This window comes from Sciurus carolinensis, chromosome 7 (assembly GCF_902686445.1).
Source record: "Sciurus carolinensis chromosome 7, mSciCar1.2, whole genome shotgun sequence".
Lineage (NCBI taxonomy): Eukaryota > Metazoa > Chordata > Mammalia > Rodentia > Sciuridae > Sciurus > Sciurus carolinensis.
In genome coordinates this window covers 75093278-75165366 of record NC_062219.1, presented here as the reverse complement: position 1 = coordinate 75165366, position 72089 = coordinate 75093278, and the positions used below count along the sequence as shown (strand labels likewise).

Sequence of the window (72089 nt, the reverse complement as noted above, 5' to 3'; positions counted from 1 at the left end):
AACCCTATTTCGTATTTTATTTAGAGAGACAGGGCTACACTGAGTTGTTTAGTGCCTTGCCATTGCTGAGCCTGGCTTGGAACTTGTGATCCTCCTGCCTCAGCCTCCCAAGCTGCTAGGATTACAGGCATGCACCACTGTGCTTGGCCTTTCTATCCTTTTAATGAATGAGTTCAATGCAATAAATTTTCCTGTTAGAACTACCTTCATAGTGTCCCAGAGATTTTGATATGTTGTGTCACTATTCTCATATACCTCTAAGTATTATTTTTTATTTCATTCCTGATTTCTTCAGCTATCCATTAGTCATTCAGTAGTGATTTACTTAGTCTCCAGATATTAGGGTAGCTTCTATTTTTTATTTTATCATTGATTTTTAATTTCATTCCATTATGAGTGAATAGAATGCAAGTTATTATATCTTTTTTTTAATATTTACTAAGAGTTGCTTTGTGGCCTAAGATATGTTCATTTTAGAGAAGAATTCATGTGCTCTTAAGAAGAAAGTATATTCTGTCATTGATGGATGAAATATTCTACATATGTATGTTAAGTTTAAATTATTAATTATAGTTCTATAACTTCTTTTCTGTTATAACAATAAATTGCATTCATATTGTTTTGACAGTTTGTAACTTACTTGTTGATTGTTTTTTAATTTAGTTTTACCTCAGATAATCCTCTTATTCCTTTATCATCAAACTTCTTTTCTTAACTATTTTTTTTTATTTTTACAGACTGCATTTTGATTCATTGTACACAAATGGGGTGCATTTTTTCATTTCTATGGTTGTGCATGATGTAGATTCATACCATTCGTGTAATCATACATGTTCATAGGGTAATGATTTCTGTCTCATTCCATCATTTTTATACCCCCTCCTCCCTCTCATTTCCCTCCATGTAATTTAAAGTTCCTCCATTTTTCTTTATTTAGTTTTTGTTTGGAGGATCTATCCAGTGGTGAGAGAAGTGTACTAAAGTCACCCAGTATTATTGTGCTGAACTCTGTTTGATTCCTGAAATTGAGAATGGTTTGTTTGATTTATGTAGGTGCTCCATTGTTTGGGACATAAACAATTTACAATTGTCATATCTCATTGATGTATAACTCCTTTAAGTAATATGAAATGTCTTTCTTTGTCCCTTCTGATTAACTTTGGCTTGAAGTCCACTTGATCTGATATGAAACTAGAAACCCTGCTTGTTTATAAGAACTATTTGAATGATATAATTTTTTCCTATCATTTCACCTTTAGTCTTACATATCTTCGCTTATGAGGTGAGTCTTTTGGAGACAACATATTGTTGGGTCTTGTTTTTTAATCCAATCTGTCAATCTATATCTTTGGACTGATGCGTTTAAGCCGTTCACATTCAATGTTACTCTTGAGATATGATTTTTTTCTCTATCATTTTATTTATTTCTGGTTTTTAATTTGAATTTATTTCTCCTTTGATTGACTATTATTCTAGTGCATTTCCTCCCTTTGTTGGTTTTCACTTTTATTTTTCATTTCTTCTTCATGAAGTATTTTATTGAGTATGTTTTGTAAAACAGGCTAATTGTGAATTCTTTTAACTTTTGTTGATCACAGAATGTTTTTATTTCATCATCAATTCTGAAGCTTAATTTTGCTAGGTATAGTATTCTTGACTAGCATCCATTTACTTTCAGAGCTTGATATATATTAATCCAAGAGCTCCTAGCTTTGAGAGTCTGAGTTGAGAAATCAGCTGTGGTCTGGATTGGTTTCCTTCTGAATATTACATGCTGTTTTTCTCTGGTAGCCTTCAAAATTTTATCCTTATTCTGTGTGTTAGGTATTTTCATAATTATATGCCTTGGTATAGGTCTGTTGTATTTTGTATATTTGGGGTTCTGTATGCCTCCTGTGTTTGATTTTCCATTTCTTTCCTAAGGTTTGGGAAGTTTTCAGATATTATTTCATTGAAAAATTGTGCATTCCTTTGGTTTGTATATCCAAGCCTTCATCTGTCTCAATAAATCTTACATTTGATCTTTTCACATTATCCCATATTTCTTGGAAGTTCTATTCATAGTCTTTTAACATCTTTTCTCCATGGTCAACTTTATTCTCAAGGTTATATATTTTGTCTTCATTGCCTGAAACCTCACTTCCAAGTGGTCTAATCTGCTGGTGATGCTTTCCAATGAATTTTTAGCTTGGTTTATTCATTCCTTCATATCAAGGATTTCTGACTGATTCTTCTTTAGGATCTCTACCTACTTATTTAAGTGATCTTCCACTTTTTGTATTATTCTCTCTGATTTCTTTTCCTTGTAAGAAATGAAATCATCTTTTACCTTGTAGGTCAGTTCAACCATGAACTTTCTAAATTCTATCTCTGACATTTCCTCCACTGTGGTGTCAATGGAGTCTATTGTTGAGGTATTCTGTGTTGTTTAGGATCATTTATTCCCTTGCTTTTTCATATTGTTTGTGTGTCTGTCCATATCTGAGTGGATATGAAACTGTAGAGTTTCTACCTTATAAGTTCACAGTGTCACTCTATGTTACTAGTACCTCACAGATTGAGGGAAGCCCAATGATAACAACAACCTATACAAATAACATATACAGCAATAGACTATGTATTTAGTTACTATTTTTTATATCTACAGTGTTAATTGGTACAATATGCAGAAATTGTAGGATCAACAATTTCCATCAGTAAAAACAGTAAATAATCATGAATTATGTCTGGCATAAAATCAAGCAATAGGTGTTGTCTATGACTTCTGCCATATTAATTATTGCTGTGACATTGCTGGTAGGGGCAGATATTTTATACATCAATTATAATAAGAGATGTTAAGGATAGAGTTGAGTATGAGGAAAGAAGAAGACATAGGAGGTAGAAAAGTATTTGCAATTTCAAAGGGTGAATGGGGCAGATACAGTGGTAATTTAGTTGTGTTGTTAATGAGAAAAAGGAAGAGAAAATGGAAGTATGAAGATAAAGGAGGGGAGAGAGAATGGAATTTGGCTGTCAGCAATAGAAAAAAGATAAAGGGAGATAGAGTCGTGGCAAAGACCATATAAAATGCAATAAAAATATGGTAATCAAAATCCATAACCCTCAAAGTACAGAACATGGGAAAACAACACTTTCACACACACACACACACACACACACACACGCATGCTAGCAATGAGCAGAGAGAAACACATATGTATATGCACAGGAGTCCTTGAATCAATCAGCATACTTTCAAAAACCAAATACAGAAAACCAAAACCAAAACAACAACAGTAAAAAAAAGGGGTGGGGGTGGGAATCTAGGAAAAAGATTAAGAAATTAAGGAGTCGTTTCCACTATGGTATACAATATAGTCAGTGAACATATGTGTTCTCTGTCTGTGCCCAGCTCATTTTCAACTCATTTTCTTTTTGTTTCTTCTTTTTTCCTTGCTTAATATTTTCATTGACATTTGTATCCATACATTTTTGAAACACATATACTTTTTAATTTTTCTTCTTTCCTATTTATTTTTTATAATTTTTTTATTTGTTCTAATTAGTTGTACATGAGGTATACTTAGTGAGGGTGTATGGACCATGGGCTTTCGAGTCCTTCCTTTTTATTGGGTTACTCGCCAAGATGAAGGTTGGGGTTTAACACTTCCCCACTTCCCTTCTTTGGAGATTGGTATGGTGCGCCATGCTGCAGACTGGGTGATGAACCTGCTGGTTGGGCAGGGGGTCCTGGCAGCAAGGAGCTGTGAAGACACAAAACTTTCCTGATGTCACAATTTTGTAACACCCAGTTATGCAAATTCTCTTTCAAAGTGTTGTCACTAAACCTACATAGGGCAAACCATCCATCAAGTGATCCTAGCCAGCCTAGGCCAGGTGGAGCAGGCAGTGAAGTGGCAAGATGGGCAGGCAGAGTGTCAAAGTGCTGGGTTGGGTCAGGTGGCCTGGCTGTGAAGTGTGGGCCAGGCAGGCTGGGCTGCAGCTGGGTGGTGAAGTGGCTGGTTATGTCTCATGGGCCTAGCCAGCCTGGGCCAGGCAGATCAGGGACAGATGATGGGTCTTTCGGGCCAACTGCAAAGCTGTGGGCCTAGTAGGTAGAGCAGTGAGTCAGACAGAAGTCCAGGGGGTCAGAGGACTGGGTGCTGGGCAAGTGCCAGTCTGATGCCAGACCCAGTGGGTGCCAGCCCTGGATGGGTGGGGGATGGACACAGAGTGGTTGCTGAGACTGGTCGGCTGGCAAGTTGAGAGCCAGCTGTCCTCACACCCACCCTTCCAACTCCCTGACACTGCAGCTGGTCTAGTTAGCCCCTGCAAGCCACAGGACTCATGGGTTGGGGAGAGCCGGGTTCTCTCTAGCCTCTCTGACCTGTGTTCCCTGGGGGAAAATGCCCTCAGTTTCTGATTTTCCACAGGTTTGTTAGGCTCAGTTACATCTATGCTAGGTTCAGATACGTTTATGCAGACCTAGGTGCAAACTCATGGATCTGGGTTTCTAGTTCTCAACATGCCACCACACTGCAGTCCCAAAATGGTTCTTGGATTGCCTCTCCATGGAGGATTGATAAACTCAGGGCGACTTTGTTTTTTTTTATATCAGTTTAATGTGTCAGTCTCTGGGGCAGTTCAGACTGCCCCCACCCAGTCTCAGGATTTTTCACTCTGAACCTCAAGGAGAAGCAGTATTCCTGCTGCTTAAGTTCTGGGTAGCTGAGCTAGGAGAAATGCTGCCTCACTCTGATCTGCCACCTTGCCTTCTCCTACATTCCTATATTAACATCACTAGTACATATGTATCATTTTTTTTTTTTTTACATTCAGACAAAACATCTGGAATGGAATTGCCTTTCCATTATGCTTCTGTGTTTTAGAGCTAAAAGGCAATTAGACTTTACTCTCCTAAACACAAAATTACACACAAACCTTTCCTGATGTCAGAATTTTGTAACACCCAGTTATACAAATTCTCTTTCAAAGTGTTCTCTCTAAACCCACATAGGGCAAACCACCCAAACTTTCCATCACTAAGGAATGGACAGACTATCTTGTTTTTCCCTTCAAATTTACAGGAAACTTTTTTTCCCAAATGCTTGGTGATATAAGAAACACCGGGAGATTTTTGTTAAGAAAACATTGTGATAATGAGGTGATTAGGACTTCAGTTACATCTGAAAGCAACAACTGTAAACAAGAATTTGCAAGAAGAATCCTCCTTAAAGAAAAAGGTTTCCCATCCAAATGCCTCACAATACTCGAACTGAATTTAGCAGGTTTAAATCAGAAAAAACTGAAAACTTTGCACAGTTGCTGATTGAAATGAAAATTTCACACAATTGATTTTATCTGAAAATTTTAAGTCTACGAAAAGAAAATTGATATACAAGTAAGACTAGGTTTCAGAGTTTTCTATTAAATGTTTCTCTTTGTGATGGTTGCTACAGAGTAGGCATTCTCAAGCTCTAGAAAATTCCCTAGCTTCAGTTGCAGAGAGCAAGGGCCTCAGAGGAAATCTATCCAAAGAGGAAGTGACAAGAACTACAGCAGGTCAGTGGTCAGCACCTAAGTCAATAAATCAGCTCTCACCATTAAGGAGACTCGAGACACCAAAGCTTGGTGGTTACTAAGGTCAAGTATCCACATGCTGATCCAGTTCCCATGCCCCCTGTTACTTATGAACCTGCCTTCCCCATGCCTCCAAGTGGTTTGAAGGTAAATGAAAGAATTGAATTGAAGGAGAATAAACATTTAGTAAAAATTTTACACTCGAAGCCTAGATTTGTTGTGATTTTTCATCAGAATTTGGTTTTAGCATATTTCAAATATAGGCTAACCTTTAAAATCTAAACAGAATTTCATGAAAATGAATACAAGGAAATTCAAGTGACTAAAATCCTTTTGTATTGCTATTACAGTGTAATTTTATTTAAGGAGATTTGTGCTAATAAAATGCCATTTCATACAGAAGTTCTAAAGATTGAAGAGCTGCAGTTGCAGAGAGCTGTGAATAAAAGCACTTTTGGAAGAGCGACACTCATAACAATTCCAACTAGGGAGAATAAATGGCACATTTGTGCATGTTCCTGGCCATAGTCATCATGCTGTCCAAAAAAGAAAAGTTGTTAATGTTTGGCTTATATGGCTAAGTATCTCTTCTTTTCTCTGTTAAATCAGTGGTTCTCAGTAGGATGGATAACAGAAGTAAATCACTGAGAGAAGACAAAGGGGATTTGAAATACCTGAGGAGGTATAAAACACCTTCTCCCCACATGTATCAGAATCAGAGGCAAAGGAAGAGGAAAGCACTTGTCATTTGAAAAAATTCTAGATGATTCACCATCCCCCAGATCCCATTAAAAAAAAAAAAAAACTCACCATTTGAAGTACTAGAATTTGACCACTTTGCTGGTAAGCAAAGGAAGGAAAACAGTGTTATTACAATCATGCAACTGAGGATTTTAGAACTAGAAGAAACATAGAGGTAAAAATACCCAATTCCCTCATCTTACAGTAGAATGAAATCAACATTAGAGAGATTTGATTACTCAATGCTGGAGATGATTCGATTGTACAATTAAAAGGGTTTTTTTTCCTATAAAAATATCAATGCCCAAGATAGTGAATGTTCATTTACTGTATCTTTCAGCAATGATTATTGAATGTTTACTCTGTGGTAGGTTTTGCAATTGCATACATTATTTCTAATCCTCACATCTACTCTACACTCTGTGAAATAATTATTTTCTCTCTATTCTACAGTTTGGGTAGGAAAAGGCAAATACACAGAGAGGTTAAGTAGCTTTCTGAAGATCACACTAGTGGTATTGGTAGAGGCAGGATTCGAACATAGACCATCCAACTCCAGAGCCTGCACACCTAATCACTCTACTGCATTCCCGTTGCTACTTACTGTTACCTGGCACTCTCCTGCCTTCTGTAAATACAGTTGTGGAGAAGACCATCATACTTTCAAAGAACTAACATAAAAAATAAAAAGGTAAGTTGATGATTAAATGTAACTTTCAGTTTTTGTTAACATGGTATTATGTGTAGGAACACCTTCATCTATGAGATCAGGAAAGAAATGACATCTAAACTGAGGCTGAAAAGGGGTCATACATGTGATGAGAATATAAAGCATAGGAAATAGCATGTAGGAAGAACCTGAGATAGAAGAGTTTAGCCTGCTCATGAAACTGAAGGGCCATTGTGACTCCAATGCAGGTGCTCTTCAGAAGAATGATGCCAGAAAAGGTGGGAGAAGTGAGGGCCAGAAATGCAGAGTCTTGTGGGCCAGTTTAAAGAGTGCGAACTGATTTATTAATGGGTGGTGCAAATGTCCTGGGAGCGGCAGGGACACACCTCCTGTTTCCTTGATGTGTAGGCCACCTGAAGAGAACATATCATTTATCTCCTCTTTGCTATCATCTTTGAGAGCCTTTGTCAGCTTCCTTTGCTCCATGTGTGGTCTTCCTTTCCATCAGAACTACCGTCACCATTCAGAATGGCTTCGACATTCATGAGTACCTGTGACTCACATTTTCTTAAAATGACCATCTCTGATGCAGTTCATCCACACCGTGGTTATATCCTAGGCCCTATGTCTTATCATCAAAAATTTCTCCACCTTCAAAATTTCAATTCCAAATATTTCATTCTTCACTCACCACCTCCAGGCTTCTAAATCACTTATTTAATACCCCCACTGGCAAAATCTGAAACCTCATTAAGACCTTCATTCCTGGGACCCCATCATTTTCTATCAGACCATCTTCTTTGCCCCATCTCCCTAAACAGAAGTGCAAATAGAAAATAAAATTCCTGATTGGCACCAAATTTATCATGGTTAACTAAACAACTGAACATGATGGAGAAAATCACACATCTAAGGTGACTGCTTCATGTAACATTCATGACCACGCCCCCCATGGACTTTCAAACACCAGCATCTGACTTGTATATCCCAGTTATGGTGCCACTCTCCCTCAAGATGATGACTTTACACTTTTTCCTCACTCTTCAACTTCTCCCCATTTCTCTCATTTGGCAACCTCACTTCATGTTTTCTGGAGGAAATAAGAACCCCACACAGGAACTCACTTGTCTTCACATCACTCAACCCATAAACCTTCCTGCATCAGCACCCACTTTCTACCCTTCCCTCTTTTAAGAATGGAGAGTGTGTACAAAACTTAATTTGGGGGATCCTGCCTCTCTCACTTTCTCAAGGGTTTCACTCTAACATTTTCCCCTTCCTATCCCAAATCATCAATTCTCCATTCCTACTGGACTGTGCCCACTTGCTTAAAGTTCTAGTATGTATGTATGTATGTATGTGTTGTGACACTAGAGACCCTCTACCACTGGGCTACATCCCCAATGCTTTTAACTTTTATTTTGAGACAGGGTCTTGGCTAAGTTGGCCTCAAACTTGTCATCCTCTTGCCTCGGCTTCCCAAGTTGCTGGGATAACAAGTATGTGCTACTGTATCCAGTTCTAGTGTTTATTATTTTTTTAAAATAAAAAGAAAACAATGATCCCACAATGCTCCCTTCTTTACCTCTCTTTACAGTAGAACTGAAAATTTTACCCTTCCTCAGCCCTTGTACACGCTTTCATCTTCTAAGCTCTACCTTCTGACTGTGTGAACCTACTGATGCTTATTGAAGTCATCAATGCCAACACATTGCCAAATCTTATAGTCTCTTCTCTGTCCTTGTATTATTCATTTGATTTGGCTAACTACTCCTGACCTGGAATACACCTTCCCTTATTTTTGTGACAACATCATACTCCCTTGGTTTTCCTCTTACCTCACTGAGAGCCCTCCTCAATCCTCTGTCTAGGTTCTTCTCCATCTGTTGTTTGATTCTTCCTCCTCTACCCTTCCTAGCCTGTTTTAGTTGGCTTTGCATCTCTGTGGCCAAAAGACCTGACAAGAACAACTTAGAGGAGGAAAAGTTATTTTGATCACAGTTTCAGAGGTTTAGTCCATAGTTGGCCAACTCTGTTTCTCTGGTCTAAGGTGAGGGAGAACATCATGGTGGTAGAGGAAAGCATCTCAGGACAGGGCAACCAGGAAGGAGAGAGAGACACTCACCAGGGGCAACATATAAACAACAAAGGCATGGCCCCAGTGACCTCCTATAGCCGTACCCTACCTACCTACAGTTACCACCCAGTTAATCTATACCAATGGATTTATCCACTGATTAGGTTACAACTCACTTAACCTAATCATTTCACCTCTGAACATTCTTACATTGTCTCACAAATGAGCTTTGGGCATATACCTCATATATAAACCACAGCACTTATCTAAATGTAAGGGTTCCTCACTACTTTGTTCTAAGTTTCCTTTCTCTCTCCTCTCTCTCCCTCCCTCTCTCTCTCTCTCTCTCTCTCTCTCTCTCTCTCTCTCTCTCTCTCTCTCTCTCTCTCATCCCTCCTTCTTTCTATCATAATTAAATAGCATTTATGTGCTGATGATTTCCAAATTCACATGTCTAATACTCAACTTATCCTCTGAACTTTTGACTTGTATATCAATTGCCCACTTGACATTGGGCAAAGAGTAACAAAATTGGAAATTTGCTAGTTAGTAAGACAGATTTTATTCAGACACTGCAGAAGAGGACAGAAATTTGAGTGCAAACAGATCTCAATTCTACTAAAACAGAAGGCATGAGACATTTTAAATACAGAGATGTGCTAAAGAAAAAGAACTAACGTGTTTAAGAGAGGGATGTAAATGTGATTAGGCAAACTAAGTTTGTTAATTGGTGCTTATTTGGAGGAGATAGAAACTTTTCATATCTTTAGGACTGAAGGTAGTTTTGCAAATTAGAACACAATCTCCACCAAAGTTAGGTCTTACCCTCCCACAGGAATTGGAATGAGGAAAGCTGTCTATCTCCTTGAATGTTTGCATTCCAAACAGATCACACCCAGGTCTTTGGGAAGACATTTCTGGGTGGTATATTAATTTCTAAAAGGGTCGGAGAAAAGGTTTACAATTCCAAGTTTTCTAAAGTAACTTGTTCTGAAGAAAGGGAGGTCAGGGATCTACAGGCAGGTTTGGGCTGGAACAAACAGTAAATTCTTGCAGCACTATTGAATTTTCTCAGGCTGGCATTTTAAAGGGGCTAGGGTCTCGTTAGGGATATAATGTGGGGCTGATAGAAGTCATGGTAGAGTTCAGTCAAGTTTATTACAGGAAGTTGAATGGAGTTATTCCTGCCAAGAATTCTGCAACTCTCACATCTTTATTTGATATTTATTGACATCTCAGAATTAATCTCATCAAAATGCACCCCTTAATTGTTTCCCAAAGATGATCTTGTCCTTCATTGTTCCATTTGTTGCTTCATCTTTGCTTCGTGTCTTTTCCTTAACCCCACACCCCACAATCTATTAGCAAATTTGGCATCTGATCAACCTAGTTGTTCTCCTTCTCTGCACCATTATCATCCTGGTCTAAAACACAATTATTTCTCCTTTGAGGAGCTCTGATTTGATATACATACTTGCAAAAGGAGCCATTATTGATGAGGCCAAGTGTCCACCCAATTGTGGCTGGGCAGTATCTACAAGAAAATAAGTGATTTATATTTCCAGAGTAAAAGCAAGTTTATTTAGGTTCTAGGATATGAATTGTTTTCCCAATTCATGGCATTTTCTTTTTCTTCAACCATTTCCAGGGATCCTATCGAGTATTTGGTCTTTCTTTCACACTATCATGTCAAAGACTGTTGATGGCCCTGCCAAGTACCTTGCTGACTCTGTGTGTAATAATGTATCCCAAGTATAACCTGACTGCCTCTTTCATAACCATGGAATCTGTCTTTGCATTTATTAGTGACCATAAAAATGTACATATCTACAGTGTACATTTAATACATGATTTGAAAAGCACATCATTATTTCAAAAGTTAAAACCATTCTAAGAGAGTTTTTGTGTGAGTAAATCCCCACAACACCTTATTTCTTAAAGGATAATAAAACTAATTATCATTCACATAATCTTTGCATTTATGAATTTTAATTCCTACAGTGAACAACACTTCATCAAAATAGCTCTGATGATTGACTCAGTTGGAAGAATTCTTCTGAACACTTAAGACAGAAAAACAGCTTTTCATTGTATTGATGGAGTTTTGAGCCTTAGTCAAAATAATTGAGATTTTACAAACAAAAAATTAAAAGCAAAGACACAATGGAAATTGTATTTGGTTAAAATGTGAATTTCACATTGTAGCAGGTTTTTTATTTACAGAAATACATTAAAATATTAAAGATCAAAGAGCGTTTTAGTTTGACAGAATTTGTTGATTTATCTCTATTCAAGTGGCTAAAACTTAGCACAATAAGTGCAAAATTGATTTTTTATTTACATTTTCAAAAGAAATAATCTGGGTCACTTTGGTGTTATGTGCAAAACCAATTGCTTTAACTGAAAAATAATGTCTTTAAAAAAATCACTAAATTTCAACCTTAAAGTATAAAAATATTAATAGTAGAAACCCTACATATATTTTAAGCATAGTTAAACCATACTTTTCTAGATACTTATTTTTCAGTTTATGGATCTAGCAGATTTTTAACTGTTTCTCTCACTTGCTTTCTGTAAGCCTTTCATCATTTCACTTATTATTAGCAGCTAATTCAAAATGAACAAAGGTAACTAAGGAGGTCTAGGAAAATTCAGTCAATTACCCTATATTTTCTAGTAATAATTCAATTGGGATTAATGACCAATAAGAGGTTTTCATTTATATGTACCAAATTTCTTCCATATCAGCTTTGGTCTTTGGTTTAAAACAACTAAGAAATGACTGTAGTCAAGAAGAAGTGTCTTTTATAAAGTTAGTATACATTTATCATATTCCCAGGAACCTCCTTCCTAGGCATTTATCCAAAAGAAATAAAAGTATGTGTCCATACAAAAACCTGTACATAAATGTTTATATCAGCTTCAGTTATTATGACTAAAAATTGGAAAAACACAAATGTCCATCAACTGGTGAATAGATAAATATGTTGCATGTAATGGAATATAGCTCAGCATTAAAATGGTATGGATCACTCATGCATTCAACAATACGGATGGATCTTAAAGCTATTATGCAAAGTAAGACAAGATAAACCCCAAATGGTGCATACTGCATAATTCAATTTAACTTAATTTAGGAAGACACAAAACTAGACCAATATATATTAGTGGTTACCAAGGTCTAGAAGCTGAGACAAAGGTATAATGATGAAGAATCACAGAACTTTTGGTGGTGATGAAAGAGTTCAACACCTGGATTTCAGTGGGGGTTACAGAACACAGCATACATTTGTCAAAATTCATTAGAACTGTACATGCAATAAGGGCAAATTCTACCATACATAAATTATACCTAAGTGAATTCACATCTTTAAAAAGTAGAGAACATGGGCTGGGGTTGTGGGTCAGTGGCAGAGCGCTTGCCTAGCACGTGTGAGGCCCTGGGTTCGATTCTCAGCACCCACATGTAAATAAATAAATAAAATAAAGGTTCCCCTTTGGCTTATAAAAAAAAAAAAAGTAGAGAACATTATCAGTGACCTCAAGAAGCTTACAGATGTTAGAAAACCCAAGGCCAGAGGAAAGGATGATTCACAAGAACCAAGAATACATACATATATTTAAAGTACAAGACTTTATAAGACATGTGCTATTATAACCTTCCCTTAAGTGATTTCTCTTGGGAATAGTTACAGGGCAAGTAGAATGTAAGAATTACCATGTTTGATGTTATATTTTCAGAGGTATTGTTAATTGTGGTACTTTTTGAAGTTTAGAAGAGTGAAAGACATTGAATTTTTCAACTGTGGTTAGTGAAATCTAATCAAATTATTAAGACCTAAAACAAAAATCTTTAAAATAAGGGATACTTACCTTATGGAAAGAGAAGGAAGTTTTCTTTTCTAGATTAATCTCATGGTACCTGCTGCAATTTTACCACAATAATGCAGTTACCATATTTCTTACCTCTGAAATATCAGTATAGTCATCCCCTGAGAAGAGAAACAAACTCACTATTTTGAATTGGTGATTTTCAACTTTTAACTAAGCAATACACTTAGTTATATAGGTTTTCCTTTGTTCTCCATAAAAAATGCTGATCTGCCTGGTTCATATTGTCTGGGTTTACCACATTGTAGAGAAGTATGGAGGACCTCCATTTCTCCAAACACATATCAAAGCTTCCCCTCCATTCCCCTTCTCTTCAATCTTTCATCTACTTTAGCTGATAATTAAACACAGAATTGCAGGTCTCAAGGTGTTCACCAAGAGATAATCTCAGTGATACTGCCAAACAATGTCATCCCCAAATTTAAGCAAAGAAGATAACTTATGAGAATTACCTCAATTTAGAATTTTCAAAATCCCTTAAATAGACCTGTAGTAGGAAATCCATATTGCTTCATGACCAGTACATAAAATGGTACTAAATATTGAAACATTTCTCAAAACATTCAGTTTTCTGTTTCATCCCATTTTCATTTATTGTATTCTTTTAAAAAAAAAAAAAAGTTGGTTGCAACCCACTAAATTAATTTTAGTACCCACAAGCACATGCAACCTATAGTTTGATAATCACTGCTATAAAATGTATGAAACAACATTCATCAAAATATCATATAATCTGAATCACTAATAAATGGATGATGACACAAATGGGGGGTGGGAGGGGTTAGTGTTAGGGTTAGAGTTAGGGTTAGGGAGGGGGGCAAGAATGGAGGAAGGAAGGACTGTATAGAGGGAAAAGAGGGGTGGGAGGGGTGGGGGAAGGGAAAAAATAACAGAATGAATCAAACAACATTACCCTATGTAAATTTATGATTACACAAATGGTATGCCTTTATTCCATGTACAAACAGAGAAACAACATGTATCCCATTTGTTTACAATAAAAAAAAATATATCATATAATCTGAATAAGAGTAGTACATTAAGGACTGTTTCCCCTTGACCACATTGTATTATAATTGCCAACTGTACTGCCAACCCCTTGAACCTGAATTTATTTTACTGAGTTGTATTTTGGCTTAATGCCATAAGGCCATGTACGTGATTCTGTGTTAATATTTAAGAATGTTGTTGAGGACTTTGTTCATTGCATTATACAGTGCCCCTTTACAAGGACCAAGCATAGAAAGCCCTGCTGGTCTCACTATCAAGAATAATGCCGATGACCCTAGATTATTCGCTTATATTTCCTTATGGAAAAACTTAGTTTTCCTTTTTCACATTGCCAATTAGAAGCCTTAGTTTTACACACACTTTCTACTTCTAATAAGTACATGGGATTATGTGACTACAATTCAGGTGTTTAATCTCACTCCTGATTTTGTTTTACTTCTCCTAGGCTTTACTTTTTCCTTTGCTTCGTGTGTCTTACTAGTCTTATATTTACTGCAACTTAAAGAGAGAGAGATAGATATACGAATATCTTTATATGCCACTTTAAATCACAGTAAAACTGAAGAGAAAAAAAGACAAAGTGAGAGAGAGAGGGAAAGAGAATAGTTTCCTTCTGTGGTGATAAGCCTCAAAGTTTTTCTTCTAAAACTAATAAGTGAATTCAGCAAAGTAGCAGGATACAACTCAATACCCATAAATCAAATGCATTTCTATACATGAGTGGTGAAAGACCTCTACAATGAAAACTACAGAACACCAAAGAAAGAAATTGAAGGAGACCTTGGAAGATGGAAAGATGTCCCATGCTCTTGGATAGGCAGAATCAACATTATCAAATGGCCATACTACCAAAAGTATTATACAGATTTAATGCAATTCCTATTAAAATCCCAATGACAGTCTTCATAGAACTAGAAAAAGCAGTCATGAAATTCATTGGGAAAAATGAGAGACCCAGAATAGCCAAAGCAATCCTTAGCAAGAAGAGTGAAGCAAGAGGCATCACAATACCTGACCTTAAACTACACTACAGAGCAATAGTAATAAAAAATGGCATGGTATTGGCACCAAAACAGTCATGTAGACCAATAGTACAGAATAGAAGACACAGAGACAAACCCACATAAATATGGTTATCTCATACTAGACAAAGGCACCAAACACATACATTGGAGAAAAGATAGCTTCTTCAGCAAATGGTCCTGGGAAAACTGGAAAGCTAAATGTAGTAAAATATAATTAAACCTCTATCTCTGACCCTGCACAAAACTCAACTCAAAGTGGATCAAAGACTTAAGCACTAGAACAGAGACCTTGCAGCTAACAGAAGAAAAAGTAGGCCCAAATCTTCATTATGTCAGCTTAGGACCTGACTTCCTTAATAAGACTCCTAAAGCACAAGAAATAAAATCAAGAATCAATAAACAGGATGGATTCAAACTAAAAAGTTTTTTCTCAGAAAAGGAATCAATCAATAACATGAATACAGAACCTACAGAAAGGGAGAAAATCTTTCCCACATGCACATCAGATAGAACACTAATCTCCAGGATATATAAAGAACTCAAAAAACAGCACCAGGAAAAACAAATAAACCAATCAATAAATGGGCTAAGGAACTGAACAGACACTTCAGAGAAGAAGCAATACAATCAATCAACAAACATATGAAAAAATGTTCAGCATCTCTAGCAATTAGAGAAATGCAAAGCAAATTGCTGATGGGACTGCAAATTCATGAAACACTCTGGAGAGCAATATGGAAATTCCTCAGAAAACTTGGTATGGAACCACCATTTGACCCAGCTATCCCACTCCTTGGTTTACACCCAAAGGACTTAAAATCAGCATACTACAGTGATGCAGCCACATCAATGTTTATAGCAACTCAATTCACAATAGCTAAACTATGGAACCAACCTAGGTGCCCTTCAACAGATGAATGGGTAAAGAAACTGTGATATATACACACAATGGAATATTACTCAACTTTAAAGAAGAATGAAATTATGGCATTTGCTGGTAAATGGATGGAGTTGGAGAATATCATGCTAAATGAAATAAGCCAAACCCAAAAAACCAAAGGCCAAATGTTTTCTCTGATAAGTGATGTTATTCATAATTGGGAGAGGAGTATGGAAAAAGGAAGGAACTTTGTATTGGACAGAGTGAGGAGAGAGGAGGGGGTATCGGGGGAGGAAGTATAATAGAATGAATCTAACATTATTACCCTATACACATATATGATTACATGACAGGTGTAATTCTACCACATGTACAACCAGAAGAATGAGAAGTTATACTCCATTTATGTACAATGTGTCAAAATGTATTCTGCTGTCATATATAACTAATTTGAACAAACAAAAAATAAATAAAAAGAATAGTGTTTTTAAAAAAAAACCTCAAGTTTTTTAAGTCTTATTTCTTACATGTTCAAACTAAAATTATATGAAGACACAAATTCAGAACACTTTGTACTAACTGTGTCAGAAAAAATGATTAGGAGAGAAACTGTTTTGCTATTATCTTAATTAATATAAATTGACTTTAGAGTTTTACTTAAAACTAAAGTATTCCATATGCAGCTATAAACAGCACCTGGACTATTAAGAAATAACTTGAAGCAAAATCTGTAATTGTACACTATTTGCCATAATGCCAAAGAGTACAGTATTTTCTTCATGGCTAAGAGAACAATGTGGAAATATCAGTGAAACCAAACTGAAAGAACAACTTCTTCTGAGAGAAGAAAATAATATGTATTTTACCAGTAGTCAAGGTGACTGCAGCTTCAAATACATTTCTAAATTATGAAATAAGTCAGGATATTAGAAGACAGATAAAATCAACCGTGAAAATATGTGCTTGGCTCTCTTTTTTAGGCCCTCCTTGAAGTAGTTCAAAACCAAGGAAATTATTCAGTAGCATTGACAATGAAGTAAAATTAATTTTCTGATAATGCTTTGGAAGACCAAATCAAATGTAGACTTGTTTAAGTAACACCCAACCTGAAAAGTTGGTTTATTAAATCTATCTTAGTTGAGTAAAACAAAACCTACTATCCACCCTGCTCTTTTTTAACCATGTTTAATGATTTTGCTGTATTGTATTTGTGACTTTGAAGATAACTGGTACATCAGTGATAAATGACAATACCATTTTCTTTAACAGTCTGTCTTCAAGAGTGAGTGAACTATTCTGGTGCTACTTTAATTTCACTCATCCACCATCTTACCTTGGTCCAGTTTTTTTTTTTTTTTATTTTTTAACAACCATATGGTGATAGTTACATGAAGGCAAAAGGGCAGATGGGGAACAAAATTAATCTTATGAAGTAATTTAAGGATGAAGATATTTCTAGATATTTGGTACAATAGGTCTCTCAATAAACAGTAATGAGAAAAGAAGTGAATAAAATGATTGTTATTATGATCACAATATCAGATTAATTACCTGAGAACTTTATGTATAAAGAAAGTATTAATATGACTAGGTTTAGTTATGCAGAGTAACAATGTGATAGCTGAAATATACCTTTGGAGAAAAGATCTAGTAAGACAACGAGAAAAGATTGCTCTGCCATCCTCTAACACTCTCCTTTTGGAATCATGCCTCTGTGCTCCTTGGGTTTCTTCTCAGATCTTCCAGCCTTCTTTGTCATTCTTCGGTCTCTACTGGCTTCAACCTGACCTCACTCCTCAATCCAACCTTTAAATGTTGGAGTCACTCAGCACTATGTCTTGGCCCACTTCACAATACAAGTCTCACTTAAATCGCAGCACAAGGGCCAGCTATTTTACAAATTTTACTTTCCATCAATGGCTTCCCTGTGCTCTAGAAGGAAAATGAACACTTTCTGCCATTGTCTTCAAGTCCCTGGGTGATGGGTCCCTAACCAGTTCTTTAATATTTCACACCACTCTCTCCAAGCTTCCTGTACTCTGGCCATACTGCTCTTTTATCAATTCTTTGTATGCATTTTTCCCATTTCAGGGCATTTGTCTTCCTATTCTTCGCTACTATCTCATGGCTAATTTTTTCTCATCCTTCAGTCATAACTGACATGTCCTCTCAGGGAGGTCTTCCTTGTCCACACAATCTAGAGTTGTAGTGCCCTATTCTCTATCTCAGTGTCCTTCTTTCTTTATTTTTACTTTGATTTAACACATTATGAGAGTCACTAGAGGAGTTTCTAAGTTTGTTTCATTCATGCCTCACAGTACATACTCAATAAATTTATTATTTGTTGCATAAAAATCAGTTAATACCACTATTTTCTTGTGTTGTGTGAAAATGTTTGCAAACATACAAGACTGCCTCTCTACCAAAAAGAAGACATTTATCTAAAATACCAATTGAAAACAATAAATTTATGGGACTAAATTATATTATCCATTGACTTTTATATAAACTTGATTATAGATTTCTGTAGGAGAAACAAATGATTTTAAGAAATAATTAAAAGTTGGATTAAAATTGAAGCAACTCTCTGAAAACCAAACTCCATTCATCACACTTTTTTTAATACTGGAATAATGTTTTTTGAGTCCGTGTCCTGGATACTGTCTAGGCATTTTCCTTATCTCACCACATTTACATCCTGTGTCTTAGAAACCATTGTGCCTGATTAATAGATGAGAAAACGGAAGCTCAGTGACCTACTTAGGATCATACAAATAATTAGGATGGAAACAGAATTCAGACTCAGCTGCCAATTCTTTAACAGACACCATTTGAAAATATGCATTTCCTCCTAATAACAATGTTAAAAATATATCAATAAATACCAATGCCATTTAACCAAAATTTAAAATATTAAATCAAAAAACATGTTTTCACTTCAACCTACATCTTGGTAAAAGGGAAAATATATTGGTTGAGCCATGTGGCAAGTCCAGGACAGAACTCATAACACGCCAATAGCTATTGGCCATTTCAAGGATTCCTTGAATTTTAGTTCTAAGTTATTCTATCTGAGGCAAATATTCTTTTCATTAAAAACCTATAATTTTATTTTTCCTTGCATGAAGTATTTTAGTATTTTAATGATAGCAAATACCTATTCCTAGCATCTTTTCTAAGATTTTTTTTCCAATGGCAAATAAACTACCTATCTCTTTATAAATTAGTCTTTCAGTTGCTATTGAATTATGTTAGGCATAATCCTTTATTTTCCTGGAGCTGAATTTCTATGCCCTGTTCTGTTTTAGCAAGATCACATGTGCATATAGAGTACATGCATCTGGCAGCTCAAGATGGGGCTTCTTTGCATTTCCACATTTCCAATAACCAGTTTGAGTTAAGACTTCCATCTTTTTATCTCCTCATAGTTCCTGGAACATGGAGGCCACTTACAAATTATTTGTTGAATGAGTGAATGAGTGCAAATGAGCAGAAGGAAGAGGTATGTGGAATTTTGTTTTAAATATTAACCACTTGTGTTTATCAAAGGTCTATTGATTTTTTAGAAAGTTCTTTTTTTACACATCATTAATATTTTTACACTTTGTGATTAAACAAAATTTTATTTTATAATTTCATATCCACTAAAAAATCATTCTTGTTTATTATAGAAAATAAGAAAATGCACATATGTAAAATAAAGGAAAACAAAGAGCTCAATAATGCCCCTCTCCTCCCACACACCAATATGAAAGAAGAATGACAAATTATTTATTTTCTAAAAACATGATATTAAACATACAGTAAATAATTAAAATACTCATTTTATTTCACAATTTGGTATTTTTTTAATCCTTTACTGACAATCCTTTACTTTGCTGTGAGTTATTTATAAATTACTATGCATCATGTACTGAGATAGTACCTTGTACCATGCGTGCTTCATAAGGACCTCCATAGTAAGTACTGTCAACCTTTTTTAAAGATCAGAAAGCAAAAGATTAGGAAGATTAAATAATTTCATAGAGGTAATTCAATTCTGACATGGGGCAGAACTTTAGCAAGCTTAGGCTAGTCTGACCGAAAAGTCCACAGTAACTCCACATAGGATTTGGCTACCGATATGATATTGCTGATGTTAAATCATTTCAGAAATAGAAAAATGGAAGTTGTATGTTATTCCAAATAATACAAATAAAATTAATTTCCATTATTACTCTCAAATCAAATCCCATGATAAATAGACATCAAAATTTCAGTTAAAAGCAGGTATAAGAGATTGGGGGTTCAAATCCTGATCTTGGATAAATCATCCTCGCCACAGACTTATTTTCCTGTTAAAAAATGTATTGCTCTACCCTGCATATTTCATAGGGATTTGTGTGGATCAAGTGGAGTATGCAAAACTGTAAAGGATATAAAACATGATTATTAGATATAACCCTTCTACATTTGGAAAATCCAACAAGCCACATTCCTAAGTTTCAAATGTGAAAGAGTAGCAACTAGAGGAAATTAGTGTGTATGACCCTAAAGAGTCCTCCACCGTGCTGTTAACTCAGTTTTGGATAATCATGTCAAGGCCAAAGCCAATCCTTCAGAACCCTATAATTAGCATTTCTGACTTGGTCTAAAGACCAATAGCCTAAATGTAACCAGATGTTTCAAAATGCTTACACAGAAATTTAACTCAATCTGCAAAAACTCATCACTATTCCTAGAAAAGAGCTGGAGGCTGCTTAAGAAATTATTATTGCTGTACTATCTGAAAGCCCTAATTGGAATTTCAAGAAGCTCAGAGCACTCTGTCAGCCTTCATAAATTTAAGGAGAAATAAATATTTTTACTGGCTAAGTATCACAGTTCAAGAACATATGCCTACCCTTGCACAGCTCCTTTAACAAGGTCTTAGAAGAACTCTGAGCAGCCCTTAGTATAAATGCTCTTTTCTATACAGTTTTTCTGGAAATAGTGGGTATTCAGCATGAAGAGACAATCCCTTCTCTGGAAATATTTTTCCAATGTGGCTTATATTCAAGGTTTTTTTGCCTTCTGGTCCCTTTAGCATAAAGGTAATATGAGTGCACCTATTGTCTAAGCTGAAAGGCACTCTGGGCAGAAAGAGAATCTTTATGACCAATCTCTCAGATAGACATAGAGGACACTCTTCTTTCTGTTCTTCATGTCCAAGCAATAATTGAAAGGAGAAGTTAATTAGCACATTACTTATATGATAATATATCTTTTCCCTTACAACTGCAGTAAAAGAAGATGTTTTCGGTAACTAACAGGTTTATATGACTAAAGTATTTGTATAGCACATTGATTGAATTTTAATTTTGGTTTGAAATTGGCACATGTGCTTCTATAATAAATAAGGTAAGCCTCAAAGCACTAGAGTATCTTTTAAAAAATTCCTGACCTCAGTCCATTCTTTCACCATGGTTAGTCAGAACATCTTCTACTCCACAACCATCTCCAGAAGGTGCTTGCCTTCACTACCCTTAGCCATGACCCGATCTCCAGTTCCTTCCGTGGCAATATCTCCCACCTACCCCACCCTGTGTGCTCTTCCCATTTCTTCTCCTCAGAAGTGGGTGGGAATCTCCTTTTCAAGGCGACTCCTTCCACCTGGAGTTCCCTTTCTTTCCGTATTCCCTTTCTTTTCTCCTTCATCTTCACATGTTCCCTTCCTGTCAGGCAGAGATCTTTCTTATGTCTAAGGAGAAAGCAAAATCAATTAGAAACAAACAAAGCAAAACTTTTTGAAAATTTCCTAATGCTGATTCTTCCTTGCCATTCTGACCTTTTTGATCAATTGACCAGTTGATCTCATTCTATTTCCTCACCACTAGATATTCATTCTTCCATAGTTGCATTTTCAGATTACTTGTATATTTTCATTCTATACACTATATAATCACATGGATGTGTACCTCAGTTGTCCTATTTATGATCACCTGCATGTCTCTAATACATCCTGATTTCTCTCCTAAACTCCAAATCCAAATTTCCATCTCTGTGCTGGAGAGAGTGAATAATACCCCACATACCTCAGACTCAGCATGGAAGCATTATCCTTGAGTAGGGTTCAGTGATAGACAAGCATCAGTTCAAACTAGGACCCTACTTTTTTGTGAGCTATGTTACTTTAAAGAGGAATTAACTTCTCCCTGCCACATTTACTCATCTCTAAATTGTATAAGCAATAATAATCTTAAGGGGATTAAACAAAATAATGCAAAATGCTTAGCACAATGCCAGAGTTGTACTTGATGCTTAACAGACAACTGCTAATGTTGCTGTGGTTGTGGTTTTCTCATCTGAAAGTTATAACAACCAGGCCAACCTTTCCTCCTCTCTTTCCCATCTCACTGAATACATTTACACTTTTTAGAATTCTGACGACTATCTTTATCTCTTCCCTCTTCTCCAACAGTCCCTTATCTAATCAGTCAGCACATTTTGTCAATTCTTTCTCTATACTGTCTCCCATAGCTTTCTATTTATTCAAATATGAACAGTTCAGGTCTCTTGACCCTGGATTATTGCCTTTGACTCCTAACTGATTTCCTATAATCCCCCTCCAACTTAACCTACTGTTAGTACATAAAGAGCAATTCCTCTTATTCCTCCAAAATCAGACCCAAGTGCTCCTTAAGCTTTCCACCTCCTGAGTCCTCCTGCTTCCCACATAGGTATCCTCATGTCTACCTGTGCCTTTGTTTTACTGTACCCCTAAACCTGGGATGCCTTTTTAATCCAACTGGAAATGCATTTATTGACCCATGTCCTCCACAAAGTCTCCCTGAATGTGTTCACAGCTACTATTATCAGAAAAAAAATCCAAATGCTAAGATGTATTGACAATGTGATCTCCAATTTCTTAGTGTGTTTGTATATAGAATATAAACTTCCTGGATAAAAACAGGGCAAAATGTTAACAGTGGACATTATAATGTGGAGATATGTCAAGAAATCCTTATTTTGTGTTATATTTTCTAAGTTGTTCAAAAGAGTTGATATCTACTGAGTGCTTTCTATGCACTAAAGTCTTCACATGCATTAATGCACTTAATCTTAACTACAACAACAACAGACTCCTCTGATGTAAATATTAGGGTTTCCTTCCTGTCGTTGAGGTATGTGGGACTGAGGCAATGTCTAAAACTCACAGGACTGGCAAGAGCAACCTGGCCCCAGAGAGCCTGACTCCACTGAACTGCATAAAAGATTTTGATAACTAAAAAAAAAAAAAAAGACCTTTAATTACCTTTTCTTTTTTTCTCTCTGCCCTCTGACCATGCTTACTCAATCCCCGACACCACCAAATTCCAAAATTTCCTTCTAATTTCCTTCAGTAAGAACAGTCTCAGCGAGGTGTTAAGGAGAAAGCAATATGATTAAGAAAATTTGCATGAACTTGTGAATTAGCAATTGCTATCTTGAAGTAATTGCATCTTAAAAGGGATGCTTGTTAACATAAGTGAATCCCTAATTAGTGCAATTTCTGTCACTATAACTAAGCGACCATCTACTACTGGCAGTGTGTGGAGGGGCAGGAGAGTATCTTGGGAAAGAGATTTCCAAAGAGATTTTCTCCTAACTCCTTAAAGTACACAAGCTGCCTCATGCACAAGGTCTTCCTCAGTTTCTCAAACCCATCCTTCCCACACAAATTTAAGTCAAAGAACCCATAATCTATCACTCTGAGGCCTGTGTGAAGTCCATTTTACCACTCCAATGCTGCAGAGGCTAAGAACCAGGCTAAGCAACAAAGGTCCCAGAATTTGTTCCAAGGTGTATCCAGTTGGAATGTTTGTGTGTTAATAAGTCCATAACATGAAGCAATAGACATGTTTATATTGTCATATTTTTTCTGTTAATAACTTCCATGAGAAAAACTTTCCATGATAAAGATCTAGTCTAACTTCTTTTGGACCTCTCATATTTCAGGAAATGAGTTTTATGACTATGATTTTACACTACACTTGCCCTACATTGGTTGTCTATTGATGACATATTTATATCAAGGATTCTGTTCCATGTTTGTGACCTCAAAATAATATTGGAGATCATATGATATTTTCTTCCTCCTACTTTACTAGGGATTGAATGTCCATCAAGAACTTAGCATGGTCAAATCCTGAAAGAAATCTGGTGGACTGGGCACAGAGATATCAACAGCTGGTAAGTTATATCTGTTGCCTGGGGGAGTAGCTGGGCTGAAACAATGCTAGAAGCTCATTTCCATTTATTTAATAAAGTATCAAAGGGTGATACAAATGAGACACTGGTCAGAAGAATTTCTAGCAAGAACATTATAAATATTTTTCAGATAGATAGATGGATCAGTTAATCAATAAATCAGTCAATGTCCCTTGGAAGAACCAGTTGTAAGGCAGGATGTATGTTTCTTTAACTCTTCTAAGTTCATGACTGGGACTCCTAAAATAAAAGGCAGATTAATAAGAGAAAAACATAAAATTTCATTGAATTTTTACATGATACAGAAATCTTTATAAGGAAATGAAGACCCAAAGAAGCAATTAAACCAGAGTACTTTATGTAGTATAATTGATTAAGAGTAGACAGTCCTGGAGAAATATGATCCAAATAGAGCATGAGATCAGTATAGCAAACTGGGGGAACCCAGCAAGGTCTGTCTTTCAGATTCCTCTCTGTATTCTTCATCTTCTAAGTCAAGGATGCTCTTCTCTACAGGTCTGGGGAGAGCACTTCTCACATGAGACTCTTATGACCTGGTTTAGAGGAAAAAGGTAGGGGAAGGCCAGAGAGATCTTTCAGCTTCTACAAATTTCTTCAGCTTAAAATATTCAATATGCCAAGGTGCTATATTGAATGTGGCAATGACTAGAACATAGTGAGGAAAATGCAATCAGGAAAAAAAATAGGTTACATTCCTTCTTCCTTCCAAGAGTTTTGAAGAGAGGTCATTGTTGTTGGTATCCAGAGAATTGAGCATAGGCAAGAGCTTTACTCCACAACATGTCAGTCTTCTGCACGGTGGCACCAGATGTAGTGGGAAGAGGATGGCTGGATGGAGGCAAAGCTGAGAGAGAGAGAATCTCGGTCATTCCAAGATCCCAGGTGTCCAGTGGAGTCCAGAATGTGGCACAAGAGTGACTTTAGATATGTGACCCACAGTCTTGCATACCCTCAAAAAAGGAATGTCAGGGGGAGAGGAGAAGAGGTTCCGCAGGTTGAGATAGCCCAGAAATTCTGAGTACAATTTACTCCTGCTAAATGTTTGAAAGTTATATTATTCAATACCCTTTTATTATTTAGAAATCTTAAACAAGTTCATCATGAAAATAGCTGTGGCAGAGGCACATCCTACTCAGCAAGTATTCTTTGCTCCAGTACATTTCCTCACCACTTTGCAGTTAGGCACAGCCACTTGGCCAGCACTGGACAACAGGCTGTAGGCAGAAGTGGCTTTTGTCACTGCCAGGAGGAAACCAGCACCAGAATGTGATTCTTGCCTCTCCTTCCCTGATGCATCAACTAAGGAGTCCACACACTCCAGCTGGTCAGGTACAAAATTGCAACACCTCCATTAGCCTGAGCCCCTGCAAGACTGTCTGGAGAAGAGACTTGCCATCATCATCACCTATCCCCACACCCGAACCCACATCGAACAGGAAGAAATTTTGCATTACTTTTGCATGAATTTCTACCATATTAAGATATCAAGATTCAGGGATCATTGTTACTGCTGCCACAGCCTATCTAATCTTGACTGTACAATGGTTACTTGAGAAATTGTGTACAGATGGTCCACATGTACAAAGAACACATATATAAGTATGCACACATGTAGAAACACCCAACGTACACATGCATATACCTCCCAGGAGTAAATAGTCACTGGAAATTTTGCCAGGGAGAACCCCTTACTACAAAGTAGCAGGTGTAAAGAGAAGGTAGCTATAGGGCAGTAGTGTAGAGAACATGCACTGCACAATCAGGACACAAGTGGCTTGTTGCTTCACATCTTGGGCATTGGTTTCCTAAACTGCAAAATGAGTATCATTATAGCACTACCTACCTCAGAGATTTATTTGGGGATGTTCAGAGTAAATATTTCATAAATTATGTCTATTTTTAGTCATCTTAGAGATATAAGAAAAGTCACACAATAAAAAAATTCCTTTACTCTCACAATCTCAATCTTGATCTCTCTCTCTCTCTCCTTAAGAAATGGAAATAAGTAATTTTAAAATAATAAATAAATAGAAGGGAGACAAATGGAGGAAGGGGATCTAGGGGAGGGAGAAGGGAAGGGAAAAGGGAAGTACTGGGGAGTTAAGAGAGCAAATTATGTGTACATATGAATATGTCACAATAAACCCACTATTATGTATAATTATAATACACTAATAAAAAAATTAAAAGGAAATGGAAGTAAGGCTGGAAATTTTTAAATATAACTGATAAGTATTATAATTTATACTATAATTTTTGTGTCTTTTTCTCTGTTGTTTGTTCCAAACTCAGAACAAGCCTTCTGCTTTTAAAAAATCTAACAGAATCACATTTTTGAATCGCAAATATTTTAGCAGATTTTAGACCTTGTTTTTTTAAGGAGTACATCTTTTCAGAAAATAAGAACAATTGACAGTGACTTACTATGCCAGTTAATGAGTATTTCCTGAAAAATATTCAATGCATTAAAGATTGCAATAAGAATGGAAGAGTGCAGTTTCAGATAAAGTTCTGAATGTAAAATGAAACTTCGAGACATTCATGCAAAACAGTTTTCAAACTTAGTGTTACATCTCCTATATCACATTTTTCAAAAACTTCAGCGCTGATAAAGCAATCAGAGTGTTTAGAAGAACAGCAGTGGTGCCAAAGTTGTGTGTGATCAAGGTGCTACCCTAAACATTATTTCAATCCTTTCTTTTCTGGTTGTTTCTATTACTTGTGTATTCCATTTCTACACTAGAATGAGAGCAGAATAATTTTGTTTCTGCCATTATAGAAGATTGAGAAATTGAATCAAGACCATGTTTTCAGAGGAAACTGTAAATGTAAAATGTGATTAATTAACCTTCACGTGCCCATTTAAGGTAGGTCTACCAGAAGGCACAAGCCATTCCTTCTACCCAGAATGTCTCTCTGTTCCTGCCCCCTTGTAATCTCCTTACAACAGCTAAACTCACTCCTCTCCCCAGCCTTTCCTTTCTCCCTAACTTCACCCTTCATGCCCTGAACTAGCTCATCCCTCCTTCCCCTCTGACCTGATATAGCTGCACAGACTTCCCCTGCTGCCCTCCCTGCTCAGGCTTTGCTTACTCCTCTCCTGACCATGAGAGAAGAGTTCATGTCTTATACACCCAGGAGTCCCCAGACCTTACAAGGCTCTCAAATTTCTGTTGAATATCACAGAAATAGTGTTTAAATAGCTAACAATGTAGACAAGGGATTAGCCTGTAATCACACTTAATATGGACTCATTTTGCCTATGCAGCTATCAAAACACAACACGTAGGACTTTCAAATAGATGGACTTTGTATGAGTTCAGTTCCTTCACTAAATAGCGATGCACTAGAGGACAGCAATCTTGGGTCATCTACCCTTGTAAACCCTCACATCAATCTTAAAAAAAGGCTTTAAAGACAACGAATGCTATCACTGAAATTAAATCACCCTGGCAGGCATGAGAATGAGGGGACCTGCTCAGTAACGAGTGAAGTCAGCCCTCAGTGTGTCATGTGATTCTGATAGTTAGTCCTGAAATAGCCAATACGTTCATCTTGAATTGGCCCTGTCCATCATCACATTGTGATTCTGAGTCTAAGCACAGAGGTGTTCTGTTAGGCTGAACAGATCATCAAAGTGCTATCAAAACTGCAACAGCCCTGCAGGAAAGGCAGTCACCACAGTGCCACGCAGATAGTGGTCTACAGATAGTGTTAAAACTGTGTTCTTTATAAGTTCCCATTACAATCACAGTCCTCAGAATTCAGGTGTCAGCACCAATTTTTTATCATCCACATTTCCCCAAAACCCACTAAGTGAATGTCTATTTTCCTGAGAAACCTAAAATACTAAAACTCCCCACAACTTTCCTGTGAGGAATGACCCTCTATCAAGTGTGGTAATCCCAGTCCACATGTACACTGAGGTACTTTGTGAAATACTGAAAAGCCACCCAAAGACTTATCCCTGTGTAGCCTGCGATGGAGGCAGAATAAGAAGACAGAAATCTGTTTCTGTTTCCAGAGATGCTAAAACAATAAGACCTGCAGGTTATTCACCTATAGTAATGTAACATCCTGATCATTTTATTTTTTCTATTTATTGATTTAATTTTATTTATTTTTTCCTCTTAATATCAAATAGAGAAAGACAAACCTACAAAAGCTTGACCCAACCTCTCATAACATAGTTGAATAAAGTCACTCAGCACCCTGTCTCTAAATAAAATATTTAAAAATGGACTGGAGATGTGGTTCAGTGGTTAAGTACCCCTGGGTTGAATTCCCAGTACAAAAAAAAAAAAAAAAAGCCACTCATCAGATTCAAAAATAAAATATGTCACCCCTTATAAGTCATAAGACATTAAGAAGCTCACTCCATGCCACTGACCCTCATTTTCCCCATCTGTAAAATGGAGCAATTACTCTCCCTCTTTATTGCACAAGGTTTTTTGTTTTTGTCGTTGTTTCATTTTTAGGATTTAGTGTAACATTACACGTGAAATGTTAAAGACACTAGGTTAAAATGAAAAAATAAGTAATATTAAATATGCAAAGGGGTAAAAGATATACCAACCATTTTCCATAACCATAAGAAGCTGGTAAAAGCACATTGCTGGATGAACAAATGAGTTACCATCAGTGAGAAGAATCACACTGTAAACATGAACCTTCAAATAATTTCTAGAAAGGTAATTCAGAGGAAGTATTGGCAATTTAAGTTGTGAAGCACAGAGGAAGGTTTTAGCTATGATTTCAAACAGACGAGTGTATGTTTGGTGATGAAATTTTATCTCATGCTCTAAAGATATTGACTTACATACCCTGGTAAAGCCACACACCAGTCTCAGTCTCAGCAGTGCAGTGAGGGACTATGGCACGACAGACAAAGGTCATCTCAGAAAAGACCCCAGTTCTTTACACCAATTTCTTAAACACTGTGGGGCTATATGGAGATCAAACAAACCAGAATAAAATTCCTCTTTTCTACCCACTCCATCCCTGACACTACCCTCATATACCACAGCAGTGCTTGCATTAAATGCTATGGAGAACATTTCTTGTTCATCTGAGAATCACCTCCTCCTATAGAAATAGCCCATGAGAATGTCACCTCTCCTGCCTGCCACATAGCTGGAGATTGAAGGTTCTGCAAACACAACCTCCATGCCACCACCAGCACCACCCTCCTGCACCCAGAACTCTGGGAAGTATCTATCCTCTTTCATTTTCAATGCTTTCTCCTGTGATAATTATAATAAACACCATTCTGTCCTCGACATGAGGGAAAGGCTATAGACACCATGTTAATTTTTATCCTATCACCTTTAATTGAGGTTATATTTAGCACACAAGTTTGAAGCTCCAAACATGGGCACAGAAGCAGAGGAGGCTGGCCTGACATTGGCAGGTGAATATAAGCAGGTGGCTGGGGCAGGGTTGATGCAGACTGAGCTGGAATGAACACAGAGGCCAGCAGCTCTGTAATTTATTTGGTCACAAAGATTTGGATGGGGAAGTTATTGCAAAGTAGCAAATCCAATATTAGAACTTTGAGTTCAAAAGTGAATATGTGGGCTATGTTTTCTTTGTCTCTTAAGCATGAGTCTAGAAAGCTTGTTCAAGAGTTCCACATGGGACCACAGACATTCAAATGTTCTTAACCACATTCTTCCCAAAACTTACTATTGTTTGTATTCTTGATAATTGTCATTCTGACTGGAGTGAGATGAACTTTTAGAGTAGTTTTGATTTTAATTTCTTTAATTCCTAGAGATGTTGAACAGTTTTTCATATGTCTGTTAACTGATTATATTTCTTCTTCTATGTAGTGTCTGTTCAGTTCCTTAGCCCACTTATTGATTGGGTTATTTGTTGTTTTGATGTTGAGTTCTTTATATATCCTGGAGATTAGTGCTCTATCTGATGTGCATGTGGGAAAGATTTTCTCCCATTCTGTAGGATCTGTCTTCATGTTATGGATTGTTTCCTTTGCTGGGAAGAAACTTTTTAGTTTGAATCCATCCCATTTGTTGATTCTTGGTCTTATTTCTTGTGCTTTAGGAATCTTATTAAGGAAGTCAGGTCCTAAGCCAACATGATAAAGATTCGGGCCTACTTTTTCTTCTATTAGATGCAGGGTCTCTGTTCTAATGCTTTAAGTCTTTTTCCAGTTTTCCCAGCGCCATTTGTTGAAGAGGCTATCTTTTCTCCGATGTATGTTTTTGGTGCCTTTGTCTAGTATGAGATAAACTCTATGTGGATTTGTCTAAAAAAAAATAAGGTACATTCTTACATTGCTGGTGGGACTGCAAATTGGTGCAACCATTATGGAAAGAAGTAGGGAAATTCCTTAGAAAACCTGGAATGGAACCACCATTTGACCCAGCTATCCCACTCCTCAGTTTATGCCCAAAGGACTTAAAATCAGCATACTACAGTGATGCAGCATCAATGTTTATAGCAGCTCAATTCACAATTGCTAAACCAACTATGGAACCAAACTAGGTGCCCTGCAACAGATGAATGGATAAAGAAACTGTGGTATATACACAATGTAATATTACTCAGCCTTAAAGAAGAATGAAATTATGGCATTTGATGGTAAATGGATGGAGTTGGAAAATATCATGCTAAGAGAAATAAGCTAATCCTGAAAAACCAAAGACTGAATGTTTCCTCTGATATGCCGATGCTGATCCATAATGGGCAGGGATAGAGGGGGGTCAAGGAAAGAATGGAGGACTTTGGATTGGGCAGAGAGGAGTGAGGGGAGGGGAGGGGGAATGGGGGTGGGAAGGATGGTGGAATGAGTCAGACATTATTACCCCATGTACATGTGTGATTGCATGAATGTTATGACTCTGTATCGTGTACAGCCAGAGAAATGAGAAGTTGTATTTCATTTGTGTACAATGAGTTAAAATGTTTGATGGCATGTTCTGCCATCATGTATAACTAATTAGAACAACAAAAAAAGTTCTTAACCAGAATGCTCACATGCTCACTCTCTTGCATTTTCTTTTTCTTTCTTTCTTTCTTTCTTTCTTTCTTTCTTTCTTTCTTTCTCTCTCTCTCTCTCTCTCTCTCTCTCTCTCTCTCTCTCTCTCTCTCTCTCTCTCCCCCTCTCTCTCTCTCTCTCTCTCTCTCTCTCTCTCTCTCTCTCTCTCTCTCTCTGAATAACAAAGACTTACAACAGATACTATTTGCCAGGAACTATTCTTACCACTTTATGAATATTAGATACTATTTTTTTAACTTTATTTTTTTAATTTTTTTATTGTAAACAAATGGCATACCATTTGTTTTATTTTTTTTATTGTAAACAAAAGGCATACCATTTGTGTAATCATAAATTTACATAGGGTAATGTTGTTTGATTCATTGTTATATTTTCCCTTCCCCCCCACCCCTCCCACCCCTCTTTTCTCTCTATACAGTCCTTCCTTCCTCCATTCTTGCCCCCCTCCCTAACCCTAACTCTAACCCTAACACTAACCCCTCCCACCCCCCTTTATGTGTCATCATCCACTTATTAGCGATATCATTCGTCCTTTGGTTTTTTGAGATTGGCTTATCTCACTAAGCATGATATTCTCCAATTTCATCCATTTGCCTCCAAATGCCATAATTTTATCATTCTTTATGGCTGAGTAATATTCCATTGTATATATATACCACAGTTTCTTTATCCATTCATCAATTGAAGGACATCTAGGTTGGTTCCACAATCTGGCTATTGTGAACTGAGCAACTATGAACATAGATGTGGCTGTATCTCTGTAATATGCTGATTTTAAGTCCTTTGGGTATAGGCCAAGGAGTGGGATAGCTGGGTCAAATGGTGGTTCCATTCCAAGTTTTCTAAGGAGTCTTCACACTGCTTTCCAGAGTGGCTGCACTAGTTTACAGCCCCACCAGCAATGTATGAGTGTACCTTTTTCCCCACATCCTCGCCAACACCTGTTGTTGCTTGTATTCTTGATAATCGCCATTCTAATTGGGGTGAGATGGAATCTTAGGGTGGTTTTGATTTGCATTTCTCTTATTACTAGAGATGTTGAACATTTTTCCATATGTTTGTTGATTGCTTGTAGATCTTCTTCTGTGAAGTGTCTATTCTTTCCTTAGACCATTTGTCGATTGGATTATTTGCATTCTTGATGTAGAGTTTTTTGAGTTCTTTATAGATTCTGGAGATTAGTGCTCTATCTGATATATGATTGGTAAAGATTTTCTCCCACTCTGTAGGCTCTTTCTTCGAATTGCTGAGTTTCCTTTGCTGAGAGAAAGCTTTTTAGTTTGAATCTATCCCAGTTATTGATTCTTGCTTTTATTTCTTGTGCTATGGGAGTCCTGTTGAGGAAGTCTGGTCCTAAGCCGACATGTTGAAGCTCTGGACCTACTTTTTCTTCTTTAAGATGCAGGGTCTCTGGTCTGATTCCGAGGTCCTTAATCCATTTTGAGTTTAGTTTCGTGCATGGTGAGAGATATGGGTTTAGTTTCATTCTGTTGCATATGGATTTCCAATTCTCCCAGCACCATTTCCTGAAGAGGCTATCTTTTCTCCATTGCATATTTTTGGCCCCTTTGTCTAGTATCAGAAAATTGTATTTATTTGGGTTTATGTCCGTGTCCTCTATTCTGTACCATTGATCCACCTTTCTATTTTGGTACCAATACCATGCCGTTTTTGTTACTATTGCTTTGTAGTAGAGTTGAAGATCTGGTATTGCGATATCCCCTGCTTCACTCTTTCTACTGAGGATTGCTTTAGCTATTCTGGGTTTTTTATTCTTCCAGATGAATTTCATAATTCCTTTCTCTATTTCTGTAAGGTACCTCATTGGGATTTTAATTGGAATTGCATTGAATCTGTATAGCACTTTTGGTAGTATGGCCATTTTGACAATATTAATTCTTCCTATCCAAGAACATGGGAGATCATTCCATCTTCTAAGGTTTTCTTTAATTTCTTTCCTTAGTGTTCTGTAGTTCTCATTGTACAGGTCTTTCACCTCTTTTGTGAGATTGATTTGTATTTTATTTTTTTCGATGCTATTGTGAATGGGGTAGTTTTCCTAACTTCTCTTTCTGAAGATTCATCACTTATGTATAAAAATGCCTTAGATTTATGTGCATTGATCTTATATCCCGCTACTTTACTGAATTCACTTATGAGTTCTAAAAGTTTTCTGGTGGAATTTCCAGGTTCCTCTAAGTATATAATCATATCATCAGCAAATAGGGATAGTTTGAGTTCTTCTTTTCCTATTTGTATCCCTTTAATTTCTTTGGTCTGTCTTATTGCTCTGGCTAGAGTTTCAAGGACGATATTGAATAGAAGATGTGAAAGAGGGCATCCCTGCCTTGTTCCAGTTTTTAGGGGAAATGCTTTCAGTTTTTCACCATTTAGAATGATATTAGCCATGGGCTTAGCATAGATGGCCTTTATAATGTTAAGGAATGTTCCCACTATCCCTATTTTTTCTAGGGTTTTGAGCATGAGGGGTGCTGTATTTCATCAAATGCTTTTTCTGCATCTATTGAAATAATCATGTGATTCTTGACTTTAAGTCTATTGATATGGTGAATGACATTTATTGATTTCCTGATGTTGAACCAACCTTGCATCCCTGGGATGAAACCCACTTGATCATGGTGCACTATCGTTTTAATATGTTTTTGTATGCGATTTGCTAAAATTTTGTTGAGAATTTTTACGTCGATGTTCATTAAGGATAATGGTCTGAAATTTTCTTTCCCAGATGTGTCTCTGTCTGGTTTAGGTATCAGGGCGATATTGGTGTCATAGAATGAGTTTGGGAGGGTTCCCTCCTCTTCTATTTTATGGAATACTTTGAGAAGTATTGGAATGAGCTCTTCTTTAAAGGTTTTGTAGAACTCGGCTGAGAACCCATCTGGTCCCAGACTTTTCTTTGTTGGTAGGCTTTTGATGACTTCTTCTATTTCATTACTTGAAATTGGTCTACTTAAATTGTGTATGTCCTCCTCGTTCAGTTTAGGCAATTCATATGTCTCTAGAAACCTGTTGATGTCTTCGAAATTTTCTATTTTGTTGGAGTATAGATTTTCAAAATAGCTTCTAATTATGTTTTGTATTTCAGTTATGTCTGTTGTGATATTTCCTTGTTCATTCTGAATTTTAGTGATTTGGATTTTCTCTCGTCTTCTCTTTGTTAGTGTAGCTAAAGGTTTATCAATTTTGTTTATTTTTTTGAAGAACCAACTGTTTATTTTGTCAATTTTTTTGTATTGTTTCTTTTGTTTCAATTTCGTTGATTCCAGCTCTGAGTTTAACTATTTCCAGTCTTCTACTACTTTTGGTGTTGATCTGTTCTTCTTTTTCTAGGGCTTTGAGCTGTAGTGTTAGGTCATTTATTTGTTGAGTTTTACTTCTTTTATTAAATGCACTCCATGAAATAAATTTTCCTCTACGTACTGCTTTCATAGTGTCCCAGAGATTTTGATATGATGTTTCTTTGTTCTCATTGACCTCTAAGAATTTTTTAATTTCCTTCCTAATATCTTCTGTTATCCATTCTTCATATAATAGCATATTGTTTAATATCCAGGTGTTGGAGTAGTTTCTGTTTTTTACTCTTTCATTGATTTCTAACTTCAATCCATTATGATCTAATAGAATACAAGGTAGTGTCTCTATCTTCTTGTATTTGCTAACATTAGCTTTGTGGCATAATATATGGTCTATTTTAGAGAATGATCCATGTGCTGCTGAGAAGAAAGTGTATTCAATCTTGGTTGGATGGTATATTCTATAAATGTCTGTTAAGTCTAAATTATTGATTGTGTTATTGAGATCTATGGTTTCTTTGTTCAATTTTTGTTTGGAAGATCTGTCCAGTGGTGAAAGAGGCATGTTAAAATCACCTAGTATTATTGTGTTACGGTTTATTTGGTTTCTGAATTGAGAAGGATTTGTTTGACATACATGGATGAGCCACTGTTTGGGGCGTAGATGTTTATGATTGTTATATCTTGCTGATTTATGCTTCCCTTAAGCAGTATGAAATGTCCTTCTTTATCCCTTCTGACTAACTTTAATAATTTGAAGTCCAAATTATCTGAAATGAGGATGAATACTCCAGCTTTTTTGCTGAGTCCATGTGCATGGTATGTTTTTCCCCATCCTTTCACCTTGAGTCTATGGGTATCTCTTTCTATCAGGTGAGTCTCTTGCAGGCAACATATTGTTGGATCTTTCTTTTTAGTCCAATCTGCCAGTCTATGTCTTTTGATTGATGAATTCAGGCCATTAACATTCAGGGTTATTATTGAGATATGATTTGTATTCCCAGTCATTTGGTTCATTTTTTAAATTTTATTTATTTATTTATTTTTTGACACAACTTGGTTCCTCCTTTATTTGACAGTTCCTTTAGGATAATTCCTCCCTTTGCTGATTTGTTTCTTTGTTTTTTATCTCTTCCTCATGGAATATTTTGCTGAGAATGTTCTGTAATGCTTGCTTTCTTTTTGTAAATTCTTTTAGCTTTTGTTTATCATGGAAGGATTTTATTTCATCGTCAAATATGAAGGTAAGTTTTGCTGGGTATAAGATTCTTGGTTGGCATCCATTTTCTTTCAGAGCTTGAAAAATGTTGTTCCTGGCCCTTCTAGCTTTTAAGGTCTGGATTGAAAAATCTGCTGATATCCGTATTGATTTCCCCCTGAATGTAATTTGGTTCTTTTCTCTCACAGCCTTTAAAATTCTGTCTTTATTTTGTATGTTAGGTATTTTCATTATAATGTGCCCTGGTGTGGGTCTGTTGTAATTTTGTGTATTTGGAGTCCTATAAGCCTCTTGAACTTGATTTTCCATTTCATTCTTCAGATTTGGGAAATTTTCTGATATTATTTCATTGAATAGAATGTTCATTCCTTTGGTTTGTTTCTCTAAGCCTTCCTCAATCCCAATAATTCTCAAATTTGGCCTTTTCATGATATCCCATAGTTCTTGGAGATTCTGTTCATGATTTCTTACCATCTTCTCTGTTTGTTCAACTTTGTTTTCAAGGTTAAATATTTTGTCTTCAATGTCTGAGGTTCTGTTTTCCAGGTGTTCTATCCTATTGGTTATGCTTTCTATGGAGTTCTTAATTTGGTTTATTGTTTCCTTCATTTCAAGGATTTCTGTTTGATTTTTTTCAATATCTCTAACTCTTTATTGAAATGATCTTTTGCTTCCCATATTTGCTCTTTTAACTGTCGATTGGTGCGATCATTCAATGCCTGCATTTGCTCTTTCATCTCATCATTTAATGCCTGCATTTGCTCTTTCATCTCATCGTTTGCTTCTCTGATCATTTTAATTATGTACATTCTGAACTCCCTTTCTGTCATTTCTCTGCCATGCTGTCATTGGATTTTATTGATGTAACATCTAGATTTGTTTGGGGCATTTTCTTCCCTTGTTTTCTCATATTGTTCAGAAATCAGTGAATCATTAAGACATTGCAGATTTCCTCTATTGACTTATAATGTCCCTGAAGATTGCTAGTATATATCCCCTCTTATCCTTCAGTAGCCTGAAGTCTTGGAGGAAGTTGATAATGCGGAGCTCCATGAGGAAGCTGCCTTTCTAGGGGTGGTGACCCTCAGGTGGTGAATATTCCCTGCTAGTGGGCAGAGGTGCCTCCACTTGTTGACCAATGGTCATCCAAAGGGGAACTAGGCTGCGGGCTGAGGCAAGGCCTGTTTGTGCCTGTGTCTCTGGTTTTACCGTCCTTGTGGGAAAACCTCACCCGGCAGGGAAGACTCACCCGGTGGGGAGGTCTCGCTGGTCAGTTCCCCTCCTAGAGGTTCCCCTCAATCTACAACTACTGCCTGGGCTGTGCTGCCTTCCTCTTCAACGTTCACAGGGGCCCGGACCTATCTCCTGGGCCTGGGAGCCTCACCCTGTGCAGCCGAGTCTCCTTAGGCTGCCTCTCCTCATAGAGTCTGCCCACAGTCCTGGAACCATTGCTCCGCCCTAAGCGTGTCTCTGTGTGGCTCTTCTACCAAGAAGCCGCCTAGGTCCTGGGACCCTGCCCTGCACCTAATCGCCTGGCTATGCGGCCCCTCCTCTGAGCTGCCACCTGGAGCCCCGTACAATAGCTCCAAGCCCCAGAGACCCGCCACACACCTCTTCCTCTGGACAACCGCCTGGTATTCCGACGCAGTCACTAGGAGTCCAAGCAACTCACTTCGCGTCTCCTCCTCCCACCACCCGCCCATAGCCCTAGGTAGTCACTCCAAGTCCAAGTGACCTGCCCTGTTCCTCCTCCTCCTCGGGTTAGCCCCCCTGGTGTTCAGGAGCGGTCGCTCCGAGACCAAGCGACCCGCTGCACTCCTCCTCCGGCCTGGCCACCAGTGTTCAGGAGTGGTCACTTTGAGTCCAAACAACTCGCCACTTGCCTCCTCCTCTGAGCAGCCACCCGGAGCTCTGATGCAGACACTCCTAGACCAAGTGACCCACCACGTTCCTCCTCTTCCTTCGGGCAGTCCCCCAGTGTTCAGAAGCAGTCGTTCTGAGTCCAAACAGCTCACCATGCAGCTCCTCCTCTGGCAACCGCCTGTAGCTCTGATGCAGTCACTCCTAGACCAAGCGACCCGCCACGTTCCTCCTCTTCCTCCGGGCAGCCCCCCCGGTGTTCAGAAGTGATCGCTTTGAGTCCAAACAGCTTGCCACGCAGCTCCTCCTCAGGCAGCCGCCCGGAGCGCCAGTGGTTGCTCCGAGTCCAAGCACTGTGCTGAGCAGCCACCTCTACAATGTTCCCAGTTGTCCGTGTTTACTGCTCCAGCGGGGGGGAGGGGCATCTCCCCAGGCAACTCTACTTCACAAAGTTCCCTGCGTTCCAGGACTACCGCCCCATCCGGGACGCCTCCCCAACGGGAGAGACTCACCCGGTGGCTTTGAGTTGGTCCCAAGTCTCTCACTATCTCCTCTTTTGAATCCTGCGTCCTGGAGCAACATGAAATGCAGCCGCCCTCTAGTCTGGCATCTTGAAACCCCCTGAATATTAGATACTTTAATTTTCAAACCAACACTAGGTGATGTACTAGTAATATTGCCATTTTTCAGAATTGAGGCACCAAGAAATTAAATAACTGATCCAAGTGGGACAGATAGGGTTTAAACACAGGTAATCTGACTCCAGAATATAAACTTTTAAGCAGGACATCATCCTAAGTCCCAATAAATGGCACAGCCCATGGAGAGGTACATATGAATCAGCAACATAAATATTCAAGGAATAGGAAAATGAGAAAGAAATCAGTCTTGTTACAGAAGATACAAGAAGGACTACTTCAATGGGTAAGTTACAAAATGTGTCAATATATAGAAAGATCAAGTCAGGAAAGGCCAAGAAAAGCATCCCTTGGATTTGGCAATCCAAAAGTGACGTCGATGTGTACTGAACCAGTTTCCATGGAGTAGAGAGGTCTAAGTCAGAGTGTCCATGTGCTACAGCATGGGCAAGTTTTGCTCAGAAGGAAGAAGTGTGTCCCCTTGAGGAAGAATGATCATGAAAAAGACTCCTTCCTCCCTTCTCTCCTCTTCTCCATTCTTTTTATTTTTTTCAGAATTGTATGACATTATTATATTTTTGAAATCTACCACATTCTTATTTCTTACTTCATTTGCAAGCTTATTTTGTTGTCATCTTAACATCTGTGGGTTGGATCTCCAAGTAAAGAAGTTAAAATGATGATGAAGATGGTAATGAGGCCGTTTGTGAAGTGAACACAGGCACAAAACAAGCTTAAGGGAAACGCTCTGTTTGCAAGACTCCTCACTGGGGAGAGACTGAGGACAGGTCTACCTAAATGACAAGATGGAGGCAGGAAGGGAGAAATGAGGCTGCAACAAACTACAAATGCCAGGGGAGAGAACACGGCCTAAACATAGGTAATACAACCAGACTTCCACACACTGATGCAATCTTCACTAGTCACTGGGATGAGGCACCACCAGCAGCCAGCTGTGACGGCAGCTGGACTTAACCTCTAGGGATCCATTTCCAATGCCTAAAAAGTGAGGGATGTAATCATCTCTGATACCCTCTACATTTTTAAATTCTGTAATCCCATGAGTATTAACCTAAGTATAGTGTTGACAAAAGAGAACCTCACTGCTCCCTTCCCCATCTACATCTTCCCCTTCCCCAACATCAGTGTCCATAGATACAGGGTTAGAAAATAAACTCACGATCCCAGTTAAGGCAGCTCCTAACACCAGACTTGATAAGGGAGAGTAAACATCAAGTTCAACATCTCTGATCTTCTTTCTAACTCTGAGACATTCTGGCAAAAAGCTTGAACAGTTTAATTTCACAATGTCAACCTTGTAGAAATAAAAGCCTCGAGATTTTCTTAAAACCATTATCTGCTACAAATAAACAAAAATAGAAACTTCATGTTAATTAAAAAAAAACTATTTGCAGCAGAGTTAATGTGACATAAGAAACACATTCTATATTGCAGAACTTCTAACTAATTCTGCTACTTGAAATATCCATTTGTAAAAACACCAGAAAGCCTCAGATACAGGTCATATGGTTCACCAAAGTTAGAGGGTAGGAGAGAGAGATATTAGAGCAGGAAAGAGAATTTTTTAATTCTCTGTTTTCACAGGACCACTAAAAACATTTCAGTGTCAATGACCTAGAAAAAAGAAAATGACTTTTTGTTTCTTTAATAGTGGGTTCTTTCGCCCACTATTAAAATGGCCTTTGTAAATTTCAGATTATTAACATAAATAATATATATGCTGCATACCACAGGAAAACCTTTAATGTGAAGTTTTACTTTTTGGGTCTTTTTGCGATCTTGAAAGATCTTAGGCAGAACTATAAATGAAGTAATATATTCCTATTATGTTTGAGTTCCCAGATTTAATAGATTTTATATACTAAACAATATGTGCAAGATTCAAATACATACTAACTACTTAGTGTCTGTTATGCTAACTCACTAGGTTAATGCCTCGTAGTTACAAACCTAACACCAAGAATTCTACCTGAACATTAAAACTGGTCAGCCTCATTTGAGTGCCCTTCAGGCATCATGCAAACACATCCCTTCTTATTTAGGTGGTGTCAGAGACAGAAGAAAGGATGGACAGGGGCATTACAACCAGTGCAGTTGCTGCCAGCAGTAGTTCACTGATCTCCCTTTACAACTACCCAGACATGATCGTGATCTCTGTGTATAAAGAGCAGTTCATGGTAATATTCCAAGTACTATGAGTTCACAACCAATGAGAAAAGCTCCCTTACTTACTGATGGCCATTACAAATACAAGCTCTTGAAGATCAGTTACTCAAGCTGAAAAAGTGTTCTGACAACAAGGAAAATATCTTTATTTCAATTCCTCTCAAATTCCACTTTCACTATATTTTGTCCATGAGAACATATCATTATTGGCCTGTTCCAAAACTTCTTGGAGTACCAACTTTATAATATTATTTGGAGTCCAGTTTTGTAATAAATATCATTAATCCACTTGTCACAGAACACCGCCTACCTTGAGGATATCAGCATTAGTGGGTATAAAAATATGTGCACCCTCCCATCATATGTTCATTTGAAGGGTGGAGTCAAAAAGGTAATCATCTCTACCCGTTCTGCTGATGCTCCCATGTTTGTGGTGGGCATGAACCAGGAAAAGTACAACTCCCTCAAGTTTATCAGCAACGCCTCCTGTACCACCAACTGTTCAGACCTCCTGGTCAAGGTCCTCATAACTATGACATCATGGAGGGAGTCATGACCACAGTCCATGCCACCCAGAATACCATGGTTCCTCTAGAAATCTGAGGCATGATGGAGGTAGAACTGCCCAGAGCATCATCCCTGCATACACCCATGTTTCCAAGCATTTGGGTTCAAAGTATAGGTAATGGATCTGACTTGCCACCTGATGAAATATGCCAAATGTGATGACATCAAGAAGGTGGTGAAGCAGGCCTGGGAGGGCATTCTGGGTTACATGGAGGACCAGGTTTCCTCCTGCAATGTTAACAGAGGCACCCACTCTTCCACCTTTGATGCTGGACATGGCCTTGCCCTCAATGACCACTTCGTCAAACTTATTTCCTTGTATAGCAATTAATTTGGCTGTAACAATGGGGTGGTGGACACTATGGTGCCCATGGCCTTCAAGGAGTAAGAAGAGCCCTGGACTATCAGCCCCAGTGAGAGCATGAGAGGAAGAGAGAGGCCCTCAGCTGCCGGGCAGTCCCTTCCCCAATTCAGTTCCTCAACACACTGAGCATCTCCCCTCCTCCCAGCTTCTCTCCCAGGCCTCCTGAAGAAGGGCAGGAGCTTAGGAAGTCTACTTTGTTATGTACCATCAATAAAGTTCACTGCATCCAATCTAAATAAGTAAATAAATGGAGAATACAATCTTACCACCTTGAGTCTCCTAGAAGGTCCCCCTTTCTCTCTCTCTCTCTCTCTACCCACTCCCCATAATATGAATGTGGTGATGGGTCATCTTATGGGTGTCCAAGGAAGTGAGATTCTACTTCAGCTTTAGTAGCAGAAAACTGAAACTTGTTTAAAGAATTAAATTAACTGAATGTTATGGTTGTATGTGAGGTGTCACCCAAAAGCTCATTTGCGAGACAATGCAGGAAGGTATAGAGGAGAAATGATTGGGTTGTAAGAGTCTTAAATCCATCAGTGAATTAATCCCCTGGTGGGATTAATTAAGTGGTAACTGAAGGCAGGTATGGCTGGAGGAAGTGGGTCCCTGAGGGTTTGCCTTTGGGGTTATATTTGTTATCAGGCAAGTGGAGTCTCTTTCAGCTTCCTGATCATTATGTGAGCTGCTTCCCTCTGCTACATTCTTCCATCATGATGTTCTACCCCATCTGGAGCACTGAGGAATGGAACCAGCTGTCTATGGATTGAGACCTCTGAAACTGTGAGCCTCCAAATAAACTTTTCCCCTCTAAAATTGTTCTGGTCAGATCTTTTAGTCACAGCAGTAAAAAACTGACTAAAACACTGAGTATACATTGGATATCATTATAGTATCATCATTATAGAATATACAGAACACTCATTATTTGGTGCATCTCACACCATACTTCTGTTCATTAAGGTTCATCTTGTACTATTTCTGCCTATTACAGCAGGGTTCTCCATGAACGCCAGGGGTTCATCTAATTATATAAATACATACTGGATTATACAGAATGTCCTCCAGCTTCATAAAATATAAAAAGTTAAATAAGCATTATTTAATTAAAGTCACCAGAAAAGAAGGAAACCATGCAAATAATAACCAGATTCAGAAAAACCACATCCTTCTAACCAGCACTGTTCAAGATAGACACAAGCAACCCCACCATCAGAGAGAGTCTCCACTGTGGCATGGTAGTGTTATCAGACTTCAGAATTGAGTAGCTACATTCTAGCAAGCCATTCTGTTACTATTATCAGGAGTGCACCTACAGTTACTTGAGTAATATGAGAAGAAATTAGTCTTTTGTAACAAAATACCTCAAACAAAGCAATTCCAGAGTAGAGCATAAAGAGGTTGCTTAAAGAGGTCTCTTCCAGAGCAGTCTAGATGTAAATAATTTAGACCTGTAGAGTCAACTCTACTATTCTCTACACATGATTCTCAAGATCATTCCAAAGTCTCACCATTCCATAATTAGTGAGAGAAAAACAAAAACAACCAGCACAAACAAAAGAATCTTGAAGGAGATGACACAAGCAATAAACATATTTCTTTGCTCACATCCTATTGGTCAGGATTTTGCTATAGGAGAGGTGAGGAAATGCCATGCCTAGCTGGCATTTCTGCCGAGTTAGCATTTCTTTCTTACTAAAAGCAGCAGGATAGTAAGGACAGTAGAAAAAAGTTATGATTTGATATCACAATCCAACCATCTGGTCATCCAAATATTTCTGCATATCGTTTTTGTACATAGAGCACACACTTACACTATCCCCAAGTCCCATGAATTTTCTAGTTCAGAATCCTGGGTCTTTGAGTGATTCTTAAGTCCTTTCCATCAGGTTCAAATGAAGTTCCTCACACTCAAGTGACCTATAAACTAACACACAAATCTCTCCCCTGCCCCATTCGCAACGTAGAGAAGGGAAGGACAGCAGCAATAATACCACCATTCATGAAAGAGAGAAAGGTGTGTGCACAGCAATGACTGATCTACACCAATCATGAATCTGTGAAGATTCAGTCTTAGAAGCACAGTATTTTTCTTGATTGAACACAGTTCTACTTCCTAAGAAGAACCTCATTTGGCAGTTACCCTCCATGACCCCTGGCATTGCTGTCTGGATGGTTTGCTCTCACCCACCATTGTAATGACCCCATAGCTGTATGAAATAGATGTTGACAAATATGCCAGCTCTGCTGACACAGGTGCAGAACGAAGCGGGTGGCTTAGAACAGTCATAAACTTATGTAAGCTGTACGTATAATATTTTTGGCACAACAATTTCCTCAAAAATGCGATAGGCTCTTGTAGGTTTGCTTCTGCCAAGCTCCAAGTACATTTGTCTTATATTTACCTCCTGAAAAATGCAGTAAGAGTCTGTAAACACCAGACTTCTGAGTTTTCCAGGTAGTTACCCTAACTATCAGACTCAGTAAGCATATGTTCTATCTTCCAAGTATGGTAGTCAAAATTGTATCAAGTTTTTTTCAACAACCTGCAGGTGGCATTATGATAGTCGGTAACACCTGTTGCCTAGCAACCCACTGACAGACTTCTAAGCATAGTTTTTGTTATTGTTATGTAGGACCTCACTCCTGGGTATCATTTTCTGCATTAATTAGTTGCTATAATAATAAGACCCCATGCACAGTTGCCAATATTAAGAAAAAAGTTTATTACTTTCCACAAAGCAGTCCAGAGCTGGCAATGTGGCTCTACCATTGGCAACTCATGATCTTCAAGGTTGCACCTGTTCTCAGCATTTCCCAGCCAGCAGGAAGGGATGAAGAACAATCTAAGACAAATGGGAGCTCTTTAAGGATAAGACCTGGAAATTACACATATTTCTTCCCACGTTTCATAGTTGAAGCTTACTTATATCACCACAACTTGACAAATATGTTCTGTAGCTTGGGTGACCACCTGCTCCACTAAAACTGACTGGAGAGGGATTCTATTGCTAAAAGGGAAAGGAGGAACAGTTAGTAAAGAGCAGTCAGCAATCTCTGCCTAACGGAGATTTCTGAATCACAGCTCACTTTTATTCTATGTTCTGACTCCCCGCTTAAACATAGGTTTCTAAAGATCTGCAAAGTAGGATGTACAGTGTAAGATCAACCTCCAGATGTAGACTCACCTTTGATGCAAACCATCCAGACAGATCATGCATAATCCATGCACATGGCACATTCCCACTCAGTCTCCCATTCACCGTGACATTCCACATCCACTTTAAGAAGGAAGAAGGAAGGCAACAAACTAGTTTAGAAGTCAATTGCTTCCCTTTTGGAATGTTTATACTTGAAGATTTTCTTATCTTTTCTTCATGTTGAATTTCTTTTCATTCAGTGCTTCACAGCACCTACACATTAGCCACAGCACTGTCTCCAGACAGAAGATAGAAAGGTTGGACATTACCAACCTTTCAAATCCAGAGCATTGTCCTCTTCAGGTCCCACAAACACCAAAACTGTGGCTCACAGGAATGTGACTTGATCATAAGTCATATAAACAAGGCACACCACATTCCAAGACAAGATGGAAAACAAGCTTGCTGATGACAGTACCCTACCCTTTGAGCATGGTGCCCAGCATGCCCTTTTAAATAACCTTAAAGGTAAGGTTATTTTAAAACATTACATCCCCAGGACTATAATTTTGTACTTTTTCTAATCAGTAATAAACTTACTTCCCAGTTATCTTGATACCAGAAAGGGCTTATCTCAGGTGAGGGACTCATGAACGATCTATTACCCATTAAAAACTAGGCATAATGTTATTATGCACCAGATACATGTGAATTTAATAGCAAATAATCTGTCATCAAGAGCAAGCTCAGAGGGGCTGGGGGTATAGTTCAGTGGTAGAGCTTGCCTAGCATGTGTAAGACCCTAGATTCAATCCCTAGCACCAAAGAAAAAGACAGAAAGAGAGAAATCTGTTTCAACCAAGCAAATCTATCCCTAGACCTGCAAAGGAATGGTATAAGCCATGGGAATATGACTCAATCAATATCTTTCTGAAGAGCTCTACTTACAACATAATGAACCCCAGATGATGACCTCATCTGCCCTTCCCTCAAATTCTTATAAATTCATTTTTAGTTCTCATCATTAGTTATCTTGTGAGTTATTAATCTAGGGAAAGAGTGAGGTGATCTTGGCAGTTATTTTTTTTTAAAAACTCATAAATAATGGCAGTCACCCCACAGTAATTAAAGGAATATGATTGCTCTTGCCTTCTTATTTCCTTTCAGGAATCCCTGTTTAAGAGGAACACACACACACACACACACACACACACACACACACACGGGTGCACATGTACCAGAAGACCAACATAATTATTTGTATCACATGAGTTGACAAATATGCAACCTCCCCCATCTACACCTACAAGAGATATTTTCAACCAGTCAGTACCCCTTCCCACAAATGCCAGAAGTAGCATTAAAACTACATAAAAATACATTCTTTATGCAAAACTTCAGGAAGTTGTCATCAGTTACAGTTACTTCTATGAGTGAAATCAATTCAACACACACACACACACACACACACACACACACACGCACACACACTCAAGAGTGACAAAGTCACACAGAAAACTAGCAGTACATCTGGAACTAGGTCCAAGTCTCCTATTTACTGAAGTTGGTGTTCTTTCTTTCACAAGGTACTGTGATGGTTAATTAGTAAATTAACAATATTTGCAACAGCTTTAAAAGTATTCACTAAAGGAAAAATTATTGAAAGAAAAGGGAAAATCAATTCATAGTTTCCTGGGTGGCATTTTAAAAGATTTGTATTACAAAAACATCTTGAAACCCTTATAAATGGTAGGAAGGTAAGTAAACAGCTACTAATTAAATGTTCAGTTTATAATACATATTATATTGTTATTGGGTTAAATTTATACATGTGTACTTCATAAACTGTACAGTAAATTCATGCTCCCTTACATAATCAAAGTTCATGGACTGTCAATAGCAATTTTATAAGCCTTTTTAAAAGAAAGTATAATGAGCAGTAGTCTGAAAAATCAAGCAAAATGGATAGAGTCAGCTCTTATTTTAATGGACAGACTAGTCATTGACTTCTCTCTACCCCATTTTTCTCATTACTAAGTTGAAGGGAACTCTATGGTTCCTTAAAGTACTCAAGTCCTATTATTCAAACCATAATTTTTCTGTTTTTTAAATTATTATGTCTTAAAACTAAAGCTTTCCTTTACAATACACATAAAATATTTTCCATTTGACACTACAATTTTGAAAAACTATATATTCTTATATTTTTAAACTGACATTTAAATTTTATCTCAAATATGATAGTTACAGAGATGCAATTTCTAGAATATTTCATATAATATATGAGAGTTAGCCCATTCAGTTTATGAAACATGTCTGCTATATAAAACCTCACCGGCAAAGTCAGTTCTCATACAATTAGTCAAATCAGACATTTGTGTGCCATGAAAAACCAAACTTCCTTTCAATTCAAGGAAAAATTTCAATTTGTGCTCCATAGCAGGAATTTTATTTCTAAATTCTAATTCTAATAAACACAGAGATGGGTGAGCTTTGAGCCTCTGTTACCTAAATAAAATTAGGCATTGTAAATACACACATACACAAACACACACACACACAGCTCAGAGATGCTCCTTAACTTATATGGAATTACATCCTGATAAACCCATCATTAAGTTGAAAATATCAGAATTTAAAAATGCATTTAATACACCTAACCTACCAAACATTACAGCTTATCTAGCCCACCCTAAAGATGCTCAGAACATTTACCTGCCCTATTGTACAAAATCATCTAACATGAAACCTATTTTATAATAAAGTATTGAATAGCTCATGCAGTTTATTGAAAACTAGGTATAAAGTAGAAATCACAATGATTGAATGGGTGCTCACCATTAATGTACCCAGCTGAACACAGTGTGCCTGAGGAATGTTTAAAGCATTGAACTAAAATTAACTGCTGTATGATGAGGATGCTACAGTGACAGTCATCAATTTCTCTCTTCCGATGAGGCTTGAGAATCACTGGTCAAAGACACTAAGGGCATCAACACTTGTCAATGGATACAGCCATAGTGTTCTTCTGGAGACATCAAGTTTTGACTATACAGTCTGTTTCTTCTTTTTATGTATTTATCTAACAAGTAAGAGCATCCCGCATCTGCCTGTCAGTTCTTATGATTCTCTCCTCACTGACTTCCATTTCTTCTAGCATCACAGGTCACTGCTGATAATAGCAAAAGCTTCCACCAGTTTCTTTGCTGGGAACTTTCTTGGCACCTTGGGTATGTAAAACCGCTTCTTCCTCTGCCTCAATTGCTTTACTCCTTTATTCCTCCAATTCTATCAGCTCCTCACTGAAAACCTCCTCAACCTCTAAGCCAAAGAGCTTATAAATACCCTCTTCATCAATGTCCAATTTCAGCTGTTTCTCAAGCACTAATATCTTATTTACAATTTCATCAACAGCAGAATGTATATTAAAGTCTTCGAATGTGTTCACACTTGGCTTCAAAACTTTCTTCCAAATATCATTTATGCATTTCTATGTGACTTCTTCCCATGCTGCAGCAATGTTCTAGATAGCACTTAGAGTGTTAAAAAACTTTTCCAAAATTCTCAGAGCATTCTGCCAAACTCAGTTGTTTCAACAACCTGTTGAGATATACAGTGTAAGTAGCAGATTTGAGTGCAGCTATTGTGTCTTCATCCATTAGTTGAATGGGTGCAGTGGTGTTCTGCAGCCAATGCACAATCTTTACATCAGGGTGTGGGTCACAGGTATGCTGTGGATGCTCTGCAGAATTATCTAGATTCAGAAGACTCTTGAAGGGGATGTTGTTTTGCCTACAATATTCTTTTGCTTTCAGAATAAAACAGTTCAAAAAACAGTCTTCAAATAATGTTAATGTCACTCAGGCTTTCTTCTTATAACAATATTAAGTGGTAGGCATATGCTTGCTCACATACTTGAATGCTCTAAGAGTCTCCAAGTGGCTAACTAGGAAAAGCTTTCATTTGGACCCTACAACAGTTTCACCAAAAAGCAGTGTTACACAGTCTTTTTCTTGAAACCTGGCATTGTCTTGAACTCTTGATGAATGCATCAAGAGTGTGCATGTTCTGGCACATATTTCCAGAGCAAGTTTGTTTCATCAACATTAAATATTTGTTCTGGCAAATATTTTTCATTCTCAGGCACCCTATGCATCCTACGCAGTTCTTCCTTAAAAGCTTCAGCACTAGCTAGGTGCAGTAGTGTATACCTAAGGTCCCAGCTGCTCAGGAGGCTGAGGCAGTAGGATCACTAGAATCCAGGAATTTGAGACAAGCCTGGAGAACACAGTAAGACCCATCCCCCCAAAAAACAATTTTTTAAGCACTTTCAGTATCAGCTTTTACTGCTGATCTCCACATTATGACAACTGTAACACCTTTTGAAATATTGGAACCACCCATGATTTTCTATAAACATTTGCATTTATGTAGCATCATCAGTATCTCTTTTAGCATATGAAAAACACTTTTTGCCTTAGCCTGGATTGTCAGTGAGCTAAGCAGCGTGCATGTCTATGTCTTGTTTTCCATTCACATGACAAACAATTTTTCCATGTCGTCAGCTCTTTTCTTTGTGACAATTTTATGACACCACTAATTAACTTCTGATCTTTTAAGACAGTTGAGATCATCAACTGTGAAAGTCCTAACTCACATGCAATGGCCCCAGCATCTTGCTGTCTTCACGCTGGCCGATTATCTTGAGTTTCCTCTAAAAAGGGAATTGCCTTCCTCTTCTTCACACCATAAGCAGCAGACACAAATGTGCATTTTACAGGCATTTATGGGATGTGAAAACACAATGTTCAAATAGTGCTGGAAAGACAGTACACCATTGACTATGGGTTGTTTACCCCTTATGATTGTGTGACTGAGTGGGAGCTGTGACTCACTGCTACTGCCCAGTCACAAGAAAGTGTCCTACCATGTATCACTAGTCCAGGAAAAGTTCAAAATTCAAAATTTAAAGTAAAGTTTCCACTGAATACATATTGCTTTCATACCATCTTAAAGTTGAAAAGTCCAAATTAGAAGCACCCTAAATTGGGGGATTATCTGTATATCAATTTTATTATAATTTTATTTTATTTTTACCAGATCTCAAGCTCTTACTCAGGAACTTTACATTTCCAAACATCTCTTTGCTTATAAAGGCCCTGAAGATTTTTATATCCTGGGAAATGCATCAAAAGGAGAGTCAGGGTAGACAAAAGGCACACACTTCTTTTGCAAAATAGGAGATGATCACTGTGAAATGGGTGGTGGAAAGGAGAAAAACTGACTCCAAGAATTGTGCTCAGACAGATTAGCTTTAGGAAGAAACACAATGGAATTTGATCATCTACAAAATTATTTTCTTAAAGTTGTCCAAGCAATATATCCCTTGGAAGTCTTCAAGTACTATCAGGGATATGCATAACCAGACTGGGATTATTCTCAAGTTTTTTTTTAAAAATGTGTCTTTATTGAAAAATATGAAACAGAAAGAAAATTACAGAAAGCATTCACTTCTCTAAGCTCCTTTACTCTCATGTTATCAGTGCAAATATTACTTCTCATAATCGTGCACACAAATGGCAAAGAAGTTTCATCTTAGGAGCTGCACCTACCAGCAGGGGCTTCCTGTTTTGCTTGTAACAAGGTTTGTGAGGTTGACTCTACTCTTCAAGAAAGAGGACACAGTACCTGAAAGGATGGAGAAGTGACAGCATAAATGCCATATTGATCCTCCCACCTTCATTTCAGAATAACCTAACCAAATAATTTTATTTGAATTTTATTTGTTTATCTATCTTTGATTCCTACAATTCTGAATGTAGGTACATTCCAAAAATCACACATTTTCAAAGGGGATATGCACAGCATTTTTACTTTATCAGACACGTAATATGTCTATTTTCCCCACATAAAAAGAAATTTCAGCACATTTTTCAATCAAGAAATATAAGATTCATGCATTCACTACCAAATCATCTTGGAAGAGCATGAACACACTTTATTAAAGGAACCGAATTAATTTTAGCATGGCTGGAAAATAAAGTGCAAAGGGAGTAAGCAATAAGCAGTGTGGACTAATTAGCAGGCACTGTGTCATGAAGGACCTTGTAAAGCCACGGGACTGTTTTCTTTCAGCAGTGGAAGCCATGAGTTTCCACCTTCTGATATAATCAGATTTACACTGTAGGAAGCTCCCTCTGGTGGCAGTGCAGGGATAGATTAAAGGACAGTAAAATCAGAAAAGCACTTGTGTGGCTTGAGGGATTGTAAAGAAAATATTGAGCAGAAATAGAAGTAACTGCAATGAGGAGAGAGAGAAGAGAAAGACTCAAGATTTAAAACATAATCTCCCAGACTTGACACTCTAGATGGTAGATGGTATATCACAAGATGGGGACTAAAAGAAAAGAGAACAGGTTCAGAATCAAAGACAAAGCATTGCAATTGGAACATACAGATTAATACATTTGGGTCTATAGCACAGAACTGAGGTCAAAGACAGAATATTGGAATAGCAATAATAATGGGGCTCTGGGAGTGGGTGCAGTGTAGGTAGGAGACTATAGTATGGGTAAAAGGAGGGCTAAGTAAGGAAAGTCAACCTGATAGGAATGGATCAGAAAGAGGTGCCTGCAAAGTGGACTGAATGAGAAGACCAGAGAAGTAGAAAACCAGAGGACTGAGGGATCATGGAAAGCAAGGCAGAAAGCGCTTCTGAAAGATAATAAAAGGTATAATAATAATAATAAAATGTTACCTAGTGGAAATTGAGAAGGAACAATGGCATGGTGACTGGAAGTGTCTCAGAGCACTTGTTGATGAGAGGTTTTCCCTGCCCTGGTAACTGAAGATAGAGTGCAATGGGTTGAGAAGCAAGGAGAGCTGAAGAAAGAGATATTTGGGGCAAAGAGAACTTCAGTAGCCAGAGAAGTATACATGAACTTAAGGAAGTTTTTTCTGTTTTCTAAATGAACTTTATATGTATTTAAAATATACAACATGATGTTGATACACATACACAATGGAATGATAACTACAGTCATGTAAATTAACATATCCATCTCCTGTCATAATTACCATTTTGTGCATTTGATAAGAGTGCTTGAAATCTACTTTCTTAGCAAATTTCCAGGATACAAAAATGTATTAACTATAGTCATCATTCTGTACCACTACACCCACTACAGCTTTGTACCCTTTGACCAACATCTCTCCATTTCCCCCACTTCTCCACCCCCGGTAGCCATCATTCTGCTCTGTGTCCCTATGTTTTGGGCTCCCTTTTAGATTCTACACATAAGTGAGATCACATAGTAATTTTTTTTTCTGTGCCTGGTTTATTTCACCCAGCATAATATATTCCAGGTTCATCCATGTTACCACAAATAGTGGGATCAGGGAAGGCTTTTGGTTTTGTTTTTAATGTGAAAGTTTTGGAAGACTTTCTAAAAATGAAAGCCTTGTTTATTAGGATGTCAGAATTGGAAGTTTTAGACTCCACCCCCAACTATCCACAGACTAAAACACGCTTTTGAAAATCCTAGTACGTGGAAACAAGCTTGAGACACCCATGTACTCCACATAAATGAATGAAAACTGAAGTATAAAAGTAAGAAAAAGGGTCTTGCTTTGGCTGTGCTGCTCTACCCGCCTCACACACAAGCCTGCACAATGCCAAATAGAGAGGATGGTCCAGGCCCACAGTTTTTACAGAAGGAAAAGAGAAATGGAGGCAGTAATCCAGCTTCTCTCACATCTGAGACACTTCCCAGTAAGTCCACTCCTGGTTTACCTCAAAGGAACCCTGGGAATAATGACATGGCTAGGCCACTGTAGGAGTCAGGTAGAAACAAAGAAAGGAAAAATGGGGTCACAGTGACCAGCATGCAGATCTTGAAGGTACCTTTGTGTTACTGCCAGCCATTGCACCCAATTGTAAATCCCCCAAAACATCATAGCCCACCCACAGAACTAAGCCTGTCACTTTCAGAAGTATGGTGGGAAGTAAGACCTTGCTTGAATCTCTAGATGACTAGTCCACATGCCCCGCCTTACAGCCCATCCCAACAACCCTGTGAAGCACACAGATTCCTACCTTAACCCATGTCAAAGAAGTGTAGTGACTAGACCTACTTAACCTAAGGTGTCAATGGCAGCTCAATTTAGTCAAAAGCCCACCCCACAGCTTCAATTTGACAGGGAGACAGTCCTCAATCTTGCATTTCTAAGTAGCACAGCCTCTGGCCATGGCCATCCTGAGCAGCAACTATGTCTGACTTTGGAGCCTAGCCTGCAACCCCTGCACAAAGGCAGATACCAAGTAACAGAATCACCTAGCCAGAGCATACATCCTGTAACTGATCTGACCAGCAAACACAGCAGCACCTGGGCAGCAGTGCTACCTGAAATCAGAGGAAAGGCAACAGCCCACCAGCTAGAGAACTGTTATGGTTTGGATATGAGGTGTCTCACAAAGGCTTACCTGTAAGACAATGCAAGAAGGTTCAGAGAAGAAATTATTGGGTTACAAAAGCCTTAACCCAATCAGCAAATAAATCAGCTGATCAGATTAATTGAGTGGTAACTGAAGACAGGCGAGGTGTGGCTGGAGGAATCGGGGCATTGTGGGCATGGTTTTGGAGTATATATATATATGTATCAGGTGAGCGAAGTGTTCTCTCTGCTTTCTGATCATCATGTGAGCTGCTTCCCTCTGCTACGCTCTCCCATCAAGATGTTCTGCCTCACTGTGAGCCCTGAGGAATGGAGTCAGCCTTCCATGGACTAAGACCTCTGAAACTGTGAGCCCACAAATAAACTTTTCTTCCCTAAAATTGTTCTGGTCAGATCTTCTAGTCATAGCATCAAAAATGCTGACTAAAACAAGAACCCAAACAGCCCTGCTTGCTCATTGCTAGTTGTTGACTAGATTAGTGAAGATCTGTCCCGGCCAAAAAACACCTATAAAGGACAAAAGAAAGGGTGGTTTCCTTAAATTTGCAGACAACAATACAGGATGTAAGGATTACAAATAATTAGGGGATCATGACACCGCCAGAAGAAACCAATAAATCACCAGTAACAAACCCTAAAGAAATGGAGACCTATGAAATGTTGACAAACAAGTCAGAATAACCCTCTTAAAGAAGTTCAGCAAACTACAAGAATACATGGATAGAAAATTATATGAAATTTGGAAAACAATACATGAAAAAGTCAAGTTTGACAAATAAAAAGAAACCACAAAAAAAATCTTAAACCTTAGATATGAAGTATGCAATGACTAAACTAAAAAATCCAATAAAAGCCTGAACAGCAGATCCAGTAAAGCAGAATAACTGAACTCAGAAATAGAAAATCTGAAATTATTCAGACAGGGTAACAAAAAGAGAAAAGAATGAAAAAGAATGAAGAAACCCTATAAGAATCATGGGACATCATAAAGAGCCCAAATATTTGTGTAATAGGGGTTGCAGAAGGAGAACTAATATGAAAAGTCTTAGGTAGCTCATCAGCCATAAATGGCTAAACAAGGAAAAGACAATGAAGGATGACTAAAAACCAGAGGGAGTCTTATCTGACAGATAAGCACCTGGAAGATGGGGTTTGGTATAGGTTAAAACATGCCCCAGCCATAATTACATCCTATTAAGAAAGACCATTGTTTCAAGATAATACCACACCCCACCAGATGGCCTGGACCTCCTCTTATCTTGCAATCAAACATCAAGATGCTCACAAAGAAATTTTGCTGAGGGCTTTTCAAAGGATAATTAATAGATAAAAGGGGCAAGATATTGTGGTAAAAACAGGGGGACTCAATTTCCTTAAACTTCAGTTCTCTGAGCACCATGTCATTCTCTCTTCTATATGGTCTATGCATTTCAGTCAAAACCGGATATCCATATGTAGAAGAATGAAACTAGATCCCTCTCAGCCTGCACAAAAGTCGAATCAAAGTGGATCAAAGGCTTGGGGCTTAGACAAGAAACTTTGCAACTGCCAGAAGAAAACATAGGATTAACACTCAGTCATATAAGTGCAGGTACCAACTTCCTCAAAAAGCTCAAGAAAAAACACCAAGAGCCAATAAGTGGGATGCCATCAAATTTAAAAGCGTCTGCACAGGAAAGGAAATGATTAAGAGTATGAAGAGAGAGCCTATGGAATGGGAAAAATTTTTACCAGCTGCCCCTCTGACAGGGGATTAATATCCAGAGTACATTTTAAAAACTCAAAAAGCTTAATACCAAAAAAATAAATAGCCCAATCAATAAACAGGAAAAACAAGTAAACAGACATTTCTCAAAAGAAGAAACACAAATGGCCTACAAATAAAAGAAAAAAAAATGCTCTTCATCTCTAGCAAACAGAGAAATGCAGATCAGAACTACACGAAGATTTCATCTCACTCCTGTCAGAATGGCAATTGTCAAAAATACAAATAATAAATTTTGGGGAGTATGAGGGGGGAAGGTATGCATTGCTAGTGGAACCACAAACTAGTAAAACAGCTCTGGAAAGCAGTGTGGAGATTCCTCCAAAACCTGAGACTAGAACCACAATATGACCTAGTTACCTGACTCCTTGGTATATATCCAAAAGATCTAAAATCAGCCCACTATAGTGTACGGCCACATCAATGTTTATAGCAGCACAATTCACAATAGCCAAATTATGTAACCAGCCCATAAGCCCATCAGCAGATGAATGAATAAGAAAAACTGTGGTTTTGTACATAATGTAGTTTTACTCAGTCTTAAAGAAAAATGAAATTATGGTATTTGCAGGTGAATAGATGGAACTGAAGAACACTGTTAAGTGAAATAAGTCAGACTTCGAAAATCAGGGGTCAAATGTTGTCTGCCATATGTGGAAGCTATAGCAAAATGAGGGAAGGCAGGTAGTGATCAGATATCATAAAAATATAGGGAATTTCAGTGGAGTAGGAGAGAAGGAGGGAGAGAGAAGGGACAGGAAAGGGGAGGAAATGTGAAATGAATTTAATAAAACCATGCTAGGTGCTTATATAAATATAGCACAGTGAATTCCACTTTTATGTATATCTAAAGCACCAATCAAAAATGAATAATTAGAAGAGTGAAAGAAAGATCAATAGAGTATAGGAAGGAGAACAGAAAAAGGAAGGAGAGAAGGAGAGGGTGGGCACAAAGGACTGAAATGGAGTAAATAAAATTCCATGCATGTATAATTTTGTCAGAATGAACCCAACTATTATGTATAACCATAATGTGCCAATAAAAGAAAAAAAAATAAAAAAGTGGACCTGGGTGGAATTCTCTGGAAATTTTCCCTAGGACTTCCAATGTTTAGAGCAGTTCAATTTACAATAGCTAAACAATGGAACCAACCTAGGTGCCCTTCACCAGATGAATAGATAAAGAAAACGTGGTATATATACACAATGGAATATTACTCAACCTTAAAGAAGAATGAAATTATGACATTTGCAGGTAAATGAATGGAATTGTGGAATATTATGCTAAGCAAAATAAGTCAATCCCAAAGAACCAAAGGTCAAATGTTTTCTCTCATATGTGAATGCTAATTCACAATGGGGGCAGTGGGAATACAGATGTTTAGGACTAGACAGAGAGGAGTGAAGGGAGGGGAGGGGGCATGGGGTTAGGAATGATAGTAGAATGGATCAGACATTATTACCCTGTGTGCATAAGTGATTACATGTCCTGTGTAACTCTGTATCACGTACAACCAGACAAATGAAGAGTTATACTCCATTTATGTATGATGTGTCAAAATGTATTTTACTGTCATGTATAACTAATTAGAACAAATAAATATTAAATAAAAATAAATAAATTGAAAATTTTAAATTAAAAAAAGACTGTTGCCTTTTCCCTCTTCCTATCCCTTCTAATAAACTCATGCTTATTACTGTGAGCCTCATGTCTGAAATATGTCTGGCATGATTAGAAGCCTAGGGTTTGAAGAGGGGGTCTCTACAGCAGCCTTGGTTTGCAATAGCCCTTTACCCTGTAACAAAAGAACCAGAAAACATATTTTAACAAATAAAGGCTAAAAATTTCCCTAATCAGGGAAGAGATGCCAAAATCTAGGTGTAGGATATACACACAGATTTCCAATCAAATGCAATCCAAAGGGGAACTCGCCAAAACATGAATAGTCAAACTATCAAAAATCGAAGAGAGCCAGGCACAGTGGCACCCCCCTGTAATCCCAGGGGTTCAGGAGACTGAGGTAGGATGATCACAGGTTCAAAGCCAGCCTCAGCAAAAATGAGGTGCTAAACAACTCATGAGACTCTGTCTATAAATAAAATACAAAATAGGGCTGGGGATGTGGCTCAGTGGTTGAGTGCCTCTGAGTTCAATCCCCCATACTGAAAAAGAAAAAAAATTGAAGACAAAAAAATTCTGAGAACAGGGGCTGGGGATATAGCTCAGTTGGTAGAGTGCTTGCCTCAAAAGCACATGGCCCTGGGTTCAATCCCCAGCACTGAAAAAAAAAAAAAAAATTCTGAGAACAGCAAGAGATAAGGAAAACATGCATCCCAGTGCAACTATCAAAGGATTTTTCAGGGGAGGAAAAAAAATTGCAGGAACAAGAGAGAACTGAATAATATATTCAAAAGTGTTGAAGGAAAAAAGTTGCCAACCACAATACTTTACCCAGCAAAACTGTCTTTCAGAAATGAAAGCCAAATAGAAATTTTCCCAGGGGAACAAAAGCTAAGGGAATTTATCACCACTAGATCTGCCTTACAGAAATTTCTAAAGTGCGTGCTTCAAACTGAAATAAAATGTCACTAATTAAGACCATGAAACATACAAAAGCACAAGTTCAATAATATAAGTAAAAGAATATTCTAGCACTGAAATGATGGTGGGTAAAGCAATTTTATCCCTAGTAGGAGGGTTAAAAGGTAAAACTTAATAATAACTGTAGCTAAAATAAATTGTCAAGGGATACACACTATATAAAATGATATAAATTCTAACATCAGAAACAAAACAGTAGGAGTAGTAAACATGCAGAGTTTTAATCAAAGTTAAGTTGTTACCAACTTGAAATAGGCTCTTGGGGTTATTTAGAAGTATTTGAATTAATCCTACCTGGAGTTTTACAGCAGATGTAGGGAGTTGCCAGGCAGATGGGAGGGATGGTTCAGGTGTGCAGGGTTCAGAGCGTGAACAGCAGTATGTCTTCAGGAAACCACACAGTCTAGTCCTGCTGCTTCAGAAAGTGTGGGAGATGCTAACCAGAAGAGGTTAACAAGGTCAGACCATGTGAGGTCTCACAGGTGACTCTAAGAAGATTGAATTTAATTCTCTAGGTAATGGTAGCTACTAAAGGGTTTTTAACAAAGAGGCTGCTCAGGAGTTCTTTGCTTAGTTCAGGTAAGAAATGACAGAGCTTGATGGAATGACATTAGCAACGGCAAGAGGAAAGACAGAACTAATACACGTATAGGGTGCAGAATGGACAGGTCTTGCTGTCTGGCTACAGGCTGGTGCTGAGGTGCAGCAGGTAGACCTTTCTTGGGTAAGGACCCAGTCCATACTCTGTCATGAACTATATGCCTCATGGTCCCCACCTCTCAATGAGGAATGAGAGATGACCCCTAAGGTACCTTCTGACACAAACAGAGACTGATCTAGCCTTTCTTGAACACACAGAAAGAACCCTTCTAGTGTTTTCAGTGTTGGGCAGAAGGTTAGAGGGACAAAGGTCACAAGAACACTGAACAACAACAACAACAAAAAAAAAAGCAGACCTGCTGTTAAAGATATTGAATGCTAGTAGCCACAAATTCTCAAGTATCTTTTCTCAAGTATCTTGGACTTATTTGACAAGTTTAAAACCTTTTCATCTATCCATGACATGTTCAAAAGGAAATAAGAATGTAAGTCCTTCAGTTCTTTAAGAAAGATATCAACTTCTCATGGTACTTGTGTCTGCTTCTGTACCTGCTTCACCTGCAGGAAAGTCAAATATGATTGCTTGATTATAATAGTCTAGGTAGTTGTAATATTGTTCCTCATTGGAAATGAACTTCACCCACACCAACTTCTAAGAGACCAGGTAGTAACCTATAGAAATTGCCTGCCATGCAGACACAAAAATCTTAGCTTTCTCTCTTCCTTTATAAAAAGGCAAACAAACCAGCAAGCAACAAATCCTTGAGGGCCTTGTCAATGTTACAGGAAGTTTGTAGGTTCACTGGATTTTCATAAAGCTAGGTTTTTTTTTTTTTCATATTTCTCACCAAGACTCATTTACTTGCTAAAATAGCAACATTCCCTTCCTTTATATATTCACTTTTCTTCTCCAAAACAGAGTTTAACTATTTGATTCTTCATATTGCCAGACAACAGGCCTGTATCCAAGTTACTCCACAATTATAAGTTGGAGATCCTTTTAGGTTATTAGGAACTCAGAATCTATGATTCTTTATAAAATAGTTCCCTGTTGAGCAAATAATTGTTAATGCTTCTACCAAAGGTAATTAACACAAAAACTTATAAGCAGGAAGAGGTGGATAATTGTAATAAGATCAAAAATTACCCTGAATTCCAATAACAATTAACTTAGAAATGTTTTTAATACAGGAAATATTAGTAGAAGTTTTAGTCTGTGGGTTATAGTACTTCTGAGGGGAAAAAAAACCTCAAAATTATTAACACATGGTTCTAAATTTCCTGGTCCAATTCTACTTGCAAATGCAACTAATTTACTTATTTCACCAGATGCTTTCATTCAACAGTATGTTGCTCTCCTTCTATGAAAAAAGTACCCAGTTTGTAGAAATAAAAACTACTGGTATGGTCCCTAACCTCATAGAAATTAAAGACTTCTAGTGGTGCAGACAGATAGTACACAGGTAATATAAATGTAAACAGGAAAGAAGGGAGTAAAAGAAAAGATATTAAATGGTGTTTACTATCTGTTTTTTGTTTGTTTGTTTGTTTGTTTTGCAGCATTGATTCCTGTCCCCTCAGGTCCACCTCCAGCTTCTTCTTTCTGCCAAGATAAAGGTACCTGTATTGCCTGGAAGCTAATCAGCTTTTTATTATGCTGATGGAGGTACTAGGCAAGGTAGCAGGGAGAAAAAAGAAAAACTAGTAAGTCTAGAGATGTTAGTGATATTTAAAATAAAAGTAACAGAACTACTTCTAGGAACACGCACTACTATAAAAGATCAAACAGACGTAGGCCATGTTTTGACCACTCTTGCTGACCATGATGAAGAAAGCAAGGGCTGACTTCATCTCCCTGCTGAAAACAACTAGAAAAATGCACAAAATATATAAAACAATGGTTTTACACTTTCTCAAGAGGAGGCATACCAACTTTTTTTTTTCATAGAATGCTAGATTTCTTTGAATGAGAGCCTGAAGTCTTGACTTCACTCGTATTGCAGTTGCATAGCTGCCTTTAGAGATTTGGGACCTAAAGCTCAGTATTCACCCAACCTTACACAAAATGATCTCATATTTGTGCAAGGAGAACATCTTTCCCTTGACAGAAAAAGAAAATTGCAATTATAGACTCCAAGATAAACCACTCTTAGATATCATCTCCTGCTCTCTTCCTATTGTACAGAATCTAGTTGCCTAGGACTGGGGATATAGCTCAGTTAGTAGAGTGCTTGCCTCGCATGCACAAGGCCCTGGGTTCGATCCCCAGCACCAAAAAAAAGAGAATTTAGTTGCCTAACCAGACCTATATACACGGAAGTCTATGAAATACCATCCCTAACTAGGCAGTCATGTACCCAAATAAGACTCAGAGGCTGTATTATAAAAGGAAACAGAGGAGACTAGATTCAGAGAACCCTTAATCTTTGCCTAATATAGTCAGTACATTAGGCCGATATCAAATGAATACAGCAGAAAATCAGATTCTGAGCTTCTATGGCATCTCTCATATGAATTAATAAAATGATTAACTGAGTATTAAAGATTTGTCCTCAATCTACTGTTATTTCAAGAAAGTTGAAGATTCAGTCCTTTAACACTGTTATCTAAATCTAGAAAATATCCAAATTAGGTTGCTAAGTTACTATTTGATTTGACACTAAGTTAAAATCTAACTGCATTAATCTTTAATAATAGAAGAGAAACTGCATAAGTAAATTTAAAGTGCATATTCTAAATTAACCCAAGTAATGATTGTAACAGGTTGTAGACAAACAAAAAGATAGATTTCCAATGACCAGGAAGCAAATATATGTTCTCCAGTTACTCAAGGACCATCTGTTGAACATCTTCTGTGTGTTAGGTGCCATGCTAGGTAATGGTGTCACAACAAGAAAGGGGTAAATTTTATGTTCATAAAACACCACAGTGTTGTGGTAAAGAAAAGTAAATAATGGGCTCTTTCACTGCCATGTGATGAGGACCATGTCAGCATATTTTGAGACTTTTGCCATGGTTCCTCATTATGCTTACTTATCCTTCCTTGGACTTCTCTCTGTCAGTAACAGGCACTGCCTGAAGAGAGAGGTGACGCTGCAGGAAAATAGGAAAAAAAGATGTTTGGGCTGTAAGACATGGGACTCTTGAATTTCAATAACAACTCCTTTGAAGAAACAGGAGCCACAAAATGACAATGTGGGAACAGATGACCCCATCACCAGTCGCACCTGGAGAGAGGGAGAAGATCTTGGGGAGCTCCTGGTAGGCACCTCCATGTCCTGCCTGGAACCAAGGTTCAGCGACACATGGTAGAACCTCCAGATGTATATTTGGGAATCTAAGAGCTTGGAGGACTGAAAAGAGGGAATTAAATTGTACAGATGCTGAGATAGCCTGTCCTCTTTCCTCGTTTGATTCCCAGCTAGACTTGCACTTTTCAAGAAAGAGTTTACAAGACTCTTCTCTGGGGAATCTGGTCACCCAAGTGACAAAGATTCTTTCCCAAATTCCCTGAAGAAATGGCCCTGCCAGGTCTCTTCTACCATGAAGTCCACTATGGAATGCTCTAGCTACATACACCCAGCTTCCAATCTGCTACAGAGATCCAACCTTTAAATATGGAGATAAGCCAGGGTTATAGACTGTCTGAGCAATGTGTGGTGGGAAGAAGAAAAGAGGACTTAGAGAGAAACAGGGAGAAATGGGCCATTACAATTAGGGGAGACACAAATATAGGGTTTACACTATTTTACAAAATTGTTAATACTTTTCCTGTTTGAAGATCCAATGACTGCTGTGTTGCTTAACATGGATCAACAAAATACAGTCCATGGACCAAATCCAGCTTACCCTCTGGCTTTATAAATAAAGTTTTATTGTAAAGCCATCATTTTCACCACTTTCATGTTGCCTATGTAATGTTTTCACATTACAATGACAAAGTTGAATAGTTCAGATAGATCCCATATTGCCTACAAAGCCTAAAAGTTATCTACTCTTTGATCCTTTACAGAAAATGTATGTGGGTACCTCTTTTACAAAATAGGTTATTTGAATGGTCTCTTCAATCATTCAATATTTTTTTAGCATCAGCTATATAAAAGGATAAACAAAGATGATTAAGACATAGATTCCATCCTCAAGCAAACTTACAATTTAGGTAACAAGATACACCATTTATATAATTAACCATACTAAGGAGTAGATGGTTAAAAAGTGCTATGTGGGGTGCAGGATTCATGCTCTGGCAGTTAGGAGAAAGGCAAATATTTACATAGCATAGAGACTCAGAAAAGATTTCCTAATGTGGATGATAATTAAGTTGGAACTTACATATTAGATATGGCTTGAAATATTTACCTTAAGTACTTTGAATTGCTTCAGATATTTTCTTGAAACTACAAACTTCTCTATTCAGAGACTTTGAAAGTAATTAAAATATTATTCTTTTAATGTTACCTTTCATATAAGCTATGTGTGTCATTATTTTATTTAAATGCAGTCCCATTTAATTCTTGTTGTCAAAGACCTTGAAATTTTTGTCTAAGGAAAGTAATAATGAATTTATATATTTGGGTAAAAACCATTTATTATGTAATATTTTATGGCAAGAAAGAAGGAATGATTAGGTCAAAGTAATTACAGCCAAACTATCCCTCTAATAACAAGGTACTTTCAGCTGCTTGTTATGAATCTAACTTCATAAAACATGTCATTTATTATTACTAGCATGAAAAGATATTTTTTAAAGAATATTATCATTCCATATAGAACAGAAGATTAAAATTTTATTTTCAAATGTTCAAGTTTTTAAACTGCATTAGAAGTACAGATGATCATCTCTTCTGAGCATCATATACATGAGTAAAATGAGACCTACATCTATCTGGAGTGATAGTGTGTGATCTTCTCTTAAATATAATAGCCAGCTACTGAAAACTTCACAATAGAGGGGCAATCTCCTTGTGCTAGGGGCAGCCCATGCTCTTTGGTCAAGATCCTCCTTTGAGTATTCTTGCTCCTACTTCACTGGCTGCAAGCATTGACCAATATTAATAATCAACAGCACAGAAGGAAAAAAACCAGAACATTCACCAAGTCTTTACTAAAGACAGAGAAGGAGGAAACCAAAATGTCATATAAATGACAGACTCAACAGCTCACCAGGACTCTCATAACATTCTAACACACTTCAAGAGAGAAGGAGACACTCCTCCCACATTTAATTCCTTCAGCTTTCCCCTACACCTGTTTTGTCCTCCACACCTACAAGCGATACAAACATTTCCCCATGGAAGTTTCTTCACTATTCTTTCCGAGATGGATACAAATCAATGACATTTTAAGTGAAAATACAATTTGATAAGTTTTTTCAAAGGCTTTATTGTATAGGATATAGTTTTGCATATACAATTCTATGCAATAGTAATCTGTGAGATATATATACACAAATATATATATACACAAATACTTGTGCAAAATAAAGTTTATTTAGTATTTTAAGCTATACCATATAAATTGTTTTCTTCCCTTTGTGCTGACCTTATTTGGTTGAATTAGCATTGTTAATATCCAGACTATAATGAGTTCAAACAACTCAATAGCAAAAAACAAATAGTCCTACTTTAAAATGAGCAAAAAACCTGACAAGAAATTTCTTGAAATAAAACATACAATAGCCAGCAGCTATATGAAAAATGTTCAGTATCACTAATCATCAGGGAAATGCAAATCAATACCACAGTGAGATGTCATCTCATGCCTGTTAGAATGGCTATTATCAAAAAGACAAAAGATAAGAGTAGGGGAGTATGTGGAAAAAATGAAAATCTTACACACTGTTGGTAGGAATATAAATTAGTTCAGCTATTATGGAAAACAGCATAAAGATTTCCCTAATGTTTACTAATGGAATTCTAGTACTTTACCTCAAAACTGTAGGCACCCCAAAAAAATTCAAATGATAAGAAGAAAGTATCATTCTCTTATCCTCTATATTGCAGAAAGACACTTGATTTTATGATAAAAATTGAGTTTATAAATGTAATTACTAACAAACAAATCTTATAGAACATCTGGACTTCAAAGATAATTGTTATGCCCTATAAAATTAACCTCTAATATCTAAAAAAAATCTATAGTTGGAATCAATTACCTTAAAAATTAATTTTCTGATTGATATTTACACAAACTCTCTCCAGTTTACTCAAGACTTTCCCAGGATTAACACTGAAAGTCTCACATCTCAGGAAAATCCTAAATCTTAGGTAAACCCAGAGTCACCCTAACTGACACCCTGGTGTTCAGGAAAATACAAATGGATATGAATTTTCTTAGTAAAGTCAGAAGAGGATTATTAGCACTTAGCTCTTCTCCCTCAAGTCGAAAGATATTAAAACCTATAACAGCAATATTCCTTCTTAAAGAAAGTGTCTCACTTAAATTAACATAAACAATAAACTTCCATGATAATTTTAAATACAACAGCATAGCTGAGTCCCAAAAAATAGGCACATTTTTGTGCTCGTTAAGTACTACACTCAAAACAGAAATACGTTAAATAACCTACCATGTAACAAAATAGATTGATGATTAATTATGATTAATATTAAACTGCTAATTAGCAATAATTTTGGTGTTCTCCAGGTATTTAGGGGTGTTTTGAGTAGAATGATTTAATGAACTCAGCACTATTTAAAAACTGCCCCAACTAGTATGAACTGGGTGGTGAGCAGAGTCAATAATATCAGTATGAATTCAAGTTTGGCTTAACATAAAAACAAGGATAGATAAGACAACAGTTATAGATTTGGGTGCATACATCTATATAACTATGTGAGTTAGTAACCCAATAGATTATGCAGCTCTATTCTCAGAAAGGAGAGAAACAAAGATACCCCCATTAGCAGTTATCACACCCATTGCCTGGCCTTGGAACAAGAACCAAATGAAAGAGCTTCCAATGGCCACAACTGAAACACCTTGAACAAAAACATAAATAATATCGCATTACAACTCAAAATATTTTATCAATATGAGATTCTGCTAAACTTTTAATAAAGGAACAAAATAATGAAAGCATTTGACAAAAAGTGGATGCCAAAAGATATGTTTCAAACTAAAGTTGCAAAAAGGAAAGCAGTTGGGAGTTTCTGGAAATTAATCAATCAAGATGGAGAAAACTATAGACTCAATTGCTAACAGAAGGGAGAGAGTTAAGAAGAGGGTCTATTTTCCTCTTCAAATCCTGAGGATGCTCAGTCCTTAAAGATGCCAGATAACAAAATAGGATAGAGTTGAGAGACGGGGATAAAACGAACAGTTTAGGTTCCAAATTAATATGTTGAATCATTCATTTCCCCCATTAGCTTCCACACCCTAGATATAAAGTCCTGGGCACTTCTATTCTTGAAGAGGTGGAGAGAAAAGATGATCTCTAAGACCACAGAATTGTCAAAGATAGTCAAGAAATATGACATCCATAAACAAGAATTAGGTGTTGGTTTTCCTAGCTAAAAGGAGTTCTAGAAGTGAAAAAGAACTAGAAGATGCCATTTTTCTGAGAAATAACACTACAGAAATTCCCAGAAAAAAACAAGCATAAGTCTCTAGATTAAAAATTCCCAACATAATGAATAAAAAATTTTGATACCTAAAGCACTTAATTAGACATTTTGTAATAACAAATTTGAATATAACAGTGACAAAATATAGGTTATCTATGAAAGAATAAGCATGCCATAGGGTTTCTTATCAGCAACCTGGGTCTTATTAGAAGACAATAGACCACAACCTTAAAAAAAATGGGAAAATTATTTTCAACAATTATTGTCTACTTTGCAAAATTATCAGTCAAATGTGAGAGAAGAATTCTTTGCTAATACAACAAATTCAAATAAATTCTCCTCAGGAGCATCTTTTCTAAGGATTCTGCCTGAAAACATGCTCCAATAAAATAGCTGAGCTAACCAAGAAAAGGGATAAGGAAACCCAACATGGTTCAATCTAAAAAAGAAAAAAAAATGATTAGGGGAAGTCACAAAGTGACAACCAAATGAAAAGTCTGGAAAATAATCAAATCAACAATCAAGCGCAAAATGAAACCTGACTCCAAGGCCTTCAGATATGTGGATGGAAACTGGGCAAAATAGAAAAGAATGCTTGGAAACCCAAAGAAAAATTTTTGAACTGTAGCAAATTAATATATTTATATAAGTATTGATTTTTCATAAAGTAGTAAGATAACTACCTTGAGAAGACTAGGGAAGGGGTGGTGGATGTCTCAAGTGAGATAAGTTCTCACCAATCAAACAGAAAGTCAAGTTAGAAATGTAGCTTGGTGGTAGGGCACTTGCCTAGCATATGAGAAGCTCTGGGTTCCATCCCCGGTACCACAAAAAAAAAAAAAAAAAAAAAGAAAGGAAAAAGACAAGAAGTCAATATACCATATATTCATATATTACTGTGCTATAACACATAATATCATTTGGGGTTACTAAGGAATAAAGAAAAGATTCATGGATACAAAAACCCTTGTGTTAATTGCACAAGGGTTATCCATATTTTTTACTTTCAATCAATAGGCATTTTTCTTGATCAACTCTCTAGCTTCAGGTACCATTCTAGGGCCTGAGGGATAGCAGTGATCAAAACAATTTCTTGTTCCATGAAGTTCAGTCTTCTCTGAGGGGAACAGACATTACAGCAACTAAATGGAGAAGATGTCAGAGTGTGGTAAGTTCATCGGATGAAAAAGCATGGGAGGTAAACATAATTGTTTCATATAAATGCTGAATTAATTAAGCATTTTCAATAGTTTCCTACTTCTAACAACTTGCTAGTATTTCCCAAACCTTGAAGTACAGCTAGTCTCACAAGTTATTTAAAAATTTTTAAAAAACCAATGATCATTTATATATTCTTCACCCAAAATCATTGATTCTTAATAATTTGCTGCATTTGCTTCCTCTTACTCTCAGATAGACATGTAGACAGATAAATAAACACCTAGATGTGCATAGTAGATACATAGTGTCTAACTATTTACTGATCCATTTGAAAATAAGTTATATCATAACTTCATTCTCCTTCAATATATATCTTCTAAGAATAAAAATGCACTCTTACTTAACCACTGTTCTATTTCAACTAGCAAAATAAACGTGGTGTGCTTGTTGCTGCTTATTGGAGTATAATTGCTTCTGAGGCATTTTAATGAAGAGAAAAAGATATATAACACACACATGTATGTGCGTATACATATGAACACAAATACATATACATACGCACACGCATATATATATAAATAATTAGTTTACACCAATATCTCCCATTAAGTCCAATATCCCAAGATCTTCCTTAAATATTCCATTCCATATTTGTATCCTCTTTCTCTTACAGTAAAAATTCTTGTATCCCCCCCAAAAGATTTTATATATTCACTCATTTGATCTGCTATACCAAGTATTTTGAGAATTACAAGACCAATATCATTAACAACAAACCTAATCAAAAGAGTTCAAAAGTGCTTTGCAGAAACAATCAAAAAAGTAAAGAAGAACCTACAGAATGAAAGAAAATCTTTACTACCAGCAACTCAGATAGAACATTAATCTCCAGGACATACAAAGAACTCAAAAATCTTAACACCAAAATAATAATAATGATAATAATAATAATAACCCAAACAATAAATGGGCTAAAGAACTAAACAGGCACTTCAGAGAAAAAAAATATGAATGGTAAAAAAAACATGAAAAAATGTTCAACATCTCTAACAATTAGAGAAATGCAAATCAAAACTTCACGATGGGGCTAGAGTTGTGACTCAGTGGTAGAGCACTTGCCTGGCATGTGTGAGGCCCTGGGTTCCATCCTCAGCACCATGTATAAATAAATAAATAAATAAATAAATAAATAAAATAAATCCATTGAAAACTACAAAAACATTTTAAAAACTAAAAACTGCACTGAGGTTCCATCTCACCCCAGTCAGAATGGCAATTATCAAGAATACAAGTAACGATAAATGTTGGCAAGGATATAGGGGAAAAGGTTCACTTCTACATTGCTGGTGGGACTTCAAATTGGTGCTTCCACTATGGAAAGCAGTATGCAGATCCCTCAGAAAACTTGGAATGGAACCACCATTTCACCCAGTTATCCCACTCCTCGGTTTATACCCAAAGGATTTAAAATCAGCATACTACAGTTACACAGCCCCTTCAATGTTTATAGCATCTCAATTCACAGTAGCCAAGCTATGGAACCAATCTAGGGACCCTACAACAGATGAATGGATAAAGAAAATGTGATATATATTTTTTTACCGTGTATACACACACACACACACACACACACACACACACACACAAAATGGAATATTACTCAGTCATAAAGAATGAAATTATGGCATTTGTCAGTAAATGGATGGAACTGGATAACAGCAGGCTAAGTGAAATAAGCCAATCCCAAGAAACCAAAGGCCAAATGTTCTCTCTGATATGTGGGTGTTAAACCATAATGAGGGCAGGGAAGATTAGAAATTCATTGGATTAGATAAAGAGGAGTGAGGGTGGAACTAGGAAAGACAGTAGAATGAATCAGACATAACTTTCCTACCCTTATATATGAATACACAACTCCACATCATGTACAACCACAATGATGGGATCTTAATTGAAACAAGTTATACTTATTCTATGTATGTATAATACTCTACTGTCATGTATATCTAGAAAGAACAAATACATAAATAAAATTTTAAAAGTGCTTTGCAATTCTATGTCCTTAGAATAGATTTCTCTAAGCATATGTGAACAAAGTACTGTGTTCAAATATCTGAATTAATTCCTTTTTCTGCATAGTTATGATATCAGTTTTAAATATAGTCAAGTTGTTTGTGTTTGGATTCAGTTTTAATGTTTGCTTTTTATTTCATTCTTTTTATGTGTATATTTTTGAATATATATATATAAAGTATTTTTACTTTAGTCAAACTTATTAAAAGTATATTTGGAGAAGATGGGTTCCCAGCCCTATTCCTTCCCCCAGTTCTCACCTCTCTGCAAGAAACCACATTCATTGGTTTCTAGTTTATCATTTCTGTGTATCTTTTATGAAAAATTAAACAATCCTGTGTGTGAGTGCATAATTTTATTGCCCTTTCTTATTACCCCAAAGGTAGTGTTCCACATACCCCTTCTTTATTTAACAATGTATCTTGAAAATCGTTCCATATAATTTCACAAAGATCTTCCTTATCATCTTATGGGGGCAAATTACTACATTTGTGGCCATTCCACTAATTTCCTATAAGTGGGTATTAGGTTATTTTCAATATTTCATTAAAATAAATCACTTTTCCATGCATAGTTTTGTAACTTTTCATTTTATATTTAAGTTTTGTCTTCAGCAGCCACCAGTATTTTTAATATTGAGCATAAGTGATGCCTAAATCCTAGGAAAAATGATTATGATACTGTCATAGTTGTCTTTCTGATCTCTAATTTATTCTACCTACTAACAGAATCCTGGCTTGATTGCCAGCTGGAAAAACCATATTTCCCTACCCACCCTTGAGAAGGCAGAGTCCATGGCAGAAGTCCTTGCCCTTCTGTTCTCTGCATTCTTTTTGTCGAAAATTAGAACAAAGTATCTGAAACTCCAACTGCTATTTTGAACTATGAGGCAAACTCATCACTGGAATCTAAGGAGAAAACATGGCATAGCAGAAAAATAGAAGACTGAGCTCTAGCCCCAATGTATCTACCTCTAGGTACATGAAAGAGAAACAAACTCTTACATTACTTGAGCTATTCATTTGGATCTTTCTTATTAACAGTCTTAGCTGATAAAGAAACTGGTACAGAAAGAGTATGACCAGGAACTTAAGCCAAAATATGCCTTGGCTTAGTCAAGGTAAAAAGTTGGAAAACTGTTGACCTCCTCTACAGTGGAGGAGCAAAGTATGGGTCAAATTCTTGCCTCTGTACTTTGGATGAATGTCTATGAGCTAACAGACTCCAATGTTAGGGGAAATGTTTGTAATATTCAGTGTGATTCATGTATTGGCCCTCTCTCATTTTTAGTAAAAACCTTCAAGGAAGAAATAAACTTAGACCAGAGCTCTCAGGTCCAAAAAGTGAGATTAAAGGGGACATAGCTTTTAAAATGTTCTCTGCCTGAGGTCAGCTACTGAAGTTGAGTAAGAGACCCATTTTGAAGCCTCTAAATTATAAGAGCAACCACAACTTCCATACTTTCAACCAAACCAGTAATAAGCAGTACCTATAAAACTGCAGGCTTAAAGGTTTAAAAGGAATGATGAACTTGCTGGCAATGACCAGCCTGAGAGTGTGACTTCCACCCTGGAATCATTGTTTCAAATGTCCTTAAGGCATCAGCCCTGGAGTTGAGATAAAAGCACTGAAGAGAATGTCAAAACCATAATTAGAAATAAGACTCGTCAAGTTTCAGAGTTATGTACCTATGGGAGAGCCAGGGTAGTGTCCTCCTCTTTGAAGGGTACATAATGCCACTGCAGCAGCCCAGAAGCGTGACTTTGAAAAAATATCTCTGCCTTCTTGACTTATGTCTTATAGAGTGCAAAAGTTGGCTTTCCATCACTGTAAAAAAATACCTGAAAATTAACAACTTAAAAGGAAGAAAGATTTATTTTGTTTCAATGGTTTCAGAGAGTTCAGTCCATGGTGCTTGGCTTCATTGTTTGTGGGTCTGTAGGGAGGCAGAACATCATGGCAGGGAGAAAAAAGTAGAGCAAAATTGCTTACCTCATGGCACCCAGGAAGCAGGGAGGGAGAGAGAGTGGAACTTGAAGGATGGGTAGAACTTAACTGCAAATCATTTCAGGGAGAATAAAGATCTTACACAAAGAACGAGGGGAGAAAGATCTCAGGTTTGCCCGTAGAACTATGGTCTGGTTTGGCTGAGCTTTGGGCACAGTGGAAGGATACATTTGGAAGGGTCACAGATGCAAAGCTGAGAAATCTGAACTCTGAACTATAAGTAACAAGAGTTCTTAGAAAACAAAGGGCACTATTTACAAACATTGTTTAAATAAGAGTTTATACAATGCCCAGAACTTAATCATGTAGTCTGGGGAAGTGGGTGGCAAAAGAAAACAACAAAATGGAGTAAATCAGAGCGAAACTAACAAGACTGTCAGTACTCACCAGTGTTCAGTGAAATACAGTGTTCATCTGTATTTCTACGAACTAGACTAGCACCAGTTGGGGACTTAGGTGGCATATGAGGGATTATCTTTGGCACTTGAGAACTTTTTAAATCTTGCTTTTTTCTTCATCATCTGTCTAGATTAAAATATGTTCACATGCATGGCTAAATAACTATGAAAGTGTTGTAAGTGCCCAAAATACTTAAAGACAGAGGCTCTTCTAGGTTTATTAAACAATTTTGAATATTTTGAATCCATTTTTCTATTCTCTATAGGACTTAATAGAGACAGGACATGAAGCACTGTCTTTAGTCTCATCTATGTCCATCGGTTTATATTACCTCACTCTGGCAACGTACCAGGACTTCTCTGAAGTTTGGACAGTGTGATCCTGAAATGTGGTAACCTCAGGTGATTTAGTGAACAGTCATTATGTCTATGTCAGCGCAGACATCTCAGCCTCTCAACCATAAGCTCTGAATTGTAAATTTGATCTACCAGTTCATGAAGCTTGGTTAAAGAGAGAACATCAGAACTTGTTTTGAAAAGGGATTAGAAGCAAAAATGGATTCAAGTGTAAAAAAGAGTATTAAAAAAAAATAAAACAAAAATAAATCAGTGCCTCCCCAAGGAACAAAATAAAGTATACTGATAAGAATGCAACAAGAGTATTACTATCTCCTAGAGTTTATCTTTCTCTGTCTCTCATTCTTTTTTACCTCTCTCCTATTTGGTACAATACATCTTTTAAATAATGTTTTGCCAAGAGCAAAGATCATTTCTGTTGGCATTTTTCTACTTCTGGAGGGAAAACAAGGGTGAGTGTCATTCACAGATGGACAATATCTTATTTGTTCTGTTCAAACCCTTGCACACTGCAAAGACTTGATAAAAGAAAAGAAGAAACCTACTTTCAGTGGTATCATCCAGATCAATGTTCAAGGTTATACTGAGAACAAAAATTTTAACTCCATAATTCCAGCATTTGTGTTCCCACAGATATATAAAAACTCCTGAATTCAAGCGCCTGACCAGTCTGATCTAAGAAAGTGAGAATTCTAATTCTTTTTTCTCCCA

General features: G+C 37.2%; 1 pseudogene; it reads left to right on the top strand.

The window, feature by feature from the left end:
• Window positions 1-38370: 38370 nt before the first annotated feature.
• Window positions 38371-41280, top strand: LOC124989244 (glyceraldehyde-3-phosphate dehydrogenase-like; annotated as a pseudogene).
• Window positions 41281-72089: the final 30809 nt, after the last annotated feature.